The sequence below is a fragment of the Elephas maximus genome, chromosome 11 (assembly GCF_024166365.1).
Source record: "Elephas maximus indicus isolate mEleMax1 chromosome 11, mEleMax1 primary haplotype, whole genome shotgun sequence".
Lineage (NCBI taxonomy): Eukaryota > Metazoa > Chordata > Mammalia > Proboscidea > Elephantidae > Elephas > Elephas maximus.
Genome location: NC_064829.1, coordinates 22,547,548 through 22,619,636, shown reverse-complemented (window position 1 = coordinate 22,619,636; position 72,089 = coordinate 22,547,548).

Genomic DNA, 72,089 nt, shown 5'->3' with positions numbered 1-72,089 from the left:
ATACAAGGCGGTATAGAAGGATACAAGTTAGGTTTTTACTTAGAAAAATAGGGGTAAATAATAAGGTAACCACAAAAAGGAATATCAATTCCATAACTCAAGAAAAAAGCCAAGAAAAACGTAACGACTCAACAAACACGAAGTTAAACATTATGAAAATGAGGATCTCACAAGCTACTAAGAAAAACGTCTCAGCACAAAAAAGCATGTGGAAAAATGAAATGGCCAACAACACACATGAAAAGGCATCAAAATGACAGCACTAAAAACTTACTTATCTATAATTATGCTGAATGTAAATGGACTAAATGCACCAATAAAGAGACAGAGAGTCACGGACTGGATAAAGAAACACAATCCATCTATATGCTGCCTACAAGAGACACACCTTAGACTTAGAGACACAAACAAACTAAAACTCAAAGGATGGAAAAAAATATATCAAGCAAACAATAAGCAAAAAAGAAGAGGAGTAGCAATATTAATTTCTGACAAAATAGACTTTAGACTTAAATCCTCCACAAAGGATAAAGAAGGACACTATATAATGATCAAAGGGACAATTGATCAGGAAGACATAACCATATTAAATATTTATGCACCCAATGACAGGGCTGCAAGATACATAAATCAAATTTTAACAGAATTGAAAAGTGAGATAGATACCTCCACAATTATAGTAGGAGACTTCAACACACCACTTTCGGAGAAGGACAGGACATCCAGTAAGAAGCTCAATAGAGACACGGAAGACCTACTTACAACAATCAACCAACTTGACCTCATTGACTTATACAGAACTCTCCACCCAACTGCTGCAAAATATACTTTTTTTTCTAGTGCACATGGAACATTCTCTAGAATAGACCACATATTAGGTCATAAAACAAATCTTTGCAGAATCCAAAACATCAAAATATTACAAAGCATCTTCTGAGACCACAAGGCAATGAAACTAGAAATCAATAACAGAAAAACTAGGGAAAAGAAATCAAATACTTGGGAAATGAACAATACCCTCCTGAAAAAAGACTGGGTTATAGAAGACATCAAGGAGGGAATAAGGAAATTCTTAGAAAGCAACGAGAATGAAAATACTTCCTATCAAACCTCTGGGACACAGCAAAAGCAGTGCTCAGAGGCCAATTTATATCGATAAATGCACACATACAAAAAGAAGAAAGAGCCAAAATCAGAGAACTGTCCCGACAACTTGAACAAATAGAAAGTGAGCAACAAAAGAATCCATCAGGCACCAGAAGAAAACAAATAATAAAAATTAGAGCTGAACTAAATGAATTAGAGAACAGAAAAACAATTGAAAGAATTAACAAAGCCAAAAGCTGGTTCTTTGAAAAAATTAACAAAATTGATAAACCATTGGCTAGACTGACTAAAGAAAAACAGGAAAGGAAACAAATAACCCGAATAAGAAACGAGAAGGACCACATCACAACAGAGCCAAATGAAATTAAAAGAATCATTTCAGATTACTACGTAAAATTGTACCCTAACAAATTTGAAAACCTAGAAGAAATGGATAAATTCTTGGAAAAATACTACCTACCTAAACTAACACATTCAGAAGTAGAACAACTAAATAGACCCATAACATAAAAAGAGATTGAAACGGTAATCAAAAAACTTCCAACAAAAAAAAGTCCTGGCCCAGACGGCTTTACTGCAGAGTTCTACCAAACCTTCAGAGAAGACTTAACACCATTACTGTTGAAGGTATTTCAAAGCATAGAAAAAGACGGAATACTACCCAACTCATTCTATGAAGCTACCATCTCCCTGATACCAAAACCAGGTAAAGACATTACAAAAAAAGAAAATTTTAGACCTATATCCTTCATGACCATAGATGCAAAAATCCTCAACAAAATTCTAGCCAATAGAACCCAACAACACATCAAAAAAATAATTCACCCTGATCAAGTGGGATTTATACCAGGTATGCAAGGCTGGTTTAATATCAGAAAAACCATTAATGTAATCCATCACATAAATAAAACAAAAGATAAAAACCACATGATCTTATCAATAGATGCAGAAAAGGCATTTGACAAAGTTCAACACCCATTTATGATAAAAACTCTTACCAAAATAGGAATTGAAGGAAAATTCCTCAACATAATAAAGGGCATCTATGCAAAGCCAACAGCCAATATCACTCTAAATGGAGAGAACCTGAAAGCATTTCCCTTGAGAACGGGAAGCAGACAAGGACGCCCTTTATCACTGCTCTTATTCAACATCGTACTTGAAGTCCTAGCCAGGGCAATTAGGCTAGACAAAGAAATAAAGGGTATCCAGATTGGCAAGAAGGAAGTAAAGTTATCACTATTTGCAGATGACATGATTATATACACAGAAAACCCTAAGGAATCCTCCAGAAAACTACCGAAACTAATAGAAGAGTTTGGAAGAGTCTCTGGTTATAAAATAAACATACAAAAATCACTTGGATTCCTCTGCATCAACAAAAAGAACACCGAAGAGGAAATAACCAAATCAATACCATTCACAGTAGCCCCCAAGAAGATAAAATACTTAGGAATAAATCTTACCAAGGATGTAAAAGACCTATACAAAGAAAAGTATAAAACTCTGCTACAAGAAATTCAAAAGGACATACTTAAGTGGAAAAACATACCCTGCTCATGGATAGGAAGACTTAACATAGTAAAAATGTCTATTCTACCAAAAGCCATCTATACATATAACGCACTTCCAATCCAAATACCAATGTCATATTTTAAGGGGATAGAGAAACAAATCACTAATTTCATATGGAAGGGAAAGAAGCCTCGGATATGCAAAGCATTACTGAAAAAGAAGAAGAAAGTGGGAGGCCTCACTCTACCTGATTTCAGAACCTATTATACAGCCACAGTAGTCAAAACAGCCTGGTACTGGTACAACAACAGGCACATAGACCAATGGAACAGAATGGAGAACCCAGATATAAATCCATCCATGTATGAGCAGCTGATATTTGACAAAGGACCAGTGGCAGTCAATTGGGGAAATGATAGTCTTTTTAACAGATGGTGCTGGCATAACTGGATATCCATTTGCAAAAGAATGAAACAGGACCCATACCTCACACCATGCACAAAAACTAACTCCAAGTGGATCAAAGACCTAAACATAAAGACTAAAACGATAAAGATCATGGAAGAAAAAATAGGATCAACCCTAGGAGCCCTAATACAGGGCATAAACAGAATACAAAACATTACCAAAAATGATGAAGAGAAACCTGATAACTGGGAGCTCCTAAAAATCAAACACCTATGCTCATCTAAAGACTTCACCAAAAGAGTAAAAAGACCACCTACAGACTGGGAAAGAATATTCAGCTATGACATCTCAGACCAGCGCCTGATCTCTAAAATCTACATGATTCTGTCAAAACTCAACCACAAAAAGACAAACAACCCAATCAAGAAGTGGGCAAAGGAGATGAACACACATTTCACGAAAGAAGATATTCAGGCAGCAACAGAGACATGAGAAAATGCTCCCGATCATTAGCCATTAGAGAAATGCAAATTAAAACTACGATGAGATTCCATCTCACACCAGCTAGACCGGCATTAATCCAAAAAACACAAAATAATAAATGTTGGAGAGGCTGCGGAGAGATTGGAACTCTCATACACTGCTGGTGGGATTGTAAAATGGTACAACCACTTTGGAAATCCATCTGGCGTTATCTTAAACAGTTAGAAATAGAACTACCATACAATCCAGAAATCCCACTCCTCGGAATATACCCTAGAGATACAAGAGCCTTCACACAAACAGATATATGCACACCCATGTTTATTGCAGCTCTGTTTACAATAGCAAAAAGCTGGAAGCAACCAAAATGTCCGTCAATGGATGAATGGGTAAATAAATTGTGGTATATTCACACAATGGAATACTACGCATCGATAAAGAACAGTGACGAATCTCTGAAACATTTCATAACATGGTGGAATCTGGAAGGCTTTATGCTGAGCGAAATGAGTCAATTGCAAAAGGACAAATATTGTATAAGACCACTATTATAAGATCTTGAGAAATAGAAAAAACGGAGAAGAACACATACTTTTGTGGTTACAAAGGGGGGAGGGAGGGAGGGAGGGAGAGGGCTTTTTATTGATCAATCTGTAGATAAGAACTGCTTTGGGTGAAGGGAAAGACAACACTCAATACAAGGAAGGTCAGCCTAATTGGACTGGACTAAAAGCAAAGAGGTTTCCGGGATAAAATGAAAGCTTCAAAGGTCAGCGGAGCAGGGACTGGGGTCTGGGGAACTTGGTTTGAGGGGACTTCTAAGTCAATGGGCAAAATAATTCTATTATGAAAACATTCTGCATCCCACTTTGAATTGTGGCGCCTGGGGTCCTAAATGCCAACAAGCGGCCATCTAAGATACATCAATTGGTCTCAACCTACCTGGAGCAAAGGCAAAGGAAGAACACCAAGGTCACACGACAACTAAGAACCCAAGAGACAGAAAGGGCCACATGAACCAGAGACCTACATTATCCTGAGACCAGAAGAACTAGTTGGTGCCCAGCCACAATCGATGTCTGCCCTGTCAGGGAGCACAACAGACAACTCCTGAGGGAGCAGGAGACCAATGGGATACAGACCCCAAATTCTTATGAAAAGACCATACCTAATGGTATGACTGCGACTAGAGGAATCCCAGAGACAATGCTGCCCAGAACTTCTGATGGCACAGGACAGGAACCATTCCCGAAGACAAATCATCAGGCATGAAAAGGACTGGTCAGTGGGGGGGAGAGAGATGCTGATGAAGAGTGAGCTAATTAAGTCAGGTGGACACGGGAGAGTGTGTTGGCAACTCTTGACTGGAGGGGGGATGGGAAGATAGAGAGAGAGGGAAGATGGCAAAATTGGCACGAAACGAGAGACTGAAAGGGCTGACTCAATAGGGGGAGAGCAAGTGGGAGAAGGGAGTAAGATGTATGTAAACCTACATGTGACAGACTGATTGGAATGGTAAATGTTCACTTGAAGCTTAATAAAAATTAATTAAAAAAAAAAAAGACAGAAGAATTGACGCCTTTGAATTGTGGTGTTGGCGAAGAATATTGAATATACCATGGACTGCCAAAAGAGTGAACAAATCTTAGAAGTACAGCCAGAATGCTCCTTAGAGGCAAGGATGGCGAGACTGTGTCTTACATACTTTGAACATAATGTTAGGAGGAATCAGTCCCTGGAGAAGGACATCATGCTTGGCAGAGTGCAGGGTCAGTGGAAAAGAGGAAGACCCTCAACGAGGTGGATTGACATAGTGGCTGCAACAATGAGCTCAAGCATAACAACGATTGTAAGGATGTCTCAGGACCGGGCAATATTTTGTTCTGTTGTGCATAGGGTTGCTGTGAGTTGGAACTGACTTGACAGCACCTAACAGCAACAACAACAGGTGGATGTAACCACTTCACACATATGATGTGTGAAGCTCACCTTCAAAATTCTAGTGTTATGTTCATATATGGTAGCATTACAAAGCACATTTGCCAGGGACATGCTTCATAACGGAAGAAGGGGAGAAAGGAGACAGCACTTACTGTGACGCCGTCTATTTGTACGTAATTTATATATGCTGAGTTACCTAAATCCTAAATCATTAAAATATGTTCAGGTCCATATTAAAGATGGAGAAATGGAGTCTCAGAGAGTTTAAGCAAACAACACATATCACACATCTGAGGGATTGTTTCTAACATGCAAGAATGACTCTCAAAATAGGAGTTCTACATATACTTACAAAAAATATCAAATTAAAGCTGACATTTTTCTCATTTCCACATTTAGGTACCTGAATTTTCAGATGATTTTCAGGGATGTGCTCCCAAGAAAATGAATGAGGTATAGAGAAAGGAAGAAAGCATCTTTACCTCATGTTGTCTTTCATTCCTACAAAGTGTGTGCTGCTTTCTAAGGAGGATCACTTTTAACCATGTCCCTCGGAGGAGGAGAGAGGGGGCCCACACTCAGCCACACTGGCATTTAAATGATCCAGCGGGGTCCCACACTGGGGGTGGTAACCAAATTGGAGCAAAGATGAGCTGGCCATGCAGAATCAATCTAACAAAAGATCAGTTCAACTCAAAAACTTTTTTTGTCCCCAACAAGTCCCCTACTTATTTGTCCTTTGCCCATCCAGACTACCCCCCGCTTTCAATTTCTACCCCAATCTTCACCTTCTACATGAAGTTCTTATATCAGTCAGAATGCTTTCAGTTGCAAGTACTAAAAACTTTGACTCGTATTCCCCAGACAATAAAGTTGCGTCTCACATATGTGGAAATGTAGAGTTAAGGCTACTCAATGTTGTCTTCAAGGACACAGGTTCTTTGTCCCTACTGAAACTTTCGAAACTATCTTTAACCTATGTCTGGTTCCCTTCTGGTCACAAGGTGACTTCCAGGAGTAATTGGAACTACAGTATTCTTTGTTTATGTGCAGTAGGAAGGAAAAGACACTTCTCCCCAAGCATGGAATATAAGTCCTTCGCATTTAGTCTGATTGGGTCAAATTAACGTGGCCAATTTAGGTCATGTATATCCTCCTGTTCACATAACTATTGCTAGGGTTTATTAGTATTCCTCTCTGTAGCAAGCAAGAAAAAATTCAGGGCTTTCTTAGAAAAGAGGCAAGGAGGAATAGATGTTGAGTAGCAATGTGTCTGCAAAAGCACATCCATCCTTGTCCTATACAGTTGGTCCTGGTAGAATAACCTGGATTAGGTAAGAATCGCATTTATACATTAATTAAAAATGGTCTTTGTTCTTCATACATTATACAATCAAGTGTTATCTTTGCTTCAGATTTTTACTTAATAAATTTATTACAAAATACTTTATATATAACTACAAGGCATATGGCAAAGTTAGGGAAGAATGAAGAACAATATAACATATACCTTCCAGTGCCAATGCCCAGATTAGGTAAACCATTACTAAGACCTTTGAACTCTGTTTCAACCATTTGAATATGCCTTCCTACATTCAGAAGTAATCACTACCTTGAATTTTTGTTTATCATTTTCTTGATCATATTTATACTTTTATATATATATATATTTCACTCATCTTGAAAAATACATTTTAAATTTTATATAAGAAATATACTGTGGTGCTGTGATTAAGAGCTACAGCGTGCTACGGTTGCTAACCAAAAGGTCAGCAGTTCAAATTCATCGGCTGTTCCTTGGAAACCCTATGAGCAGTTCTACTCTGTCTTACAGGGTTACCATGAGTCGGAATTGACTTGACAGCAACAAGTTGAATATCATATCATATGCATATTTTTAGGCAATTTTCACCCCTCAGTAATCTGCTTTATGCATGTAGCTCCAGTTTGTCCAGTTAGTATTTCATTTTATGGCTCTGCTATCCTTTTTTTTTTTCAGCTATTCTACTGATAAGGCACTTTTGAGTTATTTCCAACTTACTGCTATTTTAAACAATGCTTGGGTTGGTTTTTTCTGGTACACATGTGCAAAACCTACTCTAGAACATATATATCAAAATTCTGAATTGCTGTATCCTTTGAAATATGCATCTTCAACTTTATTAATTATTACTAAACTGTCCTCCAAAGTGGTTCTACCAGTTTGCAACAGTGTGTGAGAGTCTCCTTTGCTATAGATTAGGGAACCGTTGATAATTTAAGATGTAAATTTTTTTTCCAGTTTCACTCATGTGAGTTTAAGATGGCATCTCATTCTTGTTGCCATAATTACACATAAGGTTAAGCAAGTTTTTTTTTTTTTAAATTGGGCATTTATTTTTTATAATGTCTGTTTTTACTCTTTTTTTTTATCATCCTACATTCTGAATAATAACTACTTTTCTGGTCAATGCGTAGTAAATACCTTCTCCCCCCCTTTTTTTTTTATCTTGTCCTTAATATTGGTTTTTGATAACTAAAAGTTTTTAAATTATTATGTAGTGAATTTGACTATTGCTTTATAATTTGTGCTTTTTATGTCTTAATTAAGAAACCATTTATTTACTCAAATTTATAGAAAACATTGTCTTACTTTTTTCTAAAAGTTATGATTTTATTTTTCTGTGTAATCCACCTCAAATTTGTTTCCACATACAAGTTAGTATAGACATCCTGTTTTATTCCCTTTTTCCATAAGGATAATCAATTGCTCAGCTTCGTTTTAAAATTTCCTCCTTTCCCCATGATCTGCCATAAAAACACTGAAATGTAATAGGACTTAATTTATGCATGGGTTTAATTTCAGACTCTCCTCTTTCCATCTGGGCGGTTCATCTATCTCTGCACTTACACCACACCGTGTTATAAAACATCTTGACCTGTTGTAGGGTAACTATCTCATTTCATTCTTTTTCATATACTTCTTGACCCTTTAGGCTTCCATATAAATTTGAGAAACAGCTTGTCAATTTGCATGACATACTCAGTTGGGGTTTTGTTTGAAGTTGCTTTGAATTTATAAGAGTCGACATCATTGCAATAGTGAATCTTGTCTATGAAAATAGCATATTTTAGCATTCATTTTGGAATTTTTGTGACTTTCACTGATATTTTTATAATTTCTCCATTAATTACAAATTTTATTCTTAAGCATATTGCGTTTGGTTGCTATTTTAAATGGTTATCTTTTATTTAATTGCATCTAAACTGTTAACAATAGGTGTAAAGACGAGCAATTGGTGTCTGCATGGTTTATCTTTTTACTTTCTGCTTTTCTTTGTCCTTATATCTGCTCCACTTCTAGGCAGTCTAGAGTTGAGTAGTTTCAGAAATCTAGCCTGACAACTTTGTCTCTTAATTTGACTGTTCAGTGAATTTGGAGTTTCTGAGTGGTATAAACAAATAGTCAATTGGCTGCCAACCAAAAGGTTGGAAGCTTAAGTCTACCCAGAGTTGCTTTGGAACAAAAACCCGGCAATCTACTTCTCAAAAAATAAACCATCGAGAACCCTATAAAGCACAGTTCTACTCTGATACGCATGGGTCTCCATGAGTTGAAATCCATTTGAAGGTAACTGATTTGTTCAGTGAATTTACATTTTCCTCATATTTGGGGATTTATACTTGTATTTATGTTATTTTCTGTTTGTGCCACCTGCTTTATGTTTCTTTTTCTTTCTTTTGAACAAAGCAGATAATTAAACTAATTTTCACCCTCTATTGATTTGTTAGTTATATGGTCTTTTAGTGCTATTTCAAGGTTACCCTAAAGAATAAAGTAAGTATCTTTGTTATTGCAGTTTAAAATGAATTCGCACACTTGTTACATCCCAGGCAACCATGTTGTTGCTAGTGCCGTCAAGTTGGCTCTGACTCATAGTGACCCTATAGGATAGAGTGAAACTGTCCCATAGGGTTTCCATGGAGTGGCTAGTGGATTTGAACTGGTGACCTTTGGTTAGCAGCCAAGTTTTTAACCACTGAGTGACCAGGGCTCCTAGACAATCCTGGGCCCGTAAAATATTTTACTCGATTATTCTCTCCCATGATTTGTGTCATTGTTATCATGTGTTTAATTCTATACAAGCTCAAGACATAATAATGATAATTATTGTTGCTGTTTTGGACAGTTATTATTCATTGATATTTACTAAGATATATCCTTTCCATTGGTCTTTATTTCTATTTGCATCTGTATGTTCCCAGTTAGGATCATTTTCTTTCTTTCTGAAGAAATCCTGTTAGTGTATCTTTTTCTGTTGGTCTGCTGAAAATAAATTCTTAGAGTTTTATTTGTCTGTAAATGTTTTTCTCTTCCCTTCACAGTTGATAGATATCTTTCCCTGGGTATAGAATTCCAGGTTGACTCTTGTGATCTTTCACCACTTTAAAGATGTCATTCCATTACGTTCTGGCTAATATTTTTTTCTGTTGAAATAAACTTGTCATTTTTTGTTACTCCTTTGAAAATAATATATCATCTCCCTCTACAACAGATGCTTTTAAGATTTACCTCTTCCATTCTGTATTTTTTTTTTATTGTGCTTTAAGTGGAAGTTTACAATTCAAGTCAGTCTCTCAGAAAAAATTTATATACACCTTCTTACGTACTCCTAATTGCTCTCCCCCTAATGAGACAGCATACTCCTTCCCTCTACTCTCTCTTTTTGCGTCCATTCCGACAGCTTCTGACACCCTCTGCCCTCTCATCTTCCCTCCAGAAGGAGAGTCTCATGTGTCTACTTAATCCAAAAAGCTCATTCTTCACCAGTATCATTTTCTATCCCATTGTCCAGTCCAATCCCTGTCTGAAGAGTTGGCTTTGGGAATGGTTCCTGTCTTCGGCTAACAGAAGGTCTGGGGACCATGACCTCCAGGGTCCTTCTAGTCTCAGTCAGACCATTAAGTCTGGTGTTTTTAAGAGAATTTGGGGTCTGCATCCCACTGCTGTCCTGCTCCCTCAGGGGTTCTCTGCTGTCTTCCCTGCCAGGGCGGTCATCGGTTGTAGCCAGGCACCATCTAGTTCTTCTGGTCTCAGGCTGATGTAGTCTCTGGTTTATGTGGCCTTTTCTGTCCCTTGGGCTCATTGTGTCTTTGGTGTTCTTCGTTCTCCTTTGCTCCAGGACGTTTGAGACCAAATAATGCATCTTAGATGGCCACTTGCTAATATTTAAGACCCCAGATGCCACTCTCCAAAGTGGGATGTGGAATGTTTTCTTAATAGATTTTATTATGCCAATTGACTTAGATGTCCCCTGAAACCATGGTCAACAAACCCCTGCCCCTGCTATACTGGCCTTCAGTTTATTCAGGAAACTTCTTTGCTTTTGGTTTATTCCACTTGTGCTGACCTCTCCTGTATTGTGTGTTGTCTTTTGCTTCACCTAAAATAGTTCTTATCTACTAATTAGTGAATACCGCTTTCCCTCCTTTCCTACCTCACCGCTCTCCTAATGATCAAAGAATATTTTCTTCTGTTTAAACTATTTCTCAAGTTCTTAAAATAGTGGTCTTATACAATATTTGTCCTTTTGTAACTGACTAATTTCACTCAGCATAATGCCTTCCAGATTCCTCAATATTATGAAATGTTTCAAAGATACGCCACTGTTCTTTATCGATGCGTGGTATTCCATTGTGTGAATATACCATAATTTATTTATCCATTCATCCATTGATGGGCACCTTGGTTGCTTTCATCTTTTTGCTATTGTAAACAGTGCTGCAGTGAACATGGGTGTGCATATATCCATTCGTGTGAAGGCTCTTATTTCTCTAGGATATATTCCAAGGAGTGGGATTGCTGGATCATATGGTAGTTCTATTTCTAGCTTTTTAAGGAAGCGCCCAATCAATTTCCAAAGTGGTTTTACCATTTTACATCCCCACCAGCAGTGCATAAGTGTTCCAGTCTCTCCACAACCTCTCTAAAATTTATTATTAATGCCAGCCTTGTTGGAGTGTGATGGAATCTCATAGTAGTTTTGATTTGCATTTCTCTAATGGCTAATGATCTTGAGCACTTCCTTATGTATCTGTTAGCTACGTGAATGTCTTCTTTAGTGAAGTGTCTGTTCATATCTTTTGCCTATTTTTTAGTTGGGTTGTCTTTTTGTTGTTGAGTTTTTGCAGTATCATGTAGATTTTAGAGATCACATGCTGATCAGAAATGTCATAGCTAAAAACTTTTTCCCAGTCTGTGGGTAATCTTTTTATTCTCTTGGTGAAGTCTTTGGATGAGCATAGGTGTTAGATTTTTAATAGCTCCCACTTACCTAGTTTTTCCTCTGCATTGTTAGTAATGTTTTATATATGTATAAGGGCTCCTAAAGCTGCACCTATTTTTTCTTCCATGATTGTTATCATTTTAGATGTTATATTTAGCTCTTCGATCCATTTCGAGTTCGTTTTTCTGCATGCTATGAGGTATGGGTCTAGTTTCATTTTTTGCAGATGGATATCCACTTATGCCAGCACCATTTGTTAAAAAGACTGTCTTTTCCCCCATTTAACTGACTTTGGGCCTTTATCAAATATCAACTACTCATATGTGGATGGATTTATGTCTGGATTCTCAATTCTGTTCCATTGGTCTATGCATCTGCTGTTGTACCAGTACCAGGCTGTTTTGACTACTGTGGCGGTATAATAGATTCTGAAATTAGGTAGTATGAGGCCTCCCACTTTGTTTTTCTTTTTCATTATTGCTTTACTTATCAGGGTCCTCTTTCCCTTCCATGTGAACTTGGTGATTTGTTTCTCCATCTCATTAAAAAATGTCACTGGAATTTGGATCGGAATTGCATTGTATCTATAGATGGCTTTTGGCAGAATAGACATGTTTACAATGTTAAGTCTTCCTATCCATGAGCAAGGTATGTTTTTCCACTTATGTAAGTCTCCTTTGGTTTTTTGCAGTAGTGTGTTCTGGTTTTCTTTGTATAAGTCTTTTACGTCAGTGGTAAGATTTATTCCTAAGTATTTTATCTTCTTGGGGGCTACTGTAAATGGTGACTTCTTCTTTGATGTTCTTTTTGTTGGTGTAGAGGAATCCAACTGATTTTTGTATGTTTATCTTGTATCCTGATACTCTGATGAACTCTTCTATTAGTTTCAGTAGTTTTCTTGAGGATTCTTTGGTGTTTTCTGTATATAAGATCATATCATCTGCAAATAGAGATACTTGTACTTCTTCCTTGCCAGTCTGGATGCTCTTTATTTCTTTATCTAGTCTAATTTCTCTGAGTAGGACCTCCAGCACAATGTTGAATAAGAGTGGTGATAAAGGGCATCCTTGTCTGATTCCCGATCTGAAGGGGAGTGCTTTCAGACTTTCTCCATTTAGGATGAGGTTGGCTACCGGCTTTGTATAAATGCCCTTTATTATGTTGAAGAATTTTTCTTCTATTCCTATTTTGCTGAGAGTTTTTATCATGAATGGGTGTTGAACTCTGTCAAATGTCTTTTCCGCATCCATTGATAACATCATGTGATTCTTATCTTCTATTTATATGATGGATTACATTAATTGTTTTTCTAATGTTGAACCATCCCTGCATACCTGGTATGAATCCCCCTTGGTCATGGTGAATTAATTTTTTGATATGTTTTGAATTCTATTGGCTAGTGTTTTGTTGAGGATTTTTGCATCTAAGTTCATGAGGAATATTCATCTGTAACTTTCTTTTTTTGTGGTGTCTTTACCTAGTTTTGGTATCAAGTATATGCTGGCTTCATAGAATGATTTTGGGAGTATCCTGGCCTTTTCTATGTTCTGAAATAACTTTAGTAGTAGTGGTGTTAACTCTTCTCTGAAAGTTTGGTAGAACTCTGCAGTGAAGCTGTCGTGGCCAGGGTTTTTTTGTTGTTGTTGTTGGGAGTTTTTTTGATTATCTTTTCAATTTCTTCTTTTGTTATGGGTCTATTTAGTTGTTCTACCTCTGTTTGTGTTAGTTTAGGTAGGTAGTGTATTTCTAGGAATTCATCCATTTCTTCTAGGTTTTCAAATTTGTTAGAGTACAATTTTTCATAGTAATCTGATATGATTCTTTTAATTTCAGTTGCGCCTGTTATAATTTTGCCCATCTCATTTCTTATATGGGTTATATTGCTTCCTCTCCTGTTTTCCTTTTGTCAGTTTTGCCAGTGGTTTATCAATTTTTTAAATTTTTTCAAAGAACCAGCTTTTGGTCTTGTTAATTCTTTCAATTTTTTTTTCTGTTTTCTTTTTCATTAACTCCTGTCTAATTTTTATTATTTGCCTCATTCTGGTGCCTGAGAGTTTCTTTAGTTGCTCTCTTTCTATTTGTTCAAGTTGTAAGGATAATTCTTTGATTTCCTGTTCTTCATTAAAAGTGGTGTATTGATGAAAGGTCAGCTCAACTGGACTGGACCAAAAGCAAAGAAGTTTCCAGGATAAACTGAGTGCTTCAAATTTCAGCAGAGCAAGGGCGGGGGTTTGGGGACTATGGTTAAGGGGACTTCTAAGTCAATTGGCAAAATAATTCTATTATGAAAACATTCTGCATCCCACTTTGAAATGTGGCATCTGGGGTCTTAAATGCTAACAAGCGGCCATTTCAGATGCATCAATTGGTCTCAACCCACCTGGATCAAGGAGAATGAAGAACACCAAGGTCACATGATAACTATGAGCTCAAGAGACAGAAAGGGCCACAGGAACCAGAGACTTACATCATCCTGAGGCCAGAAGAACTAGATGGTGCCCGGCCACAACAGATGACTGCCCTGACAGGGAACACAACAGAGAACCCCTGAGGGAGCAGAAGATCAGTGGAATGCAGACCCCAAATTCTCATAAAAAGACCAGACTTAATGGTCTGACTGAGACTAGAGGAATTCCGGTGGTCATGGTCCCCAAACCTTCTGTTGGCCCAGGACAGGAACCATTCCCAAAGACAACTCATCAGACATGGAAGGGACTGGACAATGGGTAGGAGAGAGATGCTGATGAAGAATGAGCTACTTGTATCAGGTGGGCGCTTGAGACTGTGTTGGCATCTCCTGTCTGGAGGGGAGATAGGAGGGTAGAGAGGGTTAGAAACTGGCAAAATTGTCACGAAAGGAGAGACTGGAAGGGCTGACTCATTAGGGGGAGAGTAAGTGGGAGTATGGAGTAAGGTGTATATAAGCTTATATGTGACAGACTGACTTGATTTGTAAACGTTCACTTAAAGCTCAATAAAAATTATTAAAAAAAAAAAGTGGTGTGTTGAAGTCTCGTACTATTATTGTGGAGCTGTACATCTGACTTTTCAATGCTGTTAGGGTTTGTTTTATGTATCTTGCAGCCCTGTCATTGGGTGCACAAATATTTAGTATGGTTATATCTTCCTGGTATATTCTTTTTGTATGTGTGCATTTATTCATAAAAAGTGACATCTGAGCACTGCTTTTGCTGTGTCCTAAAGGTTCTGATAGGAAGTGTTTTCATTCTCATTGGGTTCTATGAATTTCTTTATTTCATCTTTAATGTCTTCTATAACCCAGTCCTTTTTGAGCAGGGTATGGTTCAGTTTCCAAGTGTTTGATTTCTTTTCCCTGCTTTTTCTGTTATTCATTTTTACTTTTATGCTCTTATGGTCACAGAAGGTGCTTCGTTATATTTCAATATTTTGGATTTTGTTTAGGCTTGCTTTGTGACCTAATATGTGGTCTGTTCTAGAGAATGTTGTTTGTTTGATATATTTTTTCCATCCTTTAAGTTTTAGTTTGTTTGTGTATCTAAGTCTAAGGTTTGTCTCTTGTAGGTGCCATATAGACGGATGGTGTTTCTTAATCCATTCTGCCACTCTCTCTCTCTTTATTGGTGCATTTAGTCCATTTACATTCAGCATAATTATGGATAGGTATGAGTTTAGTGCTGTCATTTTGATGTCTTTTTTTGTGTTTTGTTGACAGTTTCTTTTTCCCACTTAATTTTTTGTGCTGAGTAATTAATCTTTATATATTGTCTTTTCCTCATATTCATTGTTATTGATTTTGTTTCTGCTGAGTTTCTTTTTTTTCTTGTATTTTATTTTGATGTGTGGGAATAGTTTGTCTCCTTTGTGGTTACCTTAATATTTACCCCTATTTTTCTAAATTTAAACCTAACTTTTATTTCTTTATATCACCTTGTCTTCCTCTCCATATGAAACATCTATTACTACATTTCTTAGTTCCTCTTTATTGTTTTAACGTTGTCTTCTTTTACATAATAACATTGCTGTTTTGAGCATTTTTTATTTTGATTTATTCTTGTGATTTCCCTACCTTGGTTAACATCTGATTGGTTTGTCCAGTATTGGGTCGACACCCGATATTATTGATTTTCTAACCAAAGAACTCCGTTTAGTATTTCTTGTAGTTTTGGTTTGGTTTTTACAAATTCCCTAAACTCCTGTTTATCTGGAAATATCCTAATTTCACCTTCATATTTGAGAGACAGTTTTGCTGGATATATGATTCTTGGCTGGCAATTTTTTTTTTCCTTCAGTACTTTACATAAGTCATCCCATTGCCTTCTTGCCTGCATGGTTTCTGCCAAGTAGTCTGAGATTATTCTTATCGACGCTCCTTTGTAGGTGACTCTTCTTTTGTCCTTAAGCTGCTCTTAAAGTTATCTCTTTATCTTTGGTTTTGGCAAGTTTGATTATAATATGTCTTGGTGACTTTCTTTTAAAATCTACCTTTTGTGGAGTTCAATGAGCATCTTGGATAGATATCTTCTCATCTTTCACAATATCAGGAAAGTTTTCTGCCAACAAGTCTACAACAATTCTCTCTGTATTTTCTGTTATCCCTCCCTGTTCTGGTACTCCAATCACTAGTAGGTTATTTCTCTTGATAGAGTCCCACATGATTCTCCAAGTTTCTTCATTTTTTTAAAAATTCTTTTATCTGATTTTTCTTCAAATATATTGGTGCCAAGTGCTTTATCTTCAAGTTCACAAATTCTGCCTTCCACTTGCTCAGTTCTGCTCCTCTGACTTTCTATTGAGTTGTCTACTTCTGTAATTTTATTGTTAATCTTCTGAATTTCTGATTGCTGTCTATCTATGGATTTTTCCAGCTTATTAAATTTTTCATCACGTTCTTGAATAATGATTTTAATTTCTTCAACTACTTTATCTGTGTGTTCCTTGGCTTATACTGTGTATTGTCTGATCTCCTTCTTAATTTCGTTCCTGATGTCTTGAAGAGTTCTGTATGTTAATGTTTTGAATTCTGCATGTGCTAATTCCAGGAAGGCACCCTCATTCAGAAGATTCCTTGATTCTTTGTTGTGAGAGCTTGTTGAAGTGATCGTGGTCTGCTTCTTTCTGTGGCTTGATATTGACTATTGTCTCCAAGCCATCTGTAAGTTATTGTATTAGTTTATTATATGTTTGCTTACTGTATCCTAGCTTCTTGCTTTGTTTTGTTTTGATATGCCCTAATGGGTTTCTTAAGTGAGTTGGCTTGATTATTTTCGCCTTTGGAGCTCTGACCTCCTGTCACCAGATGGCTAGAACTCTTATCAGGTGTATCAGCTTAGGAGTCCATTCACTTTTCTTGTATGAATTTAGCTCAGGTGTCCAGGTAATTGATCATCAAGTGTGTCGTACAGGCTCTGTCTTATAGTCTTAGAGGGGCAGGGGGTGATTGGTGTAGGTACCGGTATCTGGTTGCTGCACGGGGTTACGCTCTGAAAGAGGCAGGGGGCTGAGAATTGTCCCTCAGGTGTATCTGAGGAAAGTGTGTCCCTCTTCCCTAAAGTGTACAGGTGGGTAGGTTCTGCAGACAGACCACGGGCACCCCCATGTTTTTGGTTCTAAGGACTGAGAGGTACCACTTATCCTTGGACCCCTGTCATGGGTGGCTGGGTGACCTGAGTGGAGCCACCAGTCATTAGGCTCCCGATGTGGGTAGGTGAGGACCCTGTTTAATAGGCAAAGCAGTGTGAAATATCAAACACCTACCTCTTTACCACACAGCTGAAACAATTGTAGTCTGCCAACAAGGACCTATTCTCCTGAAATAGGCCCACACATGTCCATGCAGTGGGGAATGGTATTCAAAGTCCACAGACCATTTCTGCCTGGACAGGAGCTGCTTCTGTCCTGAGCTCCCCAGGTTAGTGGAGCTGGCAAATTATTTTTTCCCCCAGTTGCACATTTATTCCTTCTCCAAGTCCAGGAGGATAGCTCCAGGCACTCAACAGGGCCTATCTTAGGCCCAGGAAAATCACAAGCCACTGAAGCCGACTTGGGGATGGGGGGGCACAGTAAAATATACGCAAGTACTTAGCTTTTGCTGAGACTGCCATTCTTCTCTGGTTCCGGAGGTGTTAGTTGGCTGTTTGGATGGCTGCTTCTCCCCGTGGAAACTGTGACCAAACACTACCAACAGCCTGCTGCAGCTGCTTCTGGGAATGGTGCCTGAGGGAATCCCGGTGATTCATGTCTGGCAACTCCTCTCCACTTCTGAACTGTCTCTTCCTCCCCTTGCTGCTCAGTCCATTTTCTAACTTTGTCTTTGTTGTTCAGGGCTCCTAGGTTATTGTAAATATAATTGTTTCATTTGTTCTTTAGGATCTTTGGTGTAAGGGGGAATCACAGGAAGTGTCTGGGTATTCTGCCATCTTGGTCCCACCTGTTCTGTATGTATTTTGTACTCTAGTGTTTTTTTTCTATTATTTTTGCTGTCTGTGCTTCTACTGATTTACCTACCTATTCATTAATCCTCTCTTATGCTGTCTACCCTAATGTTAAGCCCAACAGTTGAGTTCTTTATTGCAATTATTGCATTTTTCAAATCTGAAATTTCTACTTGATTCTTTTTGTATTTCCAGTTCTCTAGTAAAATTTTAAATGTATTTATTTTTCAAAATAATTTAACTATAGCTATTTCAAACTTCATGCTATTAATCCAAGTAACTGGTTCATCTGTAGGTGTTTTTATTGCCTGATTTTTCACTTTGCTGCTCGATAAAAAATCAAACCAAACTCGTTGCCATTGAGTCAATTCCAACTCATAGCTACCCTGTAGGACAGAGCAGAATTGCCCCATAGGGTTTCCAAGGAGCACTTGGTGGAATTGAGCTGTTGAAGTTTTGGTTAGCAGCCATAGCTCTTAACCACTATGCCACCAGGGTTAGCTCTTAACTACTACACCACCGGGGTTGCTTCTTGATAGTCCTATAATTTGTGACTGAATGCTGGACATTGAGTATAATTGTAAAGAACCTGTTATTGTTAGCTGCCATCAAGTTGGCCTCCAATCCAGGGTGACTCCATGCATGATAGAACAAAATTCTTCCCAGTTCTGCACCATCCCTATGAGCAGTTGTGGAACAGACCATTGTGATCCATAGGATATTCACTGGCTGATTGTCAAAAGGAAAAGCTGATTGTTTTCCTTATCCATTTTCTTCTGGAAGCTCTGCTGAAACCCGTTCAGGATCACAGCTCATGCAAACCTCCATTGACAGATGGCTGATGGCTGCACACAAGTTGCATTGGCTGGAAAAGAACCCAGGTCTCCTGCAAGAAAGTTGAGAATTCCACAACTGAACCACCAGGTGATAGTATCTTCTTCTAAAGAGGGTTCAATAGATATTTTCTTAACGCAATCAGAGATTCAGCAGACTCAAGCTGGGTTGCAGTTTTTGTAAATCTTTGTTATACAATGATCGTTTCCCTATCAGGTTGTAGTTTCCCAGGCTTTGAAACTAAGATCTTGGTTTATTAGATCTGTTCCTCTTTAGAAGACGCTGAATTCCATTTTCGTATCTCTCATTCATCCGGCAGTTTCCTGCCTAGCTTCTTATTTTCCTGCTTTGAGCAATTAAAGAATCTGGCAACTGTAGAATGTCAAACTCACTTTCTTGCACTTTCCTTTCCCTAGAGTCTTACACCCTGCATAGCTGCTTTGGCAGTCCTGATCTCTAATTTTTGTCTCTCTAGATAGTTGGGATTGCCAAAAATTCTGCTGCCTATCACTGGCCCCTTCCTGGAAACTCTGCTTGTATTCATGCTAAGAATTGGTAAATGCCCTGAAAAAAAAAGTTGCAGAATGTCAGCTCATCTCTCTTGTCACCTCATCTCTGTGTGCTTCCTTTCTCTACAGGATCTTAGCATCTGCAGTTCTATTTTCTTTGGAAATTCTCTAAAGCCTTCAAGCAAAAAAAAATTTTTTTCCGTTTTATCTAGATTGTTAGTTGTTTTTCACGGGAGTGCCGATCTGCTGCAAACTATTCTATTGTACCTCAAAGCAAAAACTTGCAGTTGATTTTAAAAATCTTTTTTTATTTTAAAATAAAATGCAGATACATAAAACCACACTATAACAAAACTGTATAGCTTGGTGGATTATAATAAGGCAAACACTTTGTAACTACTAGGTAAAGGAATAGAACTTTGGCAGTTACCCCAGCATCCGCCCCATCAGCTTCATACCAATCACAGTCTTCTCACTTTCTCTTTCAAAATAGCCACTATTTTGACTTTTACTTCATTTAGCTTTTTTTAGGAATTTTTCACCTAAGTGTACAATTCTCTATAGCATAGTCTAGACTTACCCATTTTTGAAATCAGAATTAGATATCATTTAATTACAAGTTCCCTATTTATTGGATTTTGATATGTCTGGGCATGAATTTCTTTAATTTTATCTTATTTGGGGTTCACTGATCTTTATGAATATGTAGGCATTTGCTCTCCATACTTTAGTTGTTTCCAGATATTTCTCTCTATTTTTTTAGCACCACTGTTTTGATCCTCAGCTTAATGGACTCTGATGGCTTGAATATTAGACATGAACTTTATGTCCTACAAGTCCCTGAGGCTCTGCTCATTTTTTTAAATATTTTTTCTTTCCTTTGTTTAGACTGAATAATTTCTGTTGATTTATCTGCCAGTTCACTAACTCTTTCTTCTGTCATCTCCAGTCAGCTATTGAGCCCATTCAGTGAGTTTTTGGAATTTTGGTTACTGCATTTTTCAGTTATAAAGTTTCTATTTTTTTTCTTTTTGATATCTTCTATTTCATTGCTGAGATGGTGTATTTTTCCATTTATTTCAAGAGTGTTATTGTTGACTGATGGAGTATTTGTATATTAGCTGTTGTAAAGTCTTTGGCAGATAATTCCAACATCTGTGTCATCTCAGTGTTGATTTCTGTTGACTGTCTTTCCCCACGTGAGTTGAGATTTTTCTGGTTCTTCATATGTTGAGTAATTCTGGATTTTGACTTAGACACTGTGGATATTATCTATGAAATGCTGTGTCTTATTTAAATCCTATAGAACATGATAATGTTTTTGTTTTAGTGGGAAATCAGCCTGATTCGATTTCTACCACAAATTTCAACCTGCCTTTTGTGGGGTTTGATTTTAATATCCATTCAATTTTCAAAACATTTGCAGAGCTATTTGCATGTGCTCCATGTTTGTGATGCCCAGTGATTATGCTGGCACCTGGGCAATGTTTTAAGTATTAGTTCCACTCTCAAAGACTTGTTATGCTGACTAGGATCAGATGCATGCATTTGCAGCGTGTGGTGAGACCAGGTATTCATAAACAACTTTATGGGGCTGATTTCTTAAACTCCTCCATCTCCATGATCTCTCTAATATTTTCTGGTTTTCTCTTTTCAGTAATTTGGCCAGAAATCTGGTGCTTTAGTTATTGTGCTCTGCAATGTATTTTAGTGACTGTTTAAAAGTGGCATGGGGACAAGTGATTGGAGAACAGAAAGAGAGAAAACCAACAGAGGTTTTCCCTACCCTCTTGGGGTACAGCTTCACCTATTGGAGAGGAAGTTTCCCCTCTCTCAGAGTTCTATTCCTGCAGACTTCCACTGGGGCCTCTGCTACTACTGCCACAGGATTATTTGGGGGCTGGAGTGTGAAAAACAGAGAGAAGAATTAAACAAACAAACAAACCCTGAGGGATTTCCTGACTCTATCTGAGCATTAGGAGTTTCCTGCTCTTTGAGCCAGAACTAAAAGGCTTCTCCTCAATCTACTTATATTGCATATTAGCTAATGCCCACTTTTAGGTTTTAGGCTGTGTTGTATTTAGGCTGAAGGACACCACGGGAAAGGAAATCAATGGAAAAAGACTGATTCTCTCTTAGTCTGGCCAGATTTGAACCAATTTTATTAATCTTTTCAAAGAACCAGCTTTTTTATTGTTTTTCTCTCTTTTTTGCTTGTTTTCTCTATCATTTATTCCTGCTTTTATCATTGTCATATCCCTTTCTCTACCTATTTCGTGTTTTATTTGCTATTCTTTTTCTCAGTTATCAAGGTGGAAGATTCATTAATTTAAGTTCACTGATTGATGGCTAAAAATCAAATCATGACATAGTTATAATTTTGCATTTTCTTTTTATAATGTAATCATTTAACATTTGATTTATCTCTGAGGTGCTTTATCCACATCCCACAAAGTATAATATATTAATTTTTATTAAGTTAAAAATATTTTTTAAACTCTCATGTGATTTCTTCTTTAAACAATGAGCTATTTAGCATGTTGTTTAATATCAAATATTTGGGATTTTTTCAGGTATTTTTATTGTTTTAATTTAAGTTAGTTGTGATATAAGAATGTATTCTATGTGATATCAATTCTTTTAAATTTCTCTTTTTCAATTCTTCATATTTAACCTTTCTGCATCTTATGTTCTATGCATATCAGTTGTAAACATTACTTATGATGAACGATATGTTTTTAAATTAGTGTAACAAAAGTCTTTTCAATAGGATTTCTTTGAATATGTAATACATTTACATAATTCAAAAGTATAACAACTCTACTTTCATTTTTATATTAAAAATGTCCCCAATGTTGGAGGTGGGACCAAGATGACGGAGTAGTCAGATGCTTCTGGTGGTCCCTCTTACAATAAAGACCCCCCAAAACAAGTGAATCAATTATATATATGACAAGCTACAAACCCTGAGCATCAAAGGCAAAGTTAAGAAATTGGAATGAGTGACAGGGGGAGGGAGAGACGGTGCAGAAGCAGCGAGGAGTTGTTGGACCTGACTCAGCTGGAACCAGCATGCCTCAGCCCTGAATTCCTGGCACGGCCATCACAGAACTGGCAGTAGCATTCAGGAAGCAGTTACTTCAGTGAAAGAAGGCAAGTGAAGTGGCGCAGACCTGATCCCCCAGCACAACCATGGTGGGGCTGGTGGTAGCATTTGGGACATGGCTACTTCAGCGAAAGAAGGCGAGCAAAGTGGCACAGCCCCAACCCCCTGGCACGACCACAGTGGGGCCAACCCAGTGGCACAGAATCTACACATGCCTCCAGAATCAGCAAAAAAAAAAAAAAAGCACTCTTGGCACAAGATAAGTGATTTTGTCTAATTTACCTCATGGATCTAATAGTTCCTCCTTTTGAAAGAACTCTCTCCCATCTATCTGATCCCTCCTTCCTCTGCCCCGAGACAGCTTCTGCAACAGTTGATTTCCCTGAGCCTGAGATAGGTCCTGTTGCACTCCCTGGGCCATTCTCCTGGTCTTGGGGAAGGAATAAATTAACAAACAGGGGAAAAATGATCTACTGGCACCCTGAATCTGGGAGTTTAGAGCAGAAGTGTCTCCTGTCCAGGCACAAGCAGTCCACAGACTTTGCATATCTTTCACCCCTGCCTAGAACCAGGCGGCCCCATTGCAGCAGCTAGGATCTTGTTGTTATATTGCAAGGATGTATGTGCCTGAGGTTTGACTTTATCTGTTTCAGCTGTGTGGTGGATAGGCAGGTTTTTGACATTTGATATCACTCTGCCTATTAAGCAGGGTCCTCACCTCAGGGGCCTGAAGATTGGTGGCTCCACACATGCCACCTAGCCACCTGTGACAGGGGTCCAAGGATGAATGATGCCTCCCGGTCCTTACAGTTAAAACTACTGGGTGACTATGGTACGGCTTCAGAGCCCACCCACCTGTGTGCTCTAGAGAACAAGGATGTACCATCCTCACAGACACTTGGAGGAAGGTTGTCAGCCCCTTGCCTTGCTCAGATTGTGACTTCCTGCTTCATCCAGAAACCTGAGCATACACCAATCACCACTGCTCCTCTAAAATCATAGGTGAGAGCCTGCACCACACACTTAGTGACCAACTACCTGGACATCTAAGTTGAATCTATACAAGAATAGAGAATGGGCACCTAGGCTCATATAAGCAATAATAGCTCTAGTCATCTGGTGATAGGACATCAGTGCTTCAAAGGCTCTAATAATCAAGTTAGCCAACTCAAGTAGCCTATTTGGGTATATCAAAACAAAACAAAGCAAGAAGCTAGGACATAGTAAACAAACATAAAATAAATTCATGCAATAACTTATAGATGGCTTGTAGACAATAGTAGATATCAAATCACATTAATAAGTGGACCATGATAGCTTCAAAAAACTCCCAAAACAAAGAATCAAGGGATCTTCTGGATGAAGATGTATTCCTGGAATTATGAGACATAGAAAACGAAAGATTAATATACAGAATTCTTCAAGAGATCAGGCAGGAGATCAGGCAAAATGCAGAACAAGCCAAGGAGCACACAGATAAAGCAGTTGAAGAAATTAAGATGTTTATTCAAAAGCATAATGAAAAATTTAATAGGCTGCAAGAATCCATAGAGAGACAGCAATCAGAAATTCAGAAGATTAACAATAAAATTTCAGAATTAGACAACTCCGTAGAAAGTCAGCAGAGCAGAATTGAGGAAATGGAAGTCAGAATTAGCAAGACTGAAGATAAAACACTCGGCAACACTATATTCGAAGAAAAATCAGATAAAAGATGTAAAAAAAATGAAGAAACCTAAGAATCATGTGGGACTTTACTGAGAGAAATAACCTACGAGTGACTGGAGTACCAGAACTGGCAGGGAAAACAAGAAATACAGAGAGAATTGTTGAAGATTTCTTGGTAGAAAACTTCCCTGATATCCTGAAAGGTGACATGATATCTATCCAAGATATTCATCGAGCCCCATTCAAGGTAGATCCCAAAAGAAAGTTACCAAGACATATTATAATCAAACTTGCCAAAACCAAAGATAAAGAGAAAATTTTAAGAGTGGTTAGGGATAAATGAAAAGTCACTTACAAAGGAGAGCCAATAAGAATAAGCTCAGCCTACTCAGCCGAAACCATGCAGTCAAGAAGGCAATGGGATGATGTATGTAAAGCCTTGAAGGAAAAAAAAAAATTGCCAGCCAAGAATCCTATATCCAGCAAAACTCTGTCTCAAATATGAAGGTGAAATTAGGACATTTCCAGATAAACAGAAGTTTAGGGAATTTGCAGAAATCAAACTAAAACTACAAGAAATACTGAAGGGAGCTTTCTGGTTAGAAAATCAGTAACATCAGATAACAACCCAAAACTAGAATACAGGATAGAGAAACCAGATCTCAAACCTAATAGGGAAATCACAAAAATAAATCAAGATTAAAAAAAGTGCTCAATGCAGGGAAACAGCAGTGTCATTATGTAAAAGATGACAACATTAAATCAATAAAGAGAGACTAAATAAGGTAGTCATAGATCTTTCATACGGAGAGGAATTCAAGGTGATATAGGGATAATAAAGCTCTGTTTAAACTTAGAAAAACAGGAATTTTCATGGATTGCATTATGTCCCCCAAAAATGTGTGTATCAACTTGATTAGGCCATGATTCCTAGTATTGTGTGGTTGTCCCCCATTTTGTAATTGTAATTTTATGTTGAGAGGATTATGGTGGGATTGTAATACCATGCATACTCAGGTCACCTCCCTGATTCAAGATAAAGGGAGTTTCCCTGGGGTGTGGCCTATACCACCTTTTATCTCTCAAGAGGTAAAAGGAAAGGGAAGCAAGCAGAGAGTTGGGGACCTCATGCCACCAAGAAAGCAGCTTAAGGAGCAGATTGCATCCTTTGGACCTGGGGTCCCTGCACCTGAGGAGGTCCTCGACCAGGGGAAGATTCGATGACAAGAAATCTTCCTCCAGAGCTGACAGAGAGAGAAAGCCTTCCCCTGAATCTGACACCCTGAATTTGGACTTGTAACCTACTAGACTGTGAGAGAATAAATTTCCCTTTGTTAAAGCCATCCACTTGTGGTATTTCTGTTATAGCAGTAGTTAAATGACTAAGACAGGGGTAAATAGTAAGGTAACCACAAAGGAGAGTAACAATCCTACACATCAAAATAATATATAGGAAAAACATAAAGACTCAGCAAAAACAAAATCAACAACAATGAAAAATAGGAGAACAATTTATAAAGAAAAACTACTCAGCACAAAAAAAATTAAAGGGAAAAAAGAAACTGTCAACCCTACACCAAAAAAAGACATCAAAATGACAGCACTAAACTCATACCTATTCATAATCACACTGAATGTAAATGGACTAAACGCATCAATAAAGAGACAGAGCGTGCAGAATTGATTAAAAAACATGATCCATCTATATGCTGCCAACAAGAGACACCTTAGACTTAAAGACATAAACTGAAACTCAAAGGATGGAAAAAAAATATATTAAGCAAACAACAATCAAAAACAGCAGGAGTAGCAATACTAATTTCTGACAAAACAGACTTTAAAGTTAAATCTACCACAAAGGATAAGGAAAGGCACTATATAATGACTAAAGGGACAATATACCAGGAGGATATTACCATATTAAATATTTATGCACCCAACAACATGGCTTCAAGATACATAAAACAAACTGTAACAGCACTGAAAAAAGAGATAGTTCCACAATAATAGCAGGGGACTTCAATACACCACTTTCAGTGAAAGACACAAAATCTAGGAAAGAAATTCAATAAAGACGCAGAACATCTAAATACCACAATCAACCAACTTGACCTCATAGACATATACAGAACTCTCTAAATAGCAGCAGACAAGTATACTTTCTTTTCAAATGCACAAGGAACATTCTCTAGAATAGACCGCATATTAGGCCATAAAGCAAGCCTTAACAGAATCTAAAGCGTCGAAATTTTACAAAACATCTTCTCTGACCGTAAAGCCATAAAGCTAGAAATCAATAACAGAAAACACAGGGAAAAGAAATCAAACACACGGAAACTGAATAACACCTTGCTCAAAAAAGGTTGGATTACAGGAGAAATTAAGGACAGAATAAAGAAATTCATAGAAGCCAAAGAGACTGAAAACATTTCATATCAGAACCTTTGGGACATAGCTAAAGCAGCTCCCACAGATCAATTTATAGAAATAAATGCACACGTCCAAAGAAAAGAAAGGGCCAAAATCACAGAATTATCCCTACGACTTGAACAAATTGAAAGAGAGCAACAAAAGAAACCTTCAGCCACCAGAAGAAAGCAGATAATAAAAATTAGAGCAGAGTTAAATGAAATAGAGAACAGAAGAACAATCGAAATGGTTAAAAAGACCAAAAGCTGATTCTTTGAAAAGATTAACAAAATCAATAAACCATTGGCCAAGCTGACAAAAAAAAATAAGAGACAAAGCAAAAAACCTGAGTAAGAAATGAGATGGGCGATATCATAGCACACCCAACTGAAATTAAAAGGATCGTAAGAGAATACTAAGAAAAATTGTACTCTAATGAATTTGAAAATGTAGAGAAAATGGACAAATTTCTAGAAACACACTACCTACCTAAAATAACACAAACAGAGCATTAAAAAAAAAAACTAACACAAACAGAGCATTAGATAAATGCAAATCAAAACTACAATGACATACCATGTTATCCCAACAAGGCTGGCATTAATCCAAAAAACACAAAATAATAAATGTTGGAGAGGTTGTGGAGAGACTGGAACACTTATATACTGCTGCTGGGAATGTAAAATGGTACAACCACTTTGGCAATGGATTTGGCACTTCCTTAAAAAGCTAGAAATAGAACTACCATATGATCCAGCAATACCACACTCCTTGGAATGTGTCCTAGAGAAATAAGAGCCCTCACAGGGATAGATACAGGCACATCCATGTTCATTGCAGCACTGTTTACGATAGCAAAAAGATGGAAACAACCAAGGTGGCCATCAATCAATGAATGGATAAACAAATAATTGTATATTCACACAACGGAACACTATGCAACAGTAAAGAACAACGATGAATCCATGAAACATAACATGGAGGAATCTGGAAGGCATTATGCTGAGTGAAATTACTCAATTGCAAAAGGACAAATATTATATAAGACCACTATTTTTAGAACTTTAGAAAAAGTTTAAACACAGAAGAAAATATTCTTTGACGGTTATGAGGGTGAGGAGGGAGGGAAAGGGGTATTCACTAACTAGATAGTAAAATAAGAACTATTTTAGGTGAAGGGAAGTACAACTCACAATACAGGGGATGTCAGCACCACTGGACTAAACCAAAAGCAAAGAAGTTTCCTGAATACAACCCAAAGCAAAGAAGGTCAGACCAGCAGGCGAGGGGGTCTGGGGACATATAGGTCAACTGGCATAACAAAATACATTAAGAAAATGTTCTGCATCGCTCTTTGGTGAGTGGCGTCTGGAGTCTTAAATGCTAGCAAGAGGCCATCTAAAAAAAAAAACAAAAACCCAAGCCCATTGCTGTCAGGTCAATTGTGGCTCATAGGGCCAGCTAAGACACATCAACTGGTCTCAACCCACCTAGAGCAAAGGAGAATGAAGAACACCAAAGACATATGGTAAGCATGAGCCCAAGAGACAGAAAGGGCTGCAGAAACCAGAGGCTCCACCAGCCTGAGTCCAGAGGAACTAGATGTTTTCCTGCTACTACAGATCACTGCCCTGACAGGGAACACAACAGAGAATCTTGATGGAGCAGGATAACAGTGGGATGCAGATCTCAAATTCTCTTTAAAAGACCGGGATTAATGGTCTGACTAAGGCTAGAGGAACCCCTGGAGGTCATGGTCTCTGGACCCTTTGTCAGCCCAAAATTGGAACCATTCCCAAAGCCAACTTTCCAGGGATTGGACTGGACTGTAAGGTAATGATACTGGTGAGGAGTGAGCTTCTTGGCTCAAGTAGGCACATGATATTATGTGGGCAACTCCTGTCTGGTGGTGAGATGAGAAGGCAGAGGGGGCCAGGAGCTGGTTGAATGGACACGGGGAATACAGGGTAGAGAGCAGGAATGTACAGCAGCTAGGAGTAGATAGCAAGGTGTATATAACTTTTTGTACGAAAGACTGACTTGATTTGTAAACTTTTACTTAAAGCACAATAAATAAATAAATATAATTAAAAAATTATATACCCCCCACTTCTTTTTTACAACCACTTTTTCCTATCACTTCTGACTCCTTTCCCTGAAAAGTAGATTACCATTATGATAAACCTCTTGTACATTCTTCCAGACTTTCATCCCTTTTATGCAGATAATGTTGCATAATGTGTATTTGCATTTTGTTTTTACAACAAATATGTTTAAGAACTTCTCATATCAGTATATCAGTATACTTCATTTATTTTATTGTTGTTACATGCTATCAAGTCAATTTCAACTCATAGTGACCCCATGTGACAGAGTAGAAGTGTCCCATAGGGTTTTCTAGGCTGTAATCATTACAGAAGCAGATTTCCAGGTCTTTTTCCCATGCAGCCACTGTATGGGTTTGGATCGCCAACATTTCAGTTAGCAGCCAAGCACTTAACCATTGTGCCACCAGGGGTCCTTTCATTTATTTTACTACTGTGTAATATTCCATCCTATAAAATCTATTTAACCTGACTCCTATTTATAGATTTTCCCCTCATTCTTTTGTCACTGAGATAATGAAGCAATGAAAAATACTGTGCATATTCACTTTTCACATATGCAAGTATTTTTATTTAATAAAGTCCCAGAAATGTAGTAAAGAGTTAAAAGTTATGTAATTTTAAGATATTGATAGCTTTGACAAATTTTCTTCCACAAGACTGGCACCGATTTGCATTATACAAGCAAAGTATGAGAGCAACTGTTTTTGACTAAACTCAAGTATGTTAAGTAACGTTTGGATATTTATCAGATGGATGGTAAATTGTATCACGGTACAGCTCTAATTTTGCATTTTCTTTATCATTGAAATAGTGGAACAGCTCACACGTTTAAAGCCTATTTATATTTCCTTTTCTGTGAACTAATTTTTTATATTTTTGGTCCAATTTTCAGTTGGGTTGTTCATCTTTTTCTTACTGATATCTAGGAATATTTATACATTACGAAGTTTTTTTCCTTTTGTCTTTGATGTTTACAATTATACTTCTCCAATATTCTATACGTCTTTGATTTCCTATGACTCTTTTTTTGTTGTTTGTTTGTTTCTGGGTTTTGGGTCATAGGCAGAAAAGCCTTTTATATTCCAAGGCTTTAAAGAATTATCCCATTTTCTAGTGGCATTCTCATGGTTTCACTTTTTACATTGAAATATTTGATCTAATTGAAATTTATCCTGCTGCATGGTGTAAGAATTCATTCCATTGTTTCTGCATCATTTATAATTGCCCCAAACCAAACCCACTGCCATCAAGTTGATTCTGACTTGAGTAGAACTGCCCCCACAGGGTTTCCAAGGAGCAGTTGCTGGATTTGAACTGGTGAAACTTTGTATATTATTGTATTATATTGTTAAAAAAAAATAATAGTGTGGTAATAGTGCATAAATAGGCAGGATTATGAAGTAGAATATAAACTCCAGAAATACAACCTAAATAAATAAAGGAATTTAGTATATGACACAGTGTGACATCTCAAAAAATTTGACAGGAAGATGAGCTATTTAACGAAGGATGTTGGGGCAAAGGAGCCCTGGTGGCTCAGTGGTTAAGATCTCGGCTGCTAACCAAAAGGTCTGCAGTTCAAATCCACTATCTGCTCCTTGGAAACCAATGGGTAGTTCTACTCTGTCCTATAGGGTTGCTATGAGTTGGAATTGAGAGTTGGCAATGGGTTTTGTTTTCCTTTTTTTATTATTATTGTAATGAAATATGCAAAGACTTGGAGATAGAAAACCAAAAGGGAAAAACCTGTCTGGCATTTCTCAAGCTGAAAGAACTGAAGGAAAAATTTAAGCTTTGAGTTGAAATATTGAAGGATTCTATGGGGAAAATATCAAACAATGCAGGAAGCATCAAAAGAAGATGGAAGGGATACACAGTCACTATACCAAAAAGAAAGGGTCGACATTCAACCATTTCAGGGGGTAGCTTATGATCAGGAATCGATGATACAGAGGGAAGAGGTCCAAGCTGCACTGAAGGCGCTGGTGAAAAACAAGGCTCCAGGAATTGATGGAATACCAATTGAGATGTTTCAACAAATGGATGCAGCACTGCAGGTGCTTACTTATCTAAGCCAAGAAATTTGGAAGACAGCTACCTGGCCAACTGATTGGAAGAGATGCATATTTGTACTCATTCCAAAGAAAAGAGATTCAGCAGAATGCAGAAATCATCAAACAATCTTATTAACATCACATGCAAGTAAAATTTTGCTGAAGATCATTCAAAAGCAGTTACAGCATTACTTCAACAGGGAACTCCCAGAAATTCAAGCCAGATTCAGAAGAGGACGTGGAACCAGGGATGTCATTGCTGATGTCAGATGGATCCTGGCTGAAAGCAGAGAATACCAGAGAGTTGTTTGCCTGTGTTTTATCGACTGTGCAAAGGCATTTGGTTGTGTGGATCAAAACAAATTGTGGATAACATTGCTAGGAATGGGAATTCCAGAACACTTAATTGTGCTCATGAGAAACCTGTACATAGACCAAGAGGCAAATTTTGAACAGAACAAAGGGATACCGTGTGGTTTAAACTCAGGAAAGGTGTGTGTTAAGGTTGTATCCTTTCACCATTCTTATTCAATCTGTATGCTGAACAAATAATCAGGGAAACTGGACTTGAAGAACAAGAGAGTGGTGCCAGGATTGAAGGAAGTTTCGTTAACAACCTGTGATATGCAGATGACACAACTTTGCTTGCTGAAAGTGAAGAGGGCTTGAAGAACTTACTGATGAAGATCAAAGAACACAGCCTTCAGTATGGATTACACCTCAACATAAAGAAAACAAAAATCCTCACAACTAGACCAATAAGGAGCATCATGATAAATGGAGAAAAGATTGAGGTTGTCAAGAATTTCATTTTACTTGGATCCACAATCAACGCCCATGGAAGCAGCAGTTAAGAAATCAAATGACGCATTGCATTGGGTAAATTTGCTGCAAAAGATCTCTTTTAAGTGTTAAAAAGCAAAGATGTCACTTTAAGGAGTAAGTTGCACCTGACCCAAGCCATGATGTTTTTGATCACCTCATTTGCATGCGAAAGCTGTTCAATGAATAAGGAAGACCAAAGAAGAATTGATGCCTTTGAATTATGGCGTTGGAGAAGAATACTGAATATACCCAAATGAAGGAACAAATCTGCCTTGGAAGAAGTACAGCCAGAATGTTCCTCAGAAGCAAGGACAATGAGAGTTCGTGTCTCATACTCTGAACATTTTATGAGGAGGGCTCCGTCCCTGAGAAGAACATCATGCTTGGTAAAGTGGATGGTCAGAGAAAAAGAGGAGGACCCTCAAAGCAATGGATTAACACAGAGGCTGCAAAAAATTGGCCGGAACATAGTAACCATTGTGAGGATAGTGCAGGACTGAGCAGTGTTTCGTTCTGTTGTACATAGGCTTGATATGAGTTCAAATTGACTTGAAGGCAGCTAACAACAACCAACAGAGAGGATCAGAGATGGTACCAATTCAGGACTACTAATTGCTTTTAAAATTTTAGTATGAAATAATTTCAAATTTATAGATAAGTTATAAAAATAGTATAAAGAACTTCCACATATTTTTCACCCAGATCATCAAATCTTAACATCTTGCCCCACTTGCTTGTTTCTTATTTTCTGAACCATTTGAGAGTGGAGTGAATTCATTATGCCCCTTTATTCTTAAATATGTCAGCATGATTTTCCAAGAATATTATACATAGTTTATTATCAGATTTGGGAAATTTAACATTAATACAAGTAATATCTAATATGGAGTTTATGTTTACATTTTGCCAATTATTCAAATAATGTTCTTTTTAGCAAGGAAATGTTTCTAATTTTGCATTAATTTTCATTTTCCTTTAGTCTTCTTTAATCTGATCAGTTTTAGTTCATTGATAATTTTTATGAGTACTCGCTGCCGTTTGTTGAGTATCTCCCTGTTTCAGTTTTTCTGATATTGCTTTATGATTAGTTTCACGTTCCTTTTTGTGAATATATAAGTGATATTCCCTCTTAAGTATGTTGTTGTTAGTTGCTGTCAAGTCAGCTTCGACTCATGGTGATCTTATGTACAACGGGATGAAACCTTGTCGAGTCCTTTGCAATTTTCATGATCGTTGGTATGTTTGAGTCCTTTCTGGCTGTTACGTTAATCCATCTCATTGAGGGTTTCCCTCGTTTCTGTGGACCCTCTACTTTTCCAAACATGATATCCTTTTCTAGCATCACCTGCATATGTGTATATATATGCTTTTCTCAATTTAGGTTTTTTTTTGTGTGTCATGCAGTAGCATGCATTTTAATTCATTGCAGCAGGGAAGGATGTTTGGGTTTATCAGCAGTCAGGGAGAGCTCATGCCGCATGCAGAGCCATTGTTAAGTCAATAGGCTTTCTCATCTTCTGTGGAGAGGACTTTGTTATTGTTGTTTTCTAATTTACCTTTCACGGAAGTAATACCTTCACATTTCCCTGCTTTATGTGGAGGTCTTCCTTGCCATACTACTCTCTATGCCCACAAGATATCCTGATCTCCCTGTGGTCATCAAAACTCAAATTCTAGGTTTCCTAAAAGTAGCAGGGCTCTTCAGGGCAATGGTCAGCGTTAGTGCTTGCTTTCTGGTCTGAACTTGTGTTCTTGCTTAGTTGAAGTTTTCTGAGCTTTTCTTGACTTTCTTGTAAACTTACGCATTTAGAAGTAAATCTTTCATAATTTATGTTGCATATTTAAGGGTTTTTTAATGTGAAGTTTTCAGAATATTTAATTTTCCATATTGCTAACAGACATTGAAGACATCTACTTTTGACCTCTATTTTCAAACTCATTCATTGATTTCTTTATTCCCTCATTAATTCATTCAGAAAACACTTATTTAGTGACTTAACTAGGCATTAGGAATCCAAACTTAATTTCTTCTACCATTTTCCCTCAACCTTCTTATTTCTTTCCATCGGAACTAAACCTAAAAATCGGGACTAGACCAGGTGAGTTAAAACTAAAAGTCTTGCTTTATCCCGATTGCCCCAAGATAATCTGCCTCTCCTCTCAGTTGCCACAATGCTCTGTAAAATTTTTTCCCCATTCTGTTTTCAGTAAACATATGTTGAGCCCTTACTGTGCCAGACGTTGTGCTAGGTTCTAGGGAAATCACTGGCCCTCTCCTTAATAAACTCACAGAATAATGAAGACAGTAATCATATAAACTGCTTCAGAGGTGAATTGTGACTTATTTTAATAATAATGATAATAATAACAACAGGAAACATTATAAAGCACTTCTATATGCCAGGCTCAGCTTTTAATTTTTTATATGTAGTAATTTATTTAGTTATCACAACTACCCTCTAAGTAAGACATTATCTTCTATCCATATTTTACAGATGGGATCACTGAAGCACAGAAAATTTGGTAAAATCTAGGAAGTTGCAGAGCACCTTGCCTGGATTTGAACCAACAAGAGAAGTAGGTACAAGTTTCATTGATCTACCAAAAAAAAAGCCAAATCCCTTACCGTCAAGTCGATTCCAACTCATAGTGACCCTATAGGACATGGTCAAGGAGAGACTGGTAGATTCAAATTGTTGACCTTTTGGTTAGCAGCAGAGCTCTTAACCACTGTACCACCTGGGCTCCTCGGGTCTCATTTATTTATACAGGTACCTTGGAGAGTGTCTTCATGCTTCTCATATTTTCATCGGTCCATTGCTTTATTCCCAGCAGGTGTTAAGGTATGTTAGTTGAAGTAAACTTTCTTGAGCTGGTTCATGGGGAGTGAGATTTAAAGATTACTAACAGACATAGAAACTCTGTTGCTGTCAACCAGCAATGGTTATCTATCCCTATTGAACAAACAGGGTGATGTGAAATTCAGTCCCCATGTGTTCTCCTCTGTAGTTTTCTGATCAGGAAAGGTGGAAGAGCAGTTTGTGCAAAAAAGTCTGAAGAGGCAGCTGCCCATCTGATTGGTCCTTAAAGACATTGAAAGATCCTCTACTCCCTGAGGCCTTTTAGAAGGGACTAGAATTCTAGCATTTCTCGTTCTATTACTCATGGTTCCTATTAAGGAAGTATTCATGGCTCCTATTAAAATATTACTGTCTAGAAAGATAAATATTTGCTGTTTCTAACCCATCACACATTTTCTGTGATTAATTTTTCAAACCAATTGTTTTTTCAAAACCTCAATACATGTAATTTGACGGAGAAGTTGAGAAGCGCAGCATAACCACATAAAGATAAGTTTGTGACCAGACTTAGGGGTCTCTGGTAGCAGGATGGCACCTTTTCCCATTTCTGGACCTGACGTGGACATATTTAAAAAGGAGAATGGTGTATAGAATGGTGATAAAGACATCACCAATGATATGTATCTTTATGACTATTTGGAATAGGACTCTGCTTTTTGCAGGAGCCCCAGTGGTGCAATGGTTAAATCACTTGGTTGCTAACTGAAAGTTTGGCAATCTGAACCCATCAGCCACTCTGCAGGAGAAAGATGTGGTAGTCTGATTCCATACATATTTACAGCCTTGGAAACCCTTTGGGGCAGTTATACTTTGTCCTATAGGGTTGCTATGAATCAAAATCAGCTTGATGGCAATGGGTTTAGTTTTTGGTTTTCTGCTCTGTCTTACATACCTTTAATCTTCTTAGCCCAATCTAAAATCCAGTTGTCACCTGGGATTAGTGATTTTACACTGGAGAAGATTATGGGCTCAAAAGGCAATTAGTGATACCATACTTCTAATTCATCACCTGTACTAAAGTTAATTATCTTCATTGGACAAGAAATCCCGTTATAATTTAGTGTATGTTATGTTCAAAATACACTCATTTTATTTAGCCATAGTATACTTTAGAGTATATATTTGTGCCTAAGAAATTACAGACTTAATAACGTGAAGAAAATTTCATTATTTAAACAAATACTAAACTTCGTTAAAATTTTCTTTTAGAATTCTACTTTCCTGGCCAAAAACTTCATTTCTCTAGTCTTCACTGGCAATGCTGTCTCCTGGCGTTAAAGGCCCTCCACAATTTAGACCTCGTATTTCACTAACTTTGGCTTTCAACATCAGTCATGCTGGCTGCATCCTTGTCCCTTGTATGTGCCATGCTTCTTCTATGTTCTTACTTCCCACCATTGCATTCCCAGGGCTTAGCGGATTGCCTGGTATTTAGATTTCTGTTGCATAGTAGCTGAATGTCCTCAAGCAGGAGACTGACTGTATGGTTCAGCACACATACCTAAGTCTACTACAGATGCCCCAAGGACACCGTTGGAATGAATATTTGGGAAATCCCATTTGTGATTTTTCCTTGCCTGGACAACTTTGTTGATTCTATTCTTCAAGTAAGTCTTACCCATCCTTTAAAATCCAACTTCAAATGTGACCTTGTTTATAAAAACCTCTTTAATGTAACTGGTTCCTATACTGTGTCCTAAGAAACATGACTGCTGTGAGATGCAAATCATATGTAGTCAAAAAAGTCTAGGGAATATTTTAAATTGGCTCCTATCTGCAGACCTTCTCAGAAGCTTTTATGTATCAATGTATAAATTGAATTTTCAAGAAAGGAATATAGAAAATAGTATTTCCCAAGAATTTTGATGAGAGAGTTTTTTCTCCCATACAGTACCAGTGAGTAAGAGTGTTCTCTGGACACATATTATTGGAGAATTTGATTATTTGCTTTTTCATTCCTCTGAGCTCTTGTAAGAATTGTGGTCTGTAGTATAGTTTAGGAAACCCTGGTGGCATAGTGGTTAAGTGCTACGGCTGCTAACCAAGAGGTCAGCAGTTCGAATCCACCAGGAGCTCCTTGGAAACTCTGTGGTGCAGTTCTACTCTCTCCTGTAGGGTTGCTATGAGTCGGAATTGACTCAACGGCAGTGGATTTTTTTTTTAGTATAGTTTAACTCTTTAGTTACTAAATGTGTTTTCTTACCTATTTCCAAAGAATTTGTGATATCTTGCTGATTAAATCAGAGTGGAAGATAAAACATTTAATATAATCTAAATAAGGTACAAACCAAAGAAATAGGAAAGTTTTGTGACTAAAATCAAAGAGATTATAATACTTGGATAACATAATTGCCTTTAGTTTCCTGGATGTACATGCAAAAATTAACATGTCATAAGGCTGTTAATTTCTAACAAAGACTATAGAAGGTAAATTTAAAATATTTTTTCCTAAAATGAAATTCAACCAAGAACATGACACAAATATTCTTACATAAGGAACATTCAGAAGTAAATCATAGAATATCTTCGCACATAAAAAAAATAAATAGTGTGGCAAAAATTTGGAGATAGTTGTTGTTAGGTGCCATCCAATTGGTTCCAACTCATAGTAACCCTATGTACAACAGAATGAAACACTGCCCAGTTCTGTGTCATCTTCATGATTGTTGTTATGCTTGAGCCCATTGTTGTAGCCACTGTGTCAACCCATCTTGTTGAGGGTCTTCTATTTCTCTGACCCTCTTCTTGACCATGCATGATGTCCTTCTGATAACATGTCTAAAGTAAATGAGACATGGTCTAGCCATCCTTGCTTCTAAGAAGGGTTCTAGCTGTACTTCTTCCAAGACAGATTTGTTCATTCTTCTAGCAGTCCATGGTATAGTCAGTATTCTTCGCCAACACCATAATTCAAAGAAATCAATTCTTTTTCAAACTTCGTTATTCCTCATCCAGCTTTTGCATGCATATGAGGCAATTGAAAACTCCGTGGCTTGGGTCAGGTGCACCTTAGTGTTCAAGGTAACATCTTTTCTCTTGAACAATTTAAAGAGGTCTTTTGCAGCAGGTTTGCCTAATGCAATACGTCTTTCGATTTCTTGACTGTTGCTTGCATGGATGTTGATTATGGATCTAAGTAAAATGAAATCCTTGACAATTTCAATCTTTTCTCTATCATGATGTTGTTTATTGGTCCAGTTGTAAGGATTCTTGTTTTCTTTATATTGAGGTGTAATCCATACTGAAGGCTGTGGTCTTTGGTTTTCAGCAGTAAATGTTTCAAGTCCTCTTCACTTTAAACAAGCAAGGCCATGTCATCTGCATAACACAGGTTGTTAATGAGGCTTCCTTGAATCCTGATGCTGAGTTCTTCTTCACATAGTCCAGCTTCCTCAGATTATTTGTTCAGCATACAGATTGAATAAGTATGGTGAAACTTTGGAGACCTACTACATAAAAATGTGTAGGGGCAGCATCTGATCTTCTCTAACTTTATGAGAAGGAGAGAGAATCACCATCAGCATCAGCTCAAGGCTGATTCCTATGAGGCAGAGATCAGACATGCCTCCACTCTCCAAAATTTTTACCAACTGTGACACCAACCTTCCCTCCACAGTACTCTCTACTTGTCTGCTTGGATCAATAATTCATTGCAATGGTCACACAGAAATCACAGACAATACTCATGATTGTGGAGTTTATTAGGGAAGTAACAGATTACAATTCAGGATCAGGAACACTCAGGATACAGTTCTTCCATTAGGACAGCTTCTTTTTAGCTGCGCCTGCACACATACCTCTCTCTAGCCCTTGGCCTCTGCCCCACTCTGGCAAGTCTTACAAAGTCCGTTTAGCTCTCCTGATAAGTGCCCCAAGGCACCCCACTCCGCCAGTGAGCCTCGGCCTGAGGCATTCAGCTTTCTTGCTTGGTGGACCAGGAAGCCCACCAAGCTGTCTCCTGCTCATCTTCTGCTTGTCTCCTGCCTGTGCTGCCACATTTCTCTGCCTCTGCTTCTCTCCATCTTAAGTGTTACAGCTCTCTCTCGGTCTTCTGGTTTCAAGGGCTTCTTAACACAGTGGTCCTGGGTCCAAAGGACACACTCCACTCCTGGTTCTTCTCTCCTGGTAGTGGCGAGATCCTCTCTCTGATCTGGAATTGGCTCTCTTCTAAGCGTAGCCTAATGAGTATGGTGTAAACATTGATATCCTGGGCATTGGTGAGCTGAAATGGACTGGTATTGGCCATTTTGAATCAGACAATCATATGGTCTACTATGGTGGAAATGACGACTTGAAGAGGAATGGAGTTGTATTCATTGTCAAAAAGAACATTTCAAGATCTATCCTAAAATACAATGCTGTTAGTGATAGGATAATATCCATATACCTACAAGGAAGACCCCATGCGTCTGTCATTTTGTCATGCTATGGGGGCTTGTGTGTTTCTGTGATGCTGGAAGCTATGGCACTGGTATTCAAATGCCAACAGGGTCACCCATGGAGGACAGGTTTCAACTGAGCTTTCAGACTAAGACAGACTAGGAAGAAGAATCTAGTAGTCTACTTCTGAAAAGATTTAGCCAGTGAAAACCTTATGAATAGCAGCAGAACACAGTCTGATATAGTGCTTGAAGATGACTCCCTTAGGTTGGAAGGCACTCAGATTGCTGCCTCCTCAAAGTAGAATAAACCTCAATGATGTGGATGGGGGTCAAGCTTTCGGGACCTTCATTTGCTGATGTAGTATGACTCAAAATGAGAAGAAACAGCTGCAAACATCCATTAATAATCAGAATCTGGAAGGTACAAAGTATGAATCTAGGAAAATTGGAAATCATCAAAAATGAAATGGAATCCATGAAGATCGAATGCATTAGTGAGCTGAAATGGATTGGTATTGGTCATTTTGAATCAGACAACCATATGATCTACTATGCTTGGAAGGACAACTTGAAAAGGAATGGCATTGCATTCATCATCAAAAAGAACATTTCAAGATCTATCATGAAGTACAACACTGTCAGTGATAGGATAACATACATACACTTACAAGGAAGACCAGTTAATACAACTATTATTCAAAATTACCCACCAACCACTAAGGCCAAAGATGAAGAAATGAAGATTTTTACCAACTTCTGCAGTCTGAAATTGATTGAACATGCGATCAGGGTGCACTGATAATTACTGGTAATTGGAATGTGAAAGTTGGAAACAAAGAAGAAGGATCGGTAGTTTGAAAATACGGCCTTGGTGATAGAAACAATGTTGGAGATAGCATGATTGAATTTTGCAAGGCCAACGACTTTGTCATTGCAAATACCTTTTTTCAACAACATAAACGGTGACAATACATATGGACCTCACCAGATGGAATGCACAGGAGTCAAATCAACTACATCTGTGGGAAGAGACAATGGAAAAGCTCAGTATCAGCCATCAGAACAAGACCAGGGGCTGACTGCAGATCAGACCATCAATTACTTATATGCAATTTCAAGCTGAAACTGAAGAAAATTAGAACAAGTTCACGAAAGCCAAAGTATGACCTTGAGTATATCCTACCTGAATTTAGAGACCATCTCAAAAATAGATTTCACGCGTTGAACACTAATGACTGAAGACCAGACGAGTTGTAGAAGGACATCACACATGAGGAAAAAAAGAGGTCATTAAAAAAAAAAAACAGAAAAGAAAGAAAAGACCTAAATGGATGTGAGAAGACACTTTGAAACTTGCTCTTGAATGTTGAGTATCTAAATTGAAAGGAAAAAATGTTGAAGTAAAAGAGCCTAACAGAATATTTCAATGGGCAGCTCCAGACGAAGTATTATGATGACATGTGCAAAGACCTGGAAATAGAAAATCAAAAGGGAAGAATATGCTCAGCATTTCTCAAGCTGAAACAACTGAAGAAAAAATTCAAGCCCCCGGTTATAATACTGAAGGATTCTACAGTGAAAATATTAAACAACACAGGAAGCAACCAAAGAAGATGCAAGGAATACACAGAGTCACTGTACCAAAAAGAATTGGTTGATGTTCAACCATTTCAGGAGGTAACATATGATCAGGAACTGATGGTACTGAAGGAAGAAATCCAAGCTGCACTAAAGGCATTGGCGAAAAACAAGGCTCCAGAAATTGACAGAATACCAATTGAGAAGTTTCAACAAACAGATGCAGCACTGGAAGTGCTCACTTGTCTATGCCAAGAAATTTGGAAGACAGCTTCCTGGCCAACCAACTGGAAGAGATCGTATTTATGCCTATTCCTAACAATATCATTAATATCACACACAAGCAAAATTTTGCTGAAGGTCATTCAAAAGCAGCTGCCGCAGTATATTGACAGGGAACTGCCAGAAATTCAAGCCGTATTTAGAAGAGGGTGTGGAAACAGGAATATCATTGGTGATATCAGATGGATCCTGGATGAAAGCAGAGAATACCAGAAAGATATTTACCTGTGTTTTATTGACTATACTAAGGCATTCGACTGTGTGGATCATAACAAATTATGGATAATATTGTGAAGAAAGGGAATTCCAGAACACTTAGTTGTGCTCATGGGGAATCTGTACATGGATCAAGAGGCAGTTGTTGAAACAGAACAAGGAGATACTGCGTGGTTTAAAATCAGGAAAGGTGTGCATCAGTTTTGTATCCTTTCACCACACCTATTCAGTCTGTCTGTTGAGCAAATAATCCAAAAAGCTGGACTCTATGAAGAAGAACAGGCAACAATATTGGAGGAAAACACATTAACAACCTGTGTTATGAAAATGATACAACCTTCCTTGCTGAAAGTGAAGAGGACTTGAAACACTTATGGATGAAGATCAAAAACTACATCCTTCAGTATGGATTACATCTCAACATAAAGAAAATAAAAATCCTCATAACTGGACCAATTAACAACATCATGATAAACAGAAAAAAGATTGAAGTTGTCAAGGATTTCATTTTACTTGGATCCACAATCAGCACACGTGGACGCCGCAGTAGAGAAATCAGAAGACGCATTGCATTGGGCAAAACTGCTGCAAAAGATCTATTTAAAGTGAGGAAAAGCAAAGATGTCACCTTGAAGGCTAAGGTACACATGATCCAAACCATGGTATTTTCAATCACCTCATATGCATGTGAAAACTGGACAATGAATAAGGAAGATGGAAGAAGAATTGACGCCTTTGAATCGTGCTGTTGGCAAAGAATATCAAATATCACATGGACTGCCAAAAGAACAGACCATCTGTCTTGGAAGATGTACAACCGGAATGTTCCTTAGAAGCAAGGATGGGGAGACTAAGTTTCACAAACTTCGAACATGTTATCAGGAGGGATCAGTCCCTGGAGAAGGACATCATGCTTGGTAAAACAGAGGGTTAGTGAAAAAGAGGAAGACCCTCAATGAGAAGGATTGATACAGTGGCTGCAACAATGGGCTCAAGCAATGATTGTGAGGATGGCACTGGACCAGGCAGTATTTCGTACTGTTGTACATAAGGTCACTATGAGTCAGAACTGACTCAAAGGCACCTAACAACAACAACAAGAGGGATGGGAAAACTAACCAATCCCCTAGTTAGGGTTCTACACACCTTATTTGCATCATCCTATCCCACAAGGATGCCATGAACCTTACTTACATTATTAGCAAGATATCCAATCTCCTGGGTAGACCACAAGCCCTCCTTTGCATAGCCCCATCTAATCTTTCGATGGGACTTATAAGACCATGGCAAGAAAGGCCATATAAAAGTGTCCTATCGCACCACACACTGTTTAAATCAATAAACCCTAGAAATACATGGAGGAAATAAACTATAGTTTAGTGAAGGAATTTCTGTGAGAATCTGAAGTAAAAACAAGACTAGTAGGGTATATGTTCAGTGGGAAGAAGGAGAAAATAATGGAGATGTAGCACTCATTCCAGAGTCCCTACATGGCACAGATGGTGAAGCACTCAACTACTAACTGAAAGGTTGGTGGTTTAATCCCACCCAGAGTCACCTCAGAAGACAGACCTGGCGATCTCCTTCCAAAAAGGCACAGCTTTGCAAACCCTACTCTGCACACTTAGGGTTGCCATAAGTCAAAATCAACTTGAAGGCAACTAACAACAACATACATTCCGTTCTGTTCACTTCCAATGGCTTTTATCTAGTCACATGGCCAGAGCCAACTGCAATGGAGACCGACAGATGTGGTTTTTATCCTGGATGCTCACATGTCTGGTAAAATAAGGAGTTTGGATAACAGAATTCAGAATAAATATTGGAAGAAAATTAGGAATCTCTGCCACCCCTAGTTTCCAGGTTTCTTTTTTTGGTATCTAAATTAACATGGTGGAAGTAAGTATGTAATTTTAAAACATTTCTTGAAGCCTCCTGGGTGACTTCAAGACAAATACTCTGGTGAGCTCTGGACAAATGCTCTGGATAAATTGAGTTCTTAAAGAAATATGATTGATGTAAATATTTTATATTGTTTTTAAAAATAAATGTCCTCAGCATTAGATACCATAGGTGAGGGAGGGGGAGATAGCGTTCTGTTGTGGAATAAGCAAATGTCCTTTACTACTTGCCGAATGTCAGGTCACCAGGGCTTGGCACGGTGTCAGGGAAGGCACATGACCATTTTAGGAAGGATCTTGGATTGGTCTCAAACTTTTGCTCTATTCTATAGACTCAGAAACCCATATTCTAGGCCACATAGATAGTAGTACTTGAAATTCCACAGATATCACTTTGGCCTCTGTATCAGTTAACTGTTACCACAATAATGCTGCATTACAAACCACTTCAAGTCTTGATGACTCAAAACAACCACCATTTACTTAGCTCATGATTCTGTGGGTCATAAATTTTGCCTGAGATCAGCTGGGCTTTTTCACACATAGAACATCAGATGTGGGTGGTAAGGCTACTCATCTGCTCTTGGCAAGGCTCTCTCCCAAGCCTGGGGCCATGGCCGGAAGGACTGGTGGTTCCGCTCTGCACTCCATTGTCTCTCACCCTCTAGCACCCAGCAGGGCCTTGTTCTAAAGGCAGAAGCAGGGGTCCAAGTGACAGAGAGAATGTACAAGGGCTCAGGAGGCCGTGGTGGAACTGGCACATCATCACTTCCGCCCTCTTCTATCAGCAGGAGTGAGTCACAGCCCAGTCAAGAGTTAAACAAACTAGTTGCTGTCAAGTCAGTCCCAACTCGTGACAACCCTATGTGTGTTGGAGTAGAACTTTGCTCCATAGGATGTTCAGTGGCTGACTTTTCAGAAGTAGATGGCCAAGTTTTCTTCCAAGGCACCTCTGGGTAAACTTGAACCTCTAGCCTTTCATTTAGTAGCCATACACATTGACATTTTGCACCACCCAGGGACTCTGATCAAGAGTTAAGATGTGGTAAAATCGACATCAATTCTTGACTGAAGGAGCTACAAAGTCACTGGATACAGGGAGGAGTGGAGGATGGCCATCATTTTGTTATTACTCTTAGACATTGATTTACTTTGATTTTTTTGTAGTTCTTTTAAAAGCATAATATCCTGGGAAGATTAAAAGTTTTTTTCAACTTAGTGTGAATAATTTTCTAGTCCTTCCCAGAACGTATGAGGACTCTAGGTAAAAGGGGATGTTTATTGCCACTTCTGGAGGGTGATTCGTAATGGGGAAACTACTGTGTTTATGATATAATTTCCAGGATTCCAGTTTTTGTTCTAGGCCACCTCTGTTGGTAGATATGCAGCCTGGGTTACCAGAGAAACTAATTTCTACTGATGTTATTGGTGATGAATCTATATCCTTCTAAGTTATGATAAAATAACTATATTTTTGTGATTAAAACTATTGGCTTTGAAAGTTCCTGGCTCTGAATCCTCACTCTGGTCCTTGTGGAAAATCACACAGTTAAAAGATTTATGATACTGGGTAAATTTTGAACCTCTGAGCCTATTTCCTCATCTCTAAAATGGGGATAATAATAATAGCACTCTATAGGGTTGTTTTGGGACTTAAATAAGGCAATTAATAGAAATTTCTTAAGGTAATATCTGGCACATAGTAGTGCTCAGTAAATAATAGTTATTATTATAACCACTAACATCAAGTAACTGAAGGGTACTGTTTTGACTGTTCTGTGAATGCAGATACATGTGAAACACAAAACAAAGATGAGGACTTCCTGCTGAACAGGGCAGACATGTGAATACACACATTTCCTTCCACTGTCTTCTGTAACAATAATGAGATTTAAAAAACAAAAACAAAATAAAACCTCACAAGGATAAAGAGAGCCATTGTTTTCGAAGCTGAGAAGCAGATGGGAATAGCTTAGTGCCCAGAGAAAGCTGAAGCCCGCAGTAGAAGTGCAGGCAGCCTGGAGGCAGGTGATTATGAGCCAGACCCATTAGCCGTGTGCGCAGGTACAGGTGCACGAAAACCAGAGAACTGCTTGGGAGTCTATAAGACACAGAGGGAACCCCCTCCCAGCTGAGCCAGGGGCTTCTCGCAAAACCAGAGATCAACATGTTGAGAATCTTAGGAACAGCAAACAAGAGGTTATATTACTGAAACGGGGTTCAGTGAGTCTACTACTGAACCTGAATACCGCTGGTCTCACTCTTCCACTTGGCTCCCGGAGCTCTGGTGGCCAGGTTTCTATTTCACAGACAGAAGATTGGATGATTCCTCTCTTGGAAAAGTAGCCAGGCAAAAGGAAAGCACCAAATGACACTGAGAGCAACTGTAACTTCCAAATCTGCCACACCTGAGCTTATGCATTTATACCTGAGGTGTTGGGCCGGCCTTTTGGTGCCTCTCTTGATTTTACAGGAGAACATTCAGGGATCACCAGAACCAGGAGAAGCCCTCTGAATGGAAAACAGGGAGCAATATGAACAAAACAGAAGGGGCTCAGAAGCAACAGAAACAATGCAGGGAGCAAAAGAAAACCACAAAATATGTAATTCAGATTCTCAGAGAGTTAACAGAAGATGCCACCATCAGGAAGCAAAAACAGAAGAGCACAAAGAGAACAAAAAAGAAAGCTCTCAGAAATGAGTAAAGGAATAGCCCTTGGGAATTAAATACATACAGATATAGAAATGGAAATTTTATTAAGAGAATTGAAAGGTAAAATTTAAAAAACCTCCCAGAAAGTAGAATAGAAAAATAAAAGTTGGAAAACTGAGAGCCAAAATAAGGAAATTAGACGATGATTTCATAAAGTCCATGTTTAATTAACCGAGTTCCAAAAAAATAGTGTCAAGAAAACAGCAGAATTTTTTAATCAAATAAGGAAATTTCTGAAGTGGAAGGACAAGTGTTTCCAGAAACATCTACCAAGTACTTCAGCAAAATGGATGCTTTTTAAGTTATGTAGAATTTTATGGCTCTCTAAAACTGCGTAGGTATATACTTTTAATAAAATAAAACAATAAAGAGAAACAAAACCACCAGTAAATTAAAATAATACAGACAAATACTGGCAGATCATACTGCTTTAAAGAATTTTAGTAAAGGCAAGTGGAAGGTCTTATGCCTGCTATTAATGAAGAAAAATTGTGGAAAGAGTCTTATAGCCACAGGTTCCAAATGGTATTAGACAAAACTCAAAACTCGGAAGAGGAAATATTCTAGCTTAAGTAGATATGAACCTGGGTCAGCCCTGGACACCTGAGAAAGACATCTAATCACTTGCAGAGAAGAGAGGAGTATACCAGAAAATCTGTGAGAAATAAGCCTTAATATAGGAATGAGTCAAAACTAGGCCACCAAAGAAGACTGACCAAGCTAGAATCCAAAGCAAAATCAGGAATATTCTATAAAATACATCAGATTATGTCTTAGGAAGCAGCTCATCAGAATGATCAGATTCCAGGACCTTCAATGCCCTGTCTATAAAGCACAGGGGTTAAATGTCTGTACTTTGAGACATGACAGGTCTGACTTAGAAACCACGCCTGTCTGCGTGACTTTAGGCAAGTTGATTGAGCTATTCGAGGTATTTTGAGGGCATATCTAAAATACTCTCAGAGTCCAGAATATTGTAAGTGATCAGTAAGTGACAGTTATTTTTATAATAGCTATCATCATTATTTGTTTAATATTAAGTGGGTTTGGTAACTGCAGATACTTTAAATATATTCAAAATTTAGATACCAGCTTTCTCATCTATAAATAGGAATTATCTTGGTATTTACTTAACTAAGTTATGAGTTCTAAATGAACAAATACATGTGGAGTTCATATCACTTAGTAAATGCTAAATAGATAATGTTGATGATAGCAACATTACCAAAAACCAAACCTGTTGACTGAATTCTGACTCATAGTGACCCCATAGGATAGAGTAGAACTGTCCCATACAGTTTCCAAGGAGAGACTGGTGAATTTAAACTACTAACCGTTTGGTTAGCAGCTGAACTCTTAACCACTGCTCCACTAGGACTCCGCTTAAAAGACCAGGAATCGTGTTTTTGGATATTTTTTGTCCAACCTTTGTAGGGCAATTAAATCTTCTGGCCACTAGAGAGTGGGCACTTTTTTACTGAGCAGTCTGATGCTTGTAGTCTCCCTAGTAGCCAAGCAGCCTAAGCTTCATTAGACAATAGAATATTTATGGGAAAAAAAAATGTATATATATATATATAGTCATACATGTATTAACTAGAGGAAGCTTATTATTATACAAAATTTATGTCTAATAAATTATTTAATCTGCAATATAAAAATAGAAAGAAAAATACATTTAAAAAAAGTATAATAGCACCAACTGGATACAAGCACTTTTTTGGTACAATTGTTCCAGGAATTTATTCTTTCCATCTGTTTATCTACGTATCATGGGGATCTTCAATATTCCTGATCTCACCTTTAAAAAAATGGCTGCATAATTCTGTTTACCGTGGTTTTTTTCTTGCTTTTTTCTGTATCTTATAACTTTATTGAAAGCTGGATGTTTTCTGTATAAGAACACTAGAGTGTGATAAATACTATTCCCTGTGGAACTGGCACACCTTTCCTTTCTGTCTGGCTGTTGGTGTGGGAGGTAGAACCTACTAGATGAGCCGAGTTTGGGTTTTGTTTTTGCTGCAGTAATTTTCCGTACACCTCGGATTTAAGCTCCTTAGTGGTGGGCTGGAGCACTGGTGGGGGAGTGGTTAAGAACTTGGCTGCGAACCAAGAGGTCAGCAGTTTGAATCTACCAGGCGCTCCTTGGAAACCCTATGAGGCAGTTCTACTCTGTCCTATAGGGTCTCTATGAGTCAGAATTAACTCGATGGCAATGGGTTTGGTTTCTTTGGTTTAGTGGTGGGCTGCTGCTATCTTGTGTTTAGGGTGAGGGCTGGAGTGTGGGTAACTGTTTTTCGGGTTTCTGGTCCACTCTCAAAATTTCAGAGGTCCATGCATAACCAGGGCAGTCTCTCTCCTTACGTTTGCCCTTCTCCCAGCAGTGGTTTGTTTTTCGGTGTCAGACTCATGGTCAGGGCAGGGCAGTCCTTGGTTGTCCTGGTCCAGCCCCAGTCTTAGTCATGCTCTGGGTAGCTTGGTATTGGGGATAGGGCCTTCTCAGGATTTCTGCCCTTTCCTGCACCCCGCCCACCCATATGGCAACCAAATTTTGCTTTGTATTTGTGGGGGTCTTGGGTGAGAGAGATTTCCTACACTTTGCCCAACAGTAGCAGAGCCCTGTTTTGCATAGGTTCAGAATCCTGGGGCCAAGAATGTTTCTTACTGCTCCCCTAGCGACAGTTTTTGCTTCTACCTTTTCCTCAGACGTAATGGACCTTTGCCTGGAACCTGGGATAAGCATGTTTTCCTGCTTCTTCTCCAGTGGCTTCAGGCCTTAGCTTCCTGTAGATGAGGTCTGGGAAGTGAGTGGGACTTAGGTGCACCCTGAGGACAGCTCTCTCTTTCTCCTGCCCTACTCCTCATCTTTTCCACTAGCACCCAGGGAAGGCCTGCAGGAAAGAGCTTGCCAGTGAATGTGGGCTCCTATTATGTTGGGGGGCTCCCAGTTATGTTAAACGATCATTGTGGTCCCTACTTGGACTGTCAGAATTAGTCAAAATTTCAGCTTTCTCCTTTCCTACTTGGAAGGTGGCTCCACCACTTCCACCCGTCTTGCCAAAGATGAAACTGTTCATGTGCCCCAGGAGAGAGATTCTCTTGCAGTTTCCATATCTGAAGCAAATGTGGAATTCCATAATTTTTATTAGAGAGTGCCCTTCTGTAGCACATGTAATTTGTTCCAATTTCTTTGCTTTTATAAATGATTCCATGAGGATCATCTATGTACGTAGTTCTTCACTGTTTTCCTAGTTATTTCCTGAGTATACAATCCTCATAGTGGGAAAGTGTAATTACTGGCACAGCGATGATGAGCACCACCAAGTCCCTGGAAACACATTACCACATTGCATTCCAGGAGGTTGTACTCTTACTTCCACCAGTGTGTTAGAGAGAAACTACCTGCTTGACCTCTTGCTTATTATTATTAAAAATAGTTGTCAGGGTGATAGGTGAGAATGGTGAATATTTAACTATGTTAAACTTAAATTTATTTGATTTCTACTCAGGTTGAATGTTTGACCAAACCATTGCTCATTTGTTTCCTTTCTCTTCCTTCTTATTGTTTAGTTCACCATCACTGTGTGCTTACTTGATAATTTATTATTAAAAAGTGCCCTTATAACAGCATGGGTGTAGTAGAAAGCCATTATGAATTCCTCCTTCAGAGAAGCATGGCTTAAAAAATAAACAATAAAGACATTACATATGTAATTCATCTATAAAACTATATGTCAAATATCCTTAAGGAGCCTGTAAAGGGAGTGGCCCAAAGGTCAGGCATGTGGGTGTGCTCGCACTTAGCTTCCCTCTGCTTTCTTCACTGTTACTTTCCAGCCTTAGGGATCTTTCTAAAAACTCCAATCCAGAGCTGATAGATAGCTGATGTATGTCTACCTGTGGACTTTGTTGTCTTCAGTTCATATGGAATAAAAGTGGTAATTTACTTTCTCCTCTCATCTTCTATAGCTAAACTGACTCCAAATAAAATCAAAACTTTCACTGCAGCACTATTCACAATAACCAAAAGGTAGAAACAACCTAAATGCCCATCAACACATGAATGGATATACAAACTGTGGTACGTACAAACGAGGGAATACTACTCAGCCAGTAAGAGAAATGAACTCTTGATAGGTGCTACAACATGGGTAAAGCCTGAAGACATTATGATGAGTGAAATAAGTTAATCACAAAAAGACAAATATTATATGACCTCAATTATATAAAAAGACAAGAACAAGAAAATGTATAGAGACCAAAGTTTATTAGTGGTTCTTAGATGGTAAGGGGAGGTGTGGAAGGGAGGGGGAAAAAGGGAATTATTGCTTATGGAGTACTGAGTTGTGGTTTATGGTAATGAAAAAATTGCATTGATTAAGGGTAGGGTCATACAGACAATTTAATTTTTGGCAATAAGTTGTATGCATGTAAAAAGTTAAATTGGCAAAAGCTGTGCAATAGATATATTTACAACAAAGACGAAAAAAATGTAGCTTCTAAAGCTGCTTATGTACAAACACCTAATGGGATTTGGTTCCTCATTTTGGAGGTTTAGGGTCATGGCTTCATGGGACAGCCCAGTTAATTGGCCTAATAATATGTTTAGTGCTTTTCTGATCTATCTTCTAATTCACTGTGTAGTTCCTGTGGTCTTAAAAGCTTGCAAGTGGCGATCCAAGGCACAACAATTGGCCTCTATTCACCTGGAGCAACAGAGGAAGGAGGAGAGTCAGAAATAGAAGAAGGAAAGGGAATGTGTGCCTAATTGAACAACTGCCTCCTTTGCCATGAGACCAGAAGAACTGGGTGGTGCCCAGCTACCATCAGTGAATATTTTGACCAAAGATTCTGCAGAAGAATCCTGATCAAAAGGATAAAAATGCAGAATAGAATTTCAAATTCTGATGGACTACAGATTTTCTGGAACCACAGGGGCTGGATGAAACCCTAAAACTATTGCTCCAAGATAATCTTTAAACCTTAAACCAAAAGTATCTCATTAAGTCTTCTGAAAGCCAAATAATAGTTTAACTTAACTAGTAAAGAATGCCTGCGTTGAGCATTATGCACTCTTAAAAACTACCTATATGGGATCAAATTGACCACAGCAACTTGAAAGATAGGAAACCTACTAGGCAGTGAGTTTATGTTAATGAAGGAGGAACAATTCAGAAAAGGAGGGTGAGAACAGTTGTACAACTTGAAGACTGTAATCAATGTCACTGAATTGTACATTTACAAACTGTTGAGCTGGTGTATGTTCTCCTGTGTATATTCTCAACAACTAAAATAAATTAAAAAAAAAAACAAACTGGAACTTACTGGGGCAAAGCTGGGTTGGTTTTAAATTATTTGACCATGTTTTCTTTTCCTGGAGTTTTTTATTGTATAAATATAGATAACACAACGTTTGCCAATTCAACATTTTTCACATGTACAATTTAATGACACCAATTACTGCATTTTTTATGCAAGTAACAGGCACCTTCTATGTTATTTGCCATATGTTGTTTTCACAAGCATAGCTTGCTTATGAAAATACCTGAGCAGGTGAGGGCCAGGTACTTTTGGTGAGGTATTTTCTTAAGTGTGCTATGCTAAATTTTTTTTACAGAAGTATGTAAAAAAATTGTCATATCAGCCCTTATGAAAATACCTCATGGGGAGAGGGCATGCTTAGTAAACAAATGTAGAAGGAGCACTTAAACCCAGAAAATCCAGTACTCTTTGTTAAAATATGGTATATCAATCATGTTATACAATCATAATCAATATGTGTTATAAAATTTTCCATCATCATAAACAGAAACTGAATGCTTCCTAAACAATGATTCCCCCGTCCACTTCTCTGCTGCCCCGGTAACCACGTTAAAATTTGATCCCTAAACATTTGCCTATTCTAGGTATTTCATATAAATGAGATCACACAATATTTTTCTTTTTGTGGTTGATTTCCTTCACTCAGCATGTTGTCAAGGTTCATCCACATTGTAGCATGTGCCAGGACTTCATTTCTCTTCATGTTTGAATAACATTCCATTGTATGTTCTTTCCTTTTTGAACATGCTGATCAATACCCATATGAATGAGAAGCACAGACATTTACTATAAGCAATATAACATGGTATAAACAGTTCTTAATTATAATTTTTTTTTTTTGTAAATTGTACTTTATTTTACTTATTGTGCTTTAGGTGAAAGTTTACAAATCAAGTCAGTCTCCCATACAAAATGCCATACAAACCCCACCGTACTCTCCCAGCTGTTCTCCCCTTAATGAGACAGCACATTCTTCCTGTCCATCCTGTATTCGCCGTGTCCATTCAACCAGCTCCTGTACCCTCCTGTCTCCTCTCACCACCAGACAGGAGTTGCCCACATAGTCTAATGTTGTCTACTTGAGCCACGAAGTTCACTCCTCACCAGCATCATTGCCTATCTTATAAAAAAAAAAAGACCAATCCCTGTCTATAGAGTTGGTTTCAAGAATGGTTCCAATCTTGGGCTATCAAAGGGTCTGGGGACCATGACCATAAGGGTCCCTCCGGTCTCAGTCAGACCATTAAGTCTGGACTTTTTACGAGAATTTAAGATCTCCATCCCACTTTTCTTCTGCTCCATCAGGGATTCACTGTTGTGTTCCCTGTCAAGGCAGTCATTTGGTGGTAGCTGGGCACCATCTAGTTCTTCGGGTCTCAGGCTGATGGAGTCTCTGGTTTATGTGGTCCTTTCTGACTCTTAGGCTCATATTTACCTTGTGTCTTTGGTGTTCTTATTCTTCTTTGCTCCAGGTGGGTTGAGAGGAATTTATGCATCTTGGATGGCCACTTGCTAGCATTTAAGACCCCAGACGCCTACCACCAAAGTGGAATGCAGACCATTTTCTTAATCCGTATTTTGTTATGTGTTATACCAGTTAACCTAGATGTCCCCTGAAATCATGGTCCCAGAAGCTTTTGGTTGTATTGAGGAAATTGCTTTGCTTTTGATTTAGTCCAGTTGTACTGACTATCCCTGTGTTGTGTATTGCCCTTCCCTTCACCTAAAAAAATTTTGTCCACTATCTAGTTAGTGAATATCGCTCTCCCTCCCTCCCCACCCTCATAGCCATCAAAGAATGTTTTCTTTTGTGTTTAAACTTTATCTGGGAGTTCTTATAATAGTGGTCTCATACAACATTTGTCCTTTTGCAATTGACTAATTTCGCTCAGCATAATGCCTTCCAGGTTCCTCCACGTATGTGAAATGTTTCACAGATTAATTTTTGTTTTTAATCATTGTGTAGTATTCTATTGTGTGAATATACCATAATTTATTTATCCATTCCTTTACTGATGGGCACCTTGGTTGCTTCCATCTTTTTGCTATTGTAAACAGTCCTGCAAAAAACATGGGTGTGCACATATCTGTTCATGTGAAGGCTCTTATTTCTTTAGGGTATATTCCAAGGAGTGGAATTGCTGGGTCATATGGTAGTTCTATTCCTAGCTTTTTAAGGAAGTGCCAAATTGATTTCCAAAGTGGCTGTACCATTTTACATTCCCACCAGCAGTGTATAAGTGTTCCAGTCTCTCCACAACTCTCCAACATCTATTATTTTGTGTTTTTGGATTAATGCCAGCCTTGTTGGAGTGAGATGGAATCTCATTGTAGTTTTGATTTGCATTTCTCTAATGGCTAATGATCAAGAGCATTTCCTCATGTATCTGTTAGCAGCCTGAATGCCTTCTTTGGTAAAGTCTCTGTTCATATCCTTTGCCTATTTTTTAATTGGGTTATTTGTCTTTTTGTTGTTGAGTTTTCGCAGTACCATGTAGATTTTAGAGATCAGCTACTGATCGGAAATGTCATAGCTAAAAACTTTTCCCCAGTATGTAGGTAATCTTTTCACTCTTTTAGCGAAGTCTTTGAATGAGCATAGGTGTTTGATTTTTAGGAGCTCCCATTCATCTAATTTCTCTTCTGGTGTTTGTACAATATTAGTAATGTTTTTTAATACTGTTTATGCCTTGTATTAGGGCTCCTAATATTGTCTCTATTTTTTCTTCCATGATCTTTATCAATTTAGATTTTATATTTAGGTCTTTGATCCATTTTGAGTTAGTTTTTGTGCATGGTGTGAGGTATGGGTCCTGTTTCAGTTTTTTGCAGATGAATATCCAGTTATGCCAGCACCTTTTGTTGAAGAGACTGTCTTTTCCCCATTTAACAGACTTCGGGCCTTTTACAAATATCACTTGCTCATATGTGGATGGATTTATGTCTGGATTCTCAATTCTGTTCCATTGGTCTATGTAAGTGTTGTTGTACCAGTACCAGGCTGTTTTGACTGCTATGGCGGTATAACATGTTCTAAAATCAGGTAGTGTGAGGCCTCCCACTTTGTTCTTCTTTTTCAGTAATGTTTTACTTATCCCAGGCCTCTTTCCCTTCCATGTGAAGTTGGTGATTTGTTTCTCCATCTGATTAGAAAATGTCACTGGCATTTGGATTGGGATTGCATTGTATCTGTAGATCGCTTTGGGTAGAAAAGACATTTTTACAATGTTGAGTTTTCCTGTCCACGAGCAATTTTTCCACTTATGTAGGTCTCTTTTGGTTTCTTGCAGTAGAGTCTTATAGTTTTCTATGTATACATCTTTTATGTCTCTGGTAAGATTTATTCCTAAGTATTTTATCTTCTTAGGGGCTATTGGAAATGATATTGATTTGGTGATTTCCTCTTCAATGTTCTCTTAGTTTGTATAGAGGAATCCAGCTGATTTATGTATGTTTATCTTGTATCCTGATAAACTACTAAACTCTTCTATTAGTTTTAGTAGTTTTCCTGAGGATTCTTTAGGTTTTTCTGTGTATAAGATCATGTCATCCGCAAGCAGAGTTATATTTACTTCTTCCTTGCCAATTTGGATGCCATTTATTTTATTATCGAGCCTAATAGCTCTGGCTAGGATCTCCAGCACAATGTTGAGTAAGAGTGGTGATAAAGGGCATCCTTGTCTGGTTCTGTACTCAAGGGGAATGCTTTCAGTCTTTCTTCATTTAGGATGATGTTGGCTGTTGGCTTTGTATAAATGCCCTTTATTATGTTGAGGAATTTTCCTTCTATTCCTATTTTGCTAAGAGTTTTTATCATGAATGATTGTTGGACTTTGTCAAATGCCTTTTCTGCATCAATTGATAAGATCATGTAGTTCTTGTCTTTTGTTTTATATATGTGATGGATTACATTAATTGTTTTTCTAGTATTGAATCATCCCTGCATACCTGGTATGAATCCCACTTGGTCGTGGTGAAATATTTTTCTGATATGTTGTTGAATTCTAGTGGCTAGAATTTTGTTGAGGATTTTTGCGTCGAAGTTCATGAGGGATATTGGTCTGTAATTTTCTTTTTCTGTGGTGTCTTTACCTGGTTTTGGTATCAGGGATATGCTGGCTTCATAGAATGAGTTTGGGAGTATTCCATCCTTTTCCATGCTTGAAAAGTAGTAGTGATTTTAACTCTTCTCTGAAAGTTTGGTAGAATTCTCCAATGAAGCTGTCAGGGCTAGGGCTTTTCTTTGTTTTGGAGTTTTTCAATTACTTTTTCAAACTCTTCTTTTGTTATGGGTTTATTTAGCTGTTCAACCTTGTTTATTTTAGTTTAGGTAAGTAATGTATTTCTAGAAATTTGTTGATTTCCTTTAGGTTTTCAAATTTGCTGAAGTTTTTCATAGTTTTTACTAGTTTTTCACAGTTGGGTCTGTTGTGATATCACCCATCTTATTTCTTATTCAGGTTATTTGCTTCATCTCCTGTTTTTCTTTTGTCAGCCTGGCCAGTGGTTTTTTGATTTTGTTAATCTTTTCAAAGAACCAGCTTTTGGTCTTGTTAATTCTTTGCATTGTTTTTCTGTTCTCCATTTCATTTAATTCTGCTCTAATCTTTATTATTTTCTTTAATCTCGTGCCTCAGGGTTTCTTTTGTTGCTCTTCTTCTATTTGTTCAAGTTGTAGTGATAATTCTTGGGTTTTGGCCCTTTCTTCTTTTTGTATGTGTGCATTTATTGATATAAATTGACCTCTGAGCATTGCTTTAGCTGTGTCCCAAAGGTTCTGATAGGAAGTGACTTCATTCTCATTGGATTCTATGAATTTCTTTATTCCATCCTTAATTTGTTCTATAATTCAATCATTTTTTACCAAAGTGTTGTTCAGTTTCCATATGGTTGATTTCTTTTCCCTTATTTTTTGGTTACTGACTTCTAGTTTTGTGGCTTTATGGTCAGAGAAGATCCTTTGTAATATTTTGATGTTTTGGATTCTGTTAAGGCTTGCTTTATGGCCTAATATGTGGTCAATTCTAGAGAATGTTCCATGTGCACTGGAAAAGAAAGTATACTTGGATGCTGTTGGGTGGAATGTTCTGTATATATGTATGAGGTCAAGTTGGTTAATTGTGGCATTTAGATCTTCCGTATCTTTATTGAGCTTCTTTCTGAATGTTCTGTCCTTCACTGAAAATGGTGTGTTGAAGTCTACTGTAATTGTGGAGCTGTCTATCACACTTTTCAGTGCAGTTAGAGTTTGTTTTATGTATCTTGAAGCCCTGTCGTTGGATGCATAAATATTTAATATGGTAATATCCTCCTGGCTTATTGTCCCTTTAATCATTATATAGTGTCCTTCCTTATCCTTTGCAGTAGATTTAAGTTTGAAGTCTCTTTTGTCAGAAATTAATATTGCCAGTTCTGCTCTTTTTTTATTGTTGTTTGCTTGATATTTTTTTTCCCATCCTTAGAGTTTGTGTCTTTAAGTCTGAGGTGTGTCTGTGGTAGGCAGCTTATAGACGAGACGGTTCATGCTTTTTCATCCATTCTGCAACTCTCTGTCTCTTTATTGGTGCATTTAGTCCATTCACATTCAGCATGATTATAGACAGGCATGAGTTCAGTGCTGTCATTTTGATGTCTTTTTTTGTGTGTTGTAGACAGTTTTTTTTTTTTTGCAATTATTTTTTTGTGCTGAGTAGTTTTTCTTTGTAAATTGTGTGTTCCTTTTTCATTGGTGTTGATTTTGTTTTTGCTGAGTCTTTATGTTTTTCTTATGTTTTATTTGATGTGTAGGATTGTTAGTGACCCTTGTGGTTACCTTAATATTTATTCTTGTATTTCTAAGTTTAAACCTAACTTGTGTCTCCCTATGGGGGGATATATCGCCTTGATTTCCTCTCCATATAGCAGCTCTATTACTACTTTATTTAGCCCTGCTTTATTGATTTAATGTTGTCTTCTTTTACATAATGACATCACTGATTCCCTGTTTTAAGCATTTTTCTGTCTTGATTTATTTTTGCGATTTCCCTATCTGGGTTGATATCTGGTTGTTCTGTCCTGAGTTCTAGTGTAGGGTTGATATCTGATATTATTGATTTTCTAACCAGAGAATTCCCTTTAGTATTTCTTGTAGTTTTGGTTTGGTTTTTGCAAATCCCCTAAGGCTCTGTTTATCTGGAATTATCCTAATTTTGCCCTCATATTTGAGAGACAGTTTTGCTAGGTATATGATTCTTGGCTGACAGTCTTTCTCCTTCATTGCTTTATATATGTCATCCCATTGTCTTTTGTTTGCATGGTTTCTGCTGAGTAAGTTCAAGCTTATTCTTATTGATTCTCCTTTGTAGGTAACTTTTCACTTATCTCTGGCCATTCTTAAAATCTTCTCTTTATCTTTGGTTTTGGTAAGTTTGATTATAATATGTCTTTGTGGATTTCTTTTGGAATCTACCTTGTACTTGGTTCAATGAGCATCTTGGATAGATATCCTTTCATCTTTCACGATGTCAGGGGAGTTTTCTGCCATCTAATCTTCAACAATTCTCTCTGTATTTTCTCTTATCCCTCCCCATTCTGGTACTCCAATCACTCGTAGGTTATTCTTCTTGATAGAGTTACATGATTCTTACGGTTTTTTCATTAAAAAAAAAAATTCTTTTATCTGATTTTTCTTGAAATATATTGTTGCCAAGTGTTTTATCTTCAATCTCACTGATTCTGACTTCCATCTCCTCAATTCTATCCCACTGACTTTCTACCAAGTTGTCTAATTCTGAAATTATATTGTTAATATTCTGAATTTCTGATTGCTGTCTCTGTATGGATTCTTGCAGCCTGCTAAATTTTTCATTATGTTCTTGAATAATCTTCTTAGTTTCCTTGACTGCTTATTCTGTGTTTTGCCTGATTTCCTGTCTGATGTCTTGAAGAGTTCTGTATATTAATCTTTTGTATTCTGCATCTGCTAATTCCTGGAATACAGCTTTATCCAGAAGAGTCCTTGATTCTTTGTTTGGAGAGTTTGTTAAAGCAATTATGGTCTGCTTCTTTATATGATTTGATATCTACTGCTGTCTCTGAGCCATCTATAAGTTATTGTATTAATTTATTTTATGTTTTCACAATGTCCTAGCTTCTCTCTTTGTTTTGTTTTGATATACCCAAATAGGCTACTAGAGTGAACTAACTTGATTATTGAAGTCTTTGAAGCACTAATATCCTGTTACCAGATGGCTAGAGCTGTTACCAGATATATGAGTCTAGGAGTCCATTCACTATTCTTGTATAGATTCAGCTCAGGTGTCCTGGTAGTCAGTCATCTTATGTGTGGTGCAGGCTCTTACCCACGATCCTAGAGGAGCTGTGGTGATTGGTGTAAGCACAGATTTCTGGTAGCAGCAAGGGGTCACACTTTGAAGAATGCAGGGGTGACAACCTTCCCTTGAATGTCTGTGAGGAAGGCACACCCCTCTTCTCAAGAGTGCTCTGGTGGGTGGGCTCTGCAGCCATTCCATAGGCATTCAATGCTTTTAACTGTAAGGACTGGTAGGCACAACTTGGAGCTCTGTCTTAGGTGGCTAGGTGGCATGGGTAGAGCCTCCAGTCCTCAGGTCCCTGCTGTGGATAGGTGAGGGCCCTGTTTAATAGGCAGAGCAGTATCAAGGGTCAAAAACCTGCCTCTCTGCTGCACATCTGAAGCAATTACAGTCAGACCTCAAACAGATTTGCCCTTGCACTATAAGAGCCAGATCCTATCTGCTGTTACAGGGCCACCTGGATATATGCGGGGGTGAAGACAAAGTCTGTGGACAACTTGTGCCTGGACTGGAGCTGCTTCTGATCTAAGTTTCCAGATTAGGGGAGTCAGCAGAGTATTTTTCTCTGTTTGATCATTTGTTCCTTCTTCAAGGCCAGAGGAATGGCTCAGGGAGCACAGCAGGACCTATTCTTATCTTATCTTAGGCCCAGGGAAATCCACTATTAATGAAGCCAGCTGGGGCAGAGGGAGGAGGGATCAGATAGATAGGAGAGAGTTCTTTCAAAAGGAGGCATTATTAGATCTGTGCAGTAAATTAGAGAAAATCACTTATCTTGTGCCTTGAGTGCTATTTTATCTCAGATTCCAAAGGCTTGTGTGGGTCGTGTGCACTGGCTCCGCGGTCACCAGGGGGTGGGGCTGCAGCACCTCACTTACCTTCTTTGGCTGAAGCAGCTGTCCTAAATGCCACTGCCAGCTATGCCACATCACTGTCACACCAGGGGGGCAGGGGTTCCACCACTTCCCTTGCCTTCTTTTGCTGAAGCAGCTGTGTCCTGGATCTCTACAACCAGCCTCACTGCAGGGGCATAGGGACTGAGGTGCTGCTGCTGACTCGGCAATTCCTCGCTGCTTCTGCATGGTCTCTCCCTCCCCTGTCACTCAAGCTGATTTGTTAAGTTTGCCTTTGATGCTCAGGGTTTGTAGATTGTCATGTATATAATCGATTCACTTGACTTTTTGGGTCTTCATTGTAAGAGGACCACTGGAAGTGTCTGACTACTCCTACATCTTGACCCTGCCTCCTCATTATAATATTTTTGAATAGTGTATTTGAATACCTAGCTCTACAATATTTTTCCTCATAGTGCATTTAAATCTTGAGTAATGAAATTGGGCCTGAGAAAAGTTAAGAAGTCTGATGAGCAAACTTTATCAAAGGAACATTTTCGCGGAGAGAATACTTCATATTTATTACCTTCTGTCCTATTTTGGGACTCTATGGGTGGTGCAGTTTTTATGGGTGGTGCAGATGGTTAATGTGCTTGGCTGCTAACCAAAAAGTTTGCCATTTGAGTTCACACAGAAGCACTTGAGAAAAAGCCTGGCAATTTACTTCTGAAAAATCAGCCAGTGAAAAGCCTGTGAAGCACAGTTCTTTCTACTCTGACACACACAGGGTCACCATCAGTCAGAATTGACTGGATAGCAAATGGTGCACTCTTTTGAAAAGTTATCCACTTGAATTCATTTTTAATTCATTTATTCATATAAGATAGATTAACCACTTAATAAATTTCACTTTTTATATGACTGGACGGCAACTAACAACAACATAAGTCTCATGTAAAAAACACTGTCATTAATAAAATAGTATGTTACATAATATAGTGTAATGCTATAACGTAATAATAAAAGAAAAATAATTTAATAACATCAAATAGTTACAAAATAACAATATATACATTTAGATCATATAAAGCACAGGAATATGTATTGATAAGAAATTTTTTCATAGCCGTATTGTCTTAAAAAAATTTTACCTTCCAGTGAGTGACCATCTAAGATACTCTACTGGTCCCACCTCATCTGGAACAAGGGAGAATGAAGAAAACCAAAGATACAAGGGAAAGATTAGTCCAAAGGACTAATGGGCCACAACTGCCACAGCCTCCGCCAGACTGAGTCAAGCACAACTAGATGGTGCCCAGCTACCACCATCAACTGCTCTGACTGGAATCACAATAGACAGTCCAGAACAGAGCTGGAGAAAAAAGTAGAACAAAATTCAAACTCACACACACACACAAACCGGCTTACTGGTATGACAGAGACTCGAGAAACCTCCAGAGTATGGCCCCTGGACACCCTTTTAACTCAGTACTGAAGTCAGTCCTGAGGTTTATCCTTCAGCCAAAGATTAGACAGGCCAATAAAACAAAATGAGACTAAATGGGCACACCAGCCCAGGGGCAAGGACTGGAAGACAGAAGGAGACAGAAAAGCTGGTAATGGGGAACCCAAGGTCTAGAAGGGGAGAGTGTTGACATGTTGAGGGGTTGGCAACCAATGTCACAAAACAATATGTTTATTAATTGTTTAATGAGAAACAAATTTGCTCTGTAAACCCTGACTTAAAGTACAATTAAAAAAAAAGAAAGAAAAGAAAATTACCTTCCAGAATTTTAAAATGAAAGTTAACTTATCTTTTTATTTGGTGAATACTACTTGGATAATCTTAAATCTTTCCTTGCTAAATTAAGAACCATTTTACAAATATAACAGGAACTAAAGAACATAACACATTCCATGTGGGTGATTTAATATTTCTTTTGCTTTTTGCATTGAAATTATTAATGAAATGTTAAGCTAATGCTTTTGCAGTCGAGTTCTTTGGAGGTTTATTTTTAAATGAGAAAGTGGGAAGAACAGCATTTGTGCATAGCTACCCACCTCTGCAGCAAGGGAGCAGGGTGAACCCACAGGTGTGTAACTATCAAGGGTAGTCTTTTTAAAACCTATAGTCAGTAATTATGTAACTCAAAATGTGGATGGAAATATCAAATTTCATTTTAAAAATCCCATGTCCAAAACACTTACATAATACATTTTGCTGTCATGACCACTTAAAGCTCCACGTGACCACAGTCATCTATGGCACAGTTGTAAGAACATAGCTAAATCTTAAAGCAGAACTGGATTTGCAAACTCCATCAGTGTATGTACGTGAGTGTTAGAATTTATTACAGCGTGTCAAGGGACTTCAAGTGTAAAATGAGAGAAACGGCTGACCGAAGGAAGAAGTATTTCTCCAGAATAATTCTCCTCATATATTTTACATCTAGAACATTGGAAATAATGTAAAGCTTTGTGAAGATTTTAGTTTTCATTCTTGGATTAAGAATGAAATCTTAACCAATGTGACTGGCCCAGTGGATCTTAAACAATAATGCAACAATATCAGCTCTTGTAGGATGCTCCCTATAAAAGCCGTTTAAAGGTGATATTGTAATATTGCCAACTTTTATATTTCCTCAACCATTCATATTGCATTTTGCTCAAAAAAAGAAAGAAAAACTTTGAGGCTGATATTAATTGAAGAAAATAACCTAAATCAAGAAATGTTGTTAATTGCTTTTGGGTCAGCTCCAACTCATGGCCACCTTGTGTATAACAGAAGGAAACCATGCCCGGTTTTGTGCCATCTTCATGGTCATTGCTATCTTTGAGTTCATTGTTGCGGTTCACAATTTCTCAGTGCCAACCTGGCTTTAATGAGAATCAGTATCACTTTAAGTGGTATGTACTTCATGAAAAAGACTGGGTACTCCATTTGTGTTTTGAGAATCATGAATATGGCTACTTTTATTTGAATACTGTAGTCAATAGATATCTACTCTATTGTTCAGTTGAAGATATTGGTTCCTTATGTTTTTTATTTAATTTTTTTTTATTGTCTCTATGGAGACTGCAGTACTTATCCACAGTGGGTAGGTAACTGGCAAAGAAGAATAACTTTGATAGGCAGCAAAATGGACCTCATTAGTGCATGCCAGAGTCTGTACAAAAGATATGGATGGTATGCCAGGTGAAGCTATTTGGCTAATTATTTGTATGAGGTGAGGGGCCCTTTATCTGTTTTTGTTGTGCTTTACTTTTCACCTACTTATCTGCATACCAAAACCTTCATCACCAATATACCTTTCAGTAAGAGGGACAAAGACACCCACAAGACTGTGGTATTACCTCAGACTCATATATGTCTTAGTCAATAAATTGGCAGTCAGTTTGAGTGACCTATTCTTGGCTAACATAAATGAAGTAACTGCCTGTAGTCTTATTTAGATTCAGAAAACTGTTAAGTAAAATTAATAAAAATGATGTCTACTATTAATTGAGGCAGATACTTTTTATATGGTATCTCATGAATATTCATAAGAACTCTTCAAGTCTCTTATTCCCCCTTTAACAGGTAAGGAAACTAAGATTCAGAGAAGTTTAAGAATTTGCCATAAATGGCAGAGTCAGGACTTGAAATTAGATCAGGCTTCAAGGCTCACATTCTGTCCCTTTTATATGAAACCAAGGGAGACCCAGTATCAGGCCCTTTACCTGACAGAATAACTACAGGAATACAAATCCTTGTAAATATTTCATTTTGTCCCCAGTGTTTAGCACCTGCCTTTAGTGTTTTTGCTCTATTGTTTCTTCTCAGGTTCTAAATAAATGCATTCAAAATTAGTTGGATTCTCCTCTAACATATTTGTAAAAATTGAACAATACTGAAATGTGGTACTTTAGTAAGAATTCATTCTTATTATGTTAACATATTTATACTTATTGCTACATGATAAAATATTTATGTATAGTCCTACTATCCTGTTGGCTTAAGGATGCGAATGGGTGCTCAGTTAAAAGGAGGTGTTTGGAAACTGGTAACTTTTAAGTCTGTTTGAGGCCTGAAGCAGGGTACTGTGTATTATCTATTCTAGAAAGACAAGGAATCAAAGGAACTTAACATTTGTTTAATATGAGTAACATCTTTAAAAGGAAAAATTTCACATAAAAGACTAAATAAAGATCCACATGTCTTTTCTTCCTTGAAAAAAATAGATACATGATTTGCCTCTAAGTTCTTGTTTTTGACATAAATATAATACATAATGCAGAAGATTTGTGGCTTTTATTCTAGAACAGGGAAAACGCAAGCATACTTATTGGCATTTTTTCCTACCTTCTCTCTGCCTATTACTCTTGACACTGCACCCCAATTTTTCCTTGGTCCTTGTTCATACCCTAATGGATTTTTTCCATGGTGCATTCTGTGAAGTATCTCTTTTATTTATTTATTTTTTTTAAGGTAAAAGCTAGTTTCATGATGCTATGTAAGTTCCACTGATAAGTCAGAAAGCATTTTGCTGGTACTTTTAAGTCAAGCTGTTGGCATATTTTGTTTGCTCATGTATGCCCATGTCAGTCACATCTGAAACGAGGGCCCTCTCTGTGCTGTGGTGGGAGGGAGGTCACAGACAGAGGTGAGTAATCAGCATCCCATCCAGAACCATCTATCCTCTGGTCCCCCAGATCCCCTGTATTTTTTTCTCAGGGACACAATCACAAAAAGCTTACAAAATCTTAAATAGTCAGAAGACAAACCACAGACAAAAACATGAAAAAGAGGAACTGCTTTGTAAAGATTGTGTTCATGGTGACTTCTTCTTCCCTTGGCTTCAGGGGATCATCTATCTATGAGGTAGTGTAAGCTTGGATTGATGACACACAATTTCCTAGTTCCTCATTTTTCTATATTTATTGTAATGTAAGAGAGGAAAGAGGAAAAGCAGGAGGAAGACATTCCACTGGGCAAACTCTTAGCTCTTTAAGGCAAGCTCACGGGGCTCCTCTTCCAGGATATATGCTTGATGTCCCTAACCAAAACCTAAAAACCAAACCTCCTACCATTGAGTTGATTCTGACTCATAGAGGCCCTATAGGACAGAGTAGAACTGTTCCATAAGGTTTCCTAGGAGCTGCTGGCGGATTTGAACTGCTAACCTTTTGGTTAATAGCTGCAGAACTAGCTGTAGAACTTAACCATCGTGTCACCAGGGCTCCTTGATTTCTCTACCTGGAAGTAATTATTTTCCTCCTCTGGATTCTCATATCCCTCTGTTTTGCATTATAAAATCTTGTAGTGCTAGTTGGCAAGCTATTGTCTCTTAGCACCAAATCCACCCTTCGGTTCTCTGTTTTGTGATGCTGGTTGGGTCTTGGAACTGCAAATTTCTCCTTTGCCAACTGCTTCCTGTCAGACCATGTAAATAGTGAGCAATAGCCAAGACCACAAAGCTACAAGAGGGAGAAGAGAATTGTTCTTCCCTGTTAGTGTTTTGTCTGTTTCCTGTAGCTGTGAGCTTTGCCTCAACCTCTTTTCACACCAGCAGCAGAAGTTTGTTCCAGTTGCAGCAGTTGATTCCAGGTTGCTGTTTTCTAAAATACACAGAACCAAACTCATCGCACTTAAGTTCAGAGACACCAGCCAAGTAGCAATCTCTCCGCAGAGGTCTGGCTTTTGGTTTCATAGGCCTCCTTTTCCAAACTTCTAGATTTTAATAATTCCATCCTTCTACCTTGCTCTCTCAGCCCTAGCCCTGCATCCTGCAGCTACTAACTCTGTGATACTTAGGTGTTCTCTACTTTTCTTTTCTGTTCTTCCATACCTAGTGAATAGTTCTTTATAACAAATTCTCTCTGTTAAAATAACTGATGTAATTTCTGTCTCCTCTTAGGACCCCAACATTAATTAGCCGTGTTCATGTTTTACTTCTCTGTTAATCTGTGAGTTCATCAACAGTACCAAATAACAATGTAAATAACACCGTCAATATGCATTGAACAATTATTATATGCCTTGCTCAGTGCTAAATCTTTACATGTAGTCTCATTTAATCCCACTTTATAAAACATGTTTTATTAACCCCATTTTCAAGATGAAAATCCAAGACTCAGAGAGCTAAGAATTAAGGAGGCGGGCTGGCAGAGTAGTCAGATGCTTCCTGTGGTCCCTCTTACAACAAAGACCTGAAAGAACAAGTGAATTGATTATATATAACAAGCTATGATCCCTGAACATCAAAGGCAAAGTTGAGGAATTGGACTAAGCAGCAGGGGGAGGGAGAAGCAACAAGGAGTTGCCAGACCTGACCTGGTGGGAACCTGCACTCCGCAGGCCAATTCTGCTGGCGTGAGTGCGGTGAGGCAAGCAGTGTCATTTGAGATGTGTTTTCCACAATGGGAGAGAATGAGCAGTGGAAACTCTGCTCAGCCCCCCAGAACAAGCGAGATGTGACCCTCAATCAACAAAAGATAAGCACTAGTATTTAACCTACCAAGTGGATCCAAAAATACACCTTCAGGAAAAACCTCCCTTCCACTTACCTGCTCCCTTTCCTCTCTGCACTGGGTCCCAGCCGGCTACATCCCCTGGCAGGGAAGAAGGACCCTGCACTTGCCTGAGCCATTCTCCTGGCCTTGGAGAGGGAACAAATTAACAAAGAGAGAGAAAATAATCAGCCAGCTCCCCTAAACAGGGAACTCAGGGCAGAAACAGCTCCTTTGCCTAGACACAGGCATAAGTGGTCCACAGATTTTGAATATCTTTCACCCCTACATAGACCTGCGTGGGCCTATTTCAACAGCATAGGCCCTCATCAGCACATTACAACAGGGTATATACCTGAAGTCTAACTTCAACAGTTTGAACAACATGGTGGAGAGGTAGGTTCCTGACATTTGACACCACTCTGCCTGTTAAGCAGGGTCCTCACCTACCCACATCAGAGGCCTGAGGACTGGTGGCTCCACCCATGACTCCTAGCCACCCACAACAAGGGTCCAAGAACAAGTGGTGCCTCCCAGTCCTTACAGGCAAAAGCATTGGGTGACCATTGTCCAGCTGCAAAATCCACCTACCTACACACTCTAGGAACATGGACATGCTTTTCTCACACTCAGGGGCAGTTGTCAGCCTTTCTCAGCATATAACCCCTGACTGCAGTGAGATACCAGTGCCTACACCAATCACCCCGCTTGTCTAGGACTGTAGGTGAGAGCCTGCACCACACACTTGGTGACTATCTGGACACCTGAGCTGAACCCATACAAGAAAATTGAATGGACTCTTGGACTCACCTAGTAACAGCTCTACCCATGTGGTGACTGGATGTTAGAGCTTAAAAGACAGCAATAATCAAACTAGGTCACTTGAGCAGCCTATCTGGGCATCTGAAAACAAAACAAAACAAGAAGCTAGGCCACAGTAAGCAAACATTAAATAAATACAATAACTTATTAATGGCTCAGAGAAAACGGTCAATATCAAATCACATAAAAAGGCAGAACACGATGGCTTCAGCAAGCTCCCAAAACAAAGAATAAAGTAATCTTTCAGATGAAGAGAACTTCCTGGAATTATTGTGGGTAGAATACAAAAATTTAATACACAGAACTCTTCAAGAGATCAGGAAGAATATCAGGCAAAACACAGAACATGCCAAGCAGCACACAGACAAAGCATTAGAGGAACCAAAGCAGATTATACAAGAGCATACTGACAAATTTAATAGGCTTCAAGAATCCATAGAGAGACAGCAAACAGAAATTCAGAAGATTAACAATAAAATTTCAGAATCGGACAATTCAATAGAAAGTCATAAGAGAAAAATTGAGGCAATAAAGTCAGAATTCGTGAGACTGAAAATAAAGCACTTGGCATCAACATATTTGAAGAAAAATCAGATAAAGGAATTTTAAAAAATGATGAAACTCTAAGAATTATGTGGGACTCTATCAAGGGGAATGGCCTACGAGTGATTGGAGTACCAGAAGAGGGGGGATAACAGAAAATACAGAGAGAATTGTTGAAGATTTGTTGGCAGAAAACTTCCCTGACATCATGAAACATCTATCCAAGATGCCCATTGAACTCCACATAAGGTAGATTTTAAAAAAAGTCACCAAGACGTATTATAATCAAACTTGCCAAAACCAAAAAGAGAATTTTAAGAGCAGCTATGGATAAAGGAAAAGTCACCTACAAAGGACAGTCAATAAGACTAAGCTCTGACTACTCAGCAGAAACCATGCAGGCAAGAAGATAATGGGATAACATATATACAGCCTTGAAGGAAAAAAATTGCTAGCCAAGAATTATATATCCAGCAAAACTTTCCCTCAAATACGAAGGTGAAATTAGGACACTTCTAGATAAAGAGAAGTTTAGGGAATTTGCAAAAATCAAACCAAAATTACAAGAAATACTAACGGGAGACTTCCAGTTAGAAAGTCACTAACATCATATAACAACCCAAAACTAGAACACAGGACAGAGCAACCAGATATCAACCCAGATAGGGAAATCACAAAAATAAATCAAAGGTAAAACACTCAAAACAGGGAAACAGAGACATCATTATGTAAAAGATGCTAACATTAAAACAAAAAAGAAAGACTAAAAAATGTAGTCATCGGTCTTTCATACAGAGAGGAAGTCAAGGCAATATAAAGAAATAAAAGATTGGTTTAACTTAGAAAAATAGAGGTAAATATTAAGGTAACCACAAAGGAAATTAACAATCCTACACATCAAAAAAAAAAAAAAAAAAGACTCAACAAATACAAAATCAACATTGAAAAAGAGGAAAAGAATATATGTAAGGAAAAATGCCTCAGTACAGAAAATTAAGTAGAACAAAGAAACTGTCAACAACACACACACACACACAAAAGACATTAAAATGACAGCACTCAACTCATACCTATCAATAATTACATTGAATGAATATGGACTAAATGCACCAATAAAGAGATAGGGAGTTGGAGAATGGATTAAAAACATGATCCGTCTATATGCTGCCTACAAGAGACACACCTGAGACTTAAAGACACAAACAAACTAAAACTTAAAGGATGGAAAAAATATATATCAAGCAAACAACAATAAAAAAGAGCAGGAGTGGCAATATCAATTTCTGACAAAATAGACTTTAAAGTAAATCCACCACAAAGGATATGGAAGGATGCTATATAATGATTAAAGGATCAATATAGCAGGAGGACATAACCATAATAAATATTTACACACCCAACAACAGAGCTCCAAAATACATAAAACTCTAACAGCATTGAAAAGAGAGATAGAGAGCTCCACAATCATAGCAGGAGACTTCAACACACCACTTTCAGTGAAGGACAGAACATTCAGAAAGGAGCTCAATAAAGACATAGAAGATCTAAATACCACAATCAACCAACTTGACCTTACAGACATATACAGAACACTTTACCCAATGCCAGCCAAGTATACTTTCTTTTCCAAAGCACATGGAACATTCTCCAGAATATGCCACATATTAGGCCATAAAGCAATCCTTAACAGAATCCAAAACATCAAAATATTACAAACCATCTTTTCTGACCGTAAAGCCATAAAAGTAGAAATCAGTAATAGAAAAAGCAAGGAAAATATTTCAAACACATGGAAACTGCTCAAAAATGACTGGGTTATAGAATAAATTAAGGATGGAATAAAGAAATTCAAAGAATCAAATGAGAATGAAAACACCCTACCAGAACCTCAGGGACACAGCAAAAGCAGTGCTCAGAAGTCTATTTGTAGCAATAAATGCACACATCCAAAAAGAAGAAAAGGCCAAAATCAAAGCAGTATCACTGTAACTTGAACAAATAGAAAGAGAATGGCAAAAGAAGTCCTCGGGCACCAGAAAAAAGCAGATAATAAAAATTAGAGCAGAATTAAATGAAATAGAGGTTAGAAAAACAATTGAAAGAGTTAACAAAAACAAAAGCTGGTTCTTTGAAAAGACCAATAAAATCGATGAACTGTTGCCCAAACCAACAAAAGAAAAATAGGAGAGGAAGCAAATAACCCAAATAAAAAATGAGATGGGTGATATTACAACAAACCCAACTGAAATTAAAAGAATCATTACAGAATACTAAGAAAAATTATACTCGAAGATTTGAAAACCTAGAGGAAATGGACAAATATCTAGAAACACACTACCAACCTAAACTAACACAGAGGTAGAACAACTAAATAAACATATAACAAAAGAAGAGACTGAAAAGGTAATTAGAAAACTTCCAACAACAACAACAACAAAAGCCCTGGCTCTGATGACTTCACAGGAGAATTCTACCAAACATTCAGAAAAGAGTTAACACCACTACTACTAAAGGTATCTCAGAGGATACAAAAGGATGGGATACTCCCAAACTCATTCTATAAAGCCAGCATAACCGTGATACCAAAACCCAGTAAAGATACCACCATGAAAGAAAATTACAGACCTATGTCCCTCATGAACTTAGATGTAAAAATCCTCAACAAAATTCTAGCCAATACAATTCAACAACTTATCAAAAAAAAAAAAAATTCACCATTACCAAGTGGGATTCATGCCAGGTATGCAGGGATGGTTCAGCATTAGAAAAACAATCAATGTTCTCCATCATCTAAATAAAACAGAAGACAAGAACCACACATCTTAACTGATGCTGAAAAGGCATTTGACAAAGTCGGACATCCATTCCTGATAAAAACTCTCAGCGAAATAGGAATAAAAGGGATATTCTTTAACATAATAAAGGGCATTTATACAAAGCCAACAGCCAACATGATCCTAAAGGGAGAGAGCCTGAAAGCATTCCCCTTGAGAACAGGAACCAGAAAAGGATGCCCTTTATCACCACTCTTATTCAACATTGTGTTGGAGGTCCTAGCCAGAGCAATTAGGCTAGATAAAGAAATAAAGGGCATCCAGGTTGGAAGAAGTAAAAGTATCTCTATTTGCAGACGACATGATCTTATACACAGAAAACCCTAAGGAATCCTCAAGAAAACTACTGAAACCAATAGAAGAGTTCAGCAGAGTATAAAGATACAAGATAAACATACAAAATCAGTTGGATTCCTCTACACCAACAAAAAGAACATCAAAGAGAAAATCACCAAATCAATACCATTTACAGCAGCCCCCAAGAAGAGAAAATACTTACGAATAAATCTAACCAGAGATGTAAAAGTCCTCTATAAAGAAAACTACAAGACACTACTGCAAGATACTAAAAGAGACCTATATAAGTAGAAAAAAACCTACCTTGCTCATGGATAGAAGACTCAACATTGTGAAAATGTCTATCCTACCCAAAGTGATCTACAGATACAATGCAATTCTGATCCAAATTCCAATGGCATTTTCTAACGAGATGGAGAAACAAATCACCAGTTTTATACTGAAGGGAAAGAGGCTCTGGATAAGTAAAGCATTACTAAAGAAGAAGAACAAAGTGGGAGGTATTAAACTACCTGATTTTAGAACCTATTATACTGCCACACTAGTCAAAACAGCCTGGTACTGGTACTACAACAGATACATAGACCAGAACAGAATTGAGTGTCCAGACATAAATTCATCCACCTATGATCAGCTGGTATTTGACAGAGGCTCAAAGTCTGTTAAATGGGGAAAAGACAGTCTCTTTCACAAATGGTGCTGGCATAAGTGGATATCTACCTGCAAAAAATGAAACAAGACCCATACCTCACACCATGCACAAAAACTAACTTAAACTGTAGCAAAGACCTAAATATAAAATCTAAAATAATAAAGATCATGGAAGAAAAAATAGGGACAACGTTAAGAGCCCTAATATATGGCATGAACAGTATACAAAACATTACTAACAATGCACAAACACCAGAAGATAACTGGGAGCTCCTGAAAATCTAACACTTATGCTCACCCAAAGACTTCACCAAAAGAGTAAAAAAACAACCTACAGACTGGGAAAAAACTTTTGGCTACGACAAATCCAATTAGCATCTACTCCCTAAAATCGACAAGATACTGCAGAACCTCAACAACAAAAAGACAAATGACCCAATTAAAAAATGGGCAAAGGATATGAACAGGTACATAACCAAAGAAGACATTCAGGAGGCTAACAGATACAGGAGGAAATGCTCACAATCATTAGCTATTAGAGAACTGTAAACCAAAACTACAATGAGATACCATCTTACCACAACAAAGCTGGCGTTGATGCAAAAAACACAAAATAACAAATGTTGGAGAGGTTGTGGAGAGACTGGAACACTTATACCCTGCTGGTGTGAATGTCAAATGGTACAACCACTGTGGAAATCGATTTGGCACTTCCTTAAAAAGCTAGAAATAGAACTACCATATCATTCAGAAATCCCACTCCTTGGAATATATCCCAGAGAAATAAGAGCCCTCACACAAATAGATGTATGCACACCCATGTTCATTGCAGCACTGTGTACAATAGCAAAAAGACGGGAACAACCAAGGTGCAAATCAATGGATGAATGGATAAATTATGGTATATTCACACAATAGAATACAATGCAATGATTAAGAACAATGATGAACCCATGAAACATCTCATAACATGGAGGAATCTGGAAGGAATTATACTGAGCGAAATTAGTCAGTTGCAAAAGGACAAATATTGTATGAGACCACTATTATAAGAACGCTAGAAAAAGTTTAAACACAGAAGAAAATATTCTTTGATGGTTGCAAGGGTAGGGAGGGAGGGAGAGGGTTATTCACTAATTAGATAGCAGACTAGAACTATTTTAGGTGAACAGAAAGACAACACACAATACAGGAGACGTTAGTAGCAGTACAACTGGACTAAACTAAAAGCAAAGGAGTTTCCTGAATACAACTGAACTCTTTGAAGGCCAGAATAGCAGGCACAGGGATTTGGGGACCATGATTTCAGGGGACATCTAGGTCAATTGGCATAACAAGGTGTATTAAGAAAAAGTTCTGCATCCCACTTTGGTTAGTGGTGTTTGGGGTCTTAAAGGCTGGCAAGT